Source organism: Telopea speciosissima, chromosome 6 (assembly GCF_018873765.1).
Source record: "Telopea speciosissima isolate NSW1024214 ecotype Mountain lineage chromosome 6, Tspe_v1, whole genome shotgun sequence".
In the NCBI taxonomy this organism is placed as follows: domain Eukaryota; kingdom Viridiplantae; phylum Streptophyta; class Magnoliopsida; order Proteales; family Proteaceae; genus Telopea; species Telopea speciosissima.
The window spans coordinates 13,609,020-13,681,108 of record NC_057921.1 but is presented as its reverse complement, the minus strand read 5'-3'; the positions used below and the strand labels follow the sequence as shown (position 1 = coordinate 13,681,108).

Genomic DNA, 72,089 nt, shown 5'->3' with positions numbered 1-72,089 from the left:
ATGTGCATGCATGGTTATATTTAATTCACGGGCTTGGTGGAGCTCACACTCTTTTGCGTATGCTTTTGTTAGATGATCCTGTAGGTGGATGTCTCTGTGGCGGGGAGGCTCATCTCGCGGAGACGATCTATGGTTATTATGATAGTATTGGTGTGGACCCGGACGGGGGTCATACCTTTGGTGCGAATCTTTTCGGTGATAGTTGACGAAGACCTGTGATGGATATCCAGCTGACTCTATTTTGGATTGTGGGATTTCTTTTTGGTTATACTAGGGATCCCTCTTTTGTATAGCTTTATTTTGGGGCTTGGGTTGCCTTGCCCTATTTATATTCTTTTGTAAAGCTGGGTCAGATAGAGTTGTGACTGCTGTTATTTAGAGAGAGAGAGAACTAAACAATGATGGTTGTATATATGCTTTCCCTGTGGCTTTTCTTAAGAGCTTAATGTAAATAACTTTCCGCAGCACTCTGTGTTTTACATCTTGCAATATTGTGGATGTGTGTGTTTGTGAATGGATTAACAACTTCTAGATCCTTGGGGTCTGGTGGATTGCTACGGAGCAATTCGAGTCACCTACCTAATCCTCCCAGGGGTGGTTTGGGGTGTGACACGTACAATTGTTTCTCCCTAAGCCTTTGTAAAACCAATCTGAGATGAATGGCATGCTCTTCCCTACTCTTGGAGTAGATTAAGATGTCGTCGATGAACATGTTGACAAACTTGTCAAGTACAACTTTGGAAGACTCTGTTCATTAGCTCCATGAATGCAACTGGGGCATTTGTCAACCCAAAAGATATAACTAAGAACTCATAATGCCCATACCTAGATCGAAAGGAAGTCTTGCTGATGTCACTCTCCCTATTCTTGAGTTGGTGATAACCAGATCTCAAATCAATCTTAGAAAAGACTTTTGCTCCTTGCAATTGATAAAAAAGATCATCTATCCTTGGTAGTGGATACCGGTTCTTGATGGTTAGCTTATTAAGCTCCTGGTAATCGATGCACATCCGCATACTACCGTCCTTTTTCTTAACAAAAAGGACTGGTGCTCCCCATGGAGACACACTGGGCCGGATAAAACCTTTCTTTAACAATTTCTATAACTGAGTCTGAAATTCCTTCAACTCTGTAGGAGCCATCCTATATGGTGCCTTGGACATTGGTGCCGCACCCAGAATCAAGTCAATCATGAATTCTGTTTCTCGATTTGGGGATAACTCTGTTAGGTCTTCTGGGAAAACATCAGGGTATTCTCTCACCAAATCAATTTCAGTCAGGGCTTGACCATGGCTTCTATGTCCATTACTAAAGCAAGGTAACCCTGACAGCTCGAATCCATCAACCTTCGTGCTTGAAGGCCGGAAATCACTTGCTTCTTTTGTCTCTTCTAGTCCCCTACAAATGTAAACTTCTTCCCCTTCTCAGGTTTGAAAACAATCTGTTTCTTGGCATACACCACATTTGCTTGGTAGTCTGCCAATCAATCCATTCCGAGGATGACATCGAAATCAATCATGTCAAATTTGTTGAGGCGTGCCATTGTCTTCCTACCACATACTTCCACTATACAAGGCTCATAAACTATATCTAGTTGTACTATACTACCTGTAGGTGTACTGACTACTAACCCTTGAGTTAGGTCCTTTAGGGAAATGTGCATCTTCTTAGCAAAGGTAGGGGATACAAATGAATGGGATGCTCTAGAGTCAAATAACACATGTGTAGAGGAATTAGCAATAGTTAAAGTACCAAGCACATAACTTAGATTAATTCCATACTATGCATGCATGACTCTAGTAATGCAAGCATATAAATTTTTTGGAGAAGGTGGATATTATACCTGTCACCACTCTTGGTGTGCTCTCTGCCTCAACGTTGGTAACTGCAAACACTTGCCAAGTACTCTGTTGCTTGGGTGAGGCTGAAAAGCACGGCCAACTGGGTGGGGTGGAGGTGGCCGTAAAGGTGCTGGCTAAGGCACATTAGCTTGCTTCTGGGGGTAGTATCTGGAAATGTGCCCATATTGCTGATAGGCGAAGCATTGAGTAGGGCCTACAGTCTGTGAAGAAGCAGAAGACTAGACCATGCGAGATGGCTGGGGTGCCTCAGACCTCTTGAACTAGAATGGTGCGGGGTTGGCATAGTATGGCTTATGAAATTTACTTGGCCCTTGGTTTCCCTGATATGACACGGGCCGCTTCTCGGCCCCAGACTATGTGTGGGAGGTGTCTCTCTGTCGGTGCTCGACCGTCTTGGCCATTTGGACCACATCAGTGTACCTCTAAAGGCCGTGAGTCACCACTATGGCCTCAATGCTGTTCCTCAAACCCCTCTCAAACCTGCTTGCCTTCCCTGGTCGTCTCTAAGATGAGGAGGTGTGAAGTAGTGCAATTCTTCATACTTTTGTTGGTACTCTATAACAGATCTCGTACCCTGAATGAGAGACATAAACTCAACCTCTTTCTGCTCCCTGAAATTCTTGGAAAAATAGTTCTCATAGAATGCCGCCTTGAATTGATCCCATGAGAGGTTGGGATAGATAGTCATGAGGGTTTCATGCTCGCACTTAGCTTCGGCTTCTGCTTCTAGTTGGAACCCAGCATAAGTTATCCTCTGTTCATCGGTGCAACCCAATAAGTCAAATATTTTCTCCATCTATTGCACCCACTTGGAGGGGAGGACTAAGTCACTTGTGGCCCCAGCAAAGTTCTTGGGCTTCAATTTTTTGGAATCTCTCCACATTCGGTACCATGGGGTTTACCACTAGCATGGCATGATGCCCTTGAGGAGGTGGAGTATACACCATAGGAGGTGGTATAGTAGCCCTAGGTGGTGGAGGGGTGGTTTGATTCCGTGGCACTTGATCGGTCAGCGATGCTTGGCATTGGGCTCCTATTTGGATCAAGAGGCGCTCTTGACGCAATTTTGATTGCGTCACCATGGTCTCCATGTACTGCCGTTGTTCCATTCAAAAATCCTTGAGGATGTCACCTAATAGGTTGGTGACCTCACGAACGGACACCCAGCCATGAGGGAGGAGGAATAGACGTGCCGGAACACTCGGCAACATGCAGGTTGGGTTGGGTGGAAGAGTTGGCGGAGGTGGTAAGTTAGCCGGATCCGTGCTCTCAGCCCATTCTTGCCCTAAATTGGTGACAGTTTCTAAGTTACTCCGAGTTAGAACCATCACTATGCCTTAAAGGGAACAATTGAGAATAGTTAGAATTGTCACAATATGGGCATCAATTACGCATGAAAACTCCACAAGAAGGAATAAAATCCCCAAAATAACCCTAGATCCGGCCAATGATAAATTTTCCCCAAGCACATGCATCGTTAGTAATGTACAATGTAGTAAGGTTAGTGCATTAAAGGAGGGGTTATATAAGCCATTTTATTGGTATAGGGTTGCCCAAGTAAGGCGGAGTGGGCTCCACAAACACATGCAAACAAAGCCCAACAAGAATACTTTGAAAACCAAAAACGGTAGGAACACTTCTAGGTAAAATGATAGATGCATTATTTTTACTATAACTACCGTTTCTTCCTACCGTTTTTAACTAAGAAGAAATAGTATATGGACTTGATGAAAAATGGTAGTGCTATTATTTTTACTATAAGTACCATTTCTTCCTACCATTTTTAACTGAGAAGAAACGGTACTTATATTTTTGGGTAAAACGGTAGATACAACTACCGTTTTCTGGGTTTTTCCTTCCTACCATTTTTCAAAAAACGGGCTTTTTAAAAAGAAGGCCAACAGTCTTCATTTTTCTTATTCTAAACACAACAGAACCGTGGAGGAGAGATCCTAGGGCATAGAGGAGGGTTTGCATTGTTTACCTCAGGCATCTAAGACTCGTTCATTGGTTTCATCTAGGAGTGTCAATTTCAGACCCGCACCGATAGAACCGACCTATCCCGATCGATCACATCCCGAAACCGACCGAGCCGAATAATAAACATTCCAGGCTCAAAACCGACCGAATAATATTTGATAGTTGCCGGTACATGATGGTAGCCCGTCTGTACCGACCGAAAGCTATGGCAATGATAAAATTTATATAAAATATCATTATTTTATACCTTAACATCCATAAAGTTAGGTTTACATCTTCTGATTCCCGAATCCCAACTCTTACTATTCATAACGTATGGCTGTTTACATCCCTTAATTCGCGAATCCCTAGATCCCAAGCCGTTTCCATCTCTTTTATCTCTCTCTCTATTATATTTACTTCCCAACACGTGTGCCTTATAATTGAAAAATCCCAACCCACTCTCTTCCCAATTGTGACTGACAACATTAACTCTTCCCTCTCCCATTATTTTATCTCTACAATACCCTATTGTTACGATCTCTTTTTCATTTTTGTTTTTTCTTCAATGCCTGATTAAACCCGGTAACCGACCGACTGTTGACCAATCGGCCACGGTGCAGAGTTTTGGAGCCTGACTTGTTAATCGGTCGTTCACGGGCTGAAGTCTCAAATTGATTGGATCGATCAAAGCCCGACCGAAACCGATCGAAACCGACCGATTGACACCCCTAGTTTCATCTCCCGATCCTCATCAACGTATGTCTTCTTTTCTTCCTCTAGAATTTCAGAATTTCCCTTCTTTGTTCTTGTGTGGGTTTGATTGAGCATCTAGGGTTTTTTTTCCTCTCTACATTCTTAGGGCATGGATTCATGGATGATCCCATCCCTAATGATTCTTAGGTGATTGCGCTCCTAAAGTATTCATGATATAACATAAGCACACACACAAAATCAAATTCTTCTATGCCCAATCGATATCTAGAATTAGGGTTCAAAATTTTTTTGGGGGGTTTTATGTTGTGCATCAAATGCATTTTCAATTAGTTGTTTGTTTCCATCACTGTTTTTCTATCTCCATACGATCTAGTTGACCATTGTGATGTCATAAAGGTCTCTATGCAAAAATTCTTTCGTCTTGGTTTAGAAATTTTCAATCTCAAAATTGTGCATGTGAAGTGTTTGATAATTTGCCTAAGTGAATTCCTCTATGCATAACCAAGCTATCTGTAACCATAATTGGGTAAATTTTCTAGTATCAATATCGGATGTTCCTATGCCCATGAATCTAGGTTTATGCATGTGTCCCTATCTTGCTACAATCATGTCCAATCATATTTGCACTTGAAAATCTCTTGGTGTCTGAGATCGTTGGTTTAGGTTGTCAATCACATGGATTAGTTGATACCATGCCGTTGACCCTTTAAAATTTTGATTCCTTCTATCAACCTATGATCAAGTTTTTGTCCCTTGTTTCTCCCTCTGTTTTGACGTGTAGTTAACAACATGCCACCAAGAGCTACCGGTAGAGGTTGAGGTAGGGGCAGAGGTCATGCTCAAGGGGGAGGAAGAGGTCGGGAACAAGAAGGGGGGAGAGGTAGGGGCAGGATTTCACCCCCACAACCATATAACCAAGTGTTATTTCGATCCTGGGAGCACGCGCATAGGATGGTTAGTTGTGCAACCAAGACCGTGTTGAGCGAAAGGGATATCCACACAAGCCATCTCTTCTCTTTCAAGGTTCAGGAGAAGTTTACCGCTCAAGGATGGACCCCTATGCTCCAGTACAATCATGGCACGTACTCGGAGCTTGTGAAATATTTCTATGCAAATCTCAGCTGGGAGGAGTGGAACGATGGTACACTACGCATCCGTAGCAAGGTTAAGGGCAAGGATATTTCTTTCACATCCTCACAGTTGTGTGACATCATTGGGGTCTCAAATGAGGGGGAGTTGACCTACTACCCTCTTGGGCGGTGGGGCTTGATGTATGTTACCCTAGTAGAGCACACCCTCATTGGTGGCACCTTGAGAAGCGACAATGAAAATGGGAGTTTCGACTACTTGAGTTACCGTCCCACCGCCAAGGTGTTTACTCGGTTAGTGCAATCCAACCTGTTGCCAGTTACCCGCCATCTCGACGAAGCCGGGTTGATGACCTCCTTTGTGGTATTTTGTTTGATTACCAGATGTCTCAATCTTCCTAATATAATCACCTGGACCATGGCATTCAAAGCTACTATGCTTAATAAGAGGTACCTTCCTGTTTGAGTTTAAAAATTACCGCAAGCGTACGGGTCAATCGTAGCTACGGGTCGAACACGAGGAGATATACGCCACTCTATTTAACTAACTTCAAAATAATGCAAAGTGAACCAAATTAAAGTGTTAAATTAAACTAATGAAAATTAATGCATCCTAACTCATAAGCATCTAACAAAATTAAGGGATTAAATTAGCGTCCTAACACATGAACATCTAACCTATCAAACTAACGTAAATTGAAAGGAATAACAAAAACGTAGCCACACTTCATAATCACATAAAAAGAAATAAGGGAATAAAAGTGCATCCACATACCAAAGCCATATAAAAAAAATGAAAGAAATAGAGGGAGAAGAAGAAGATAGAGAGAGATAGAGGAGAGGGAGAATGAGATTGAGAGTTTAGATAGTAAAACCTGGATGTGCTTGCATAAATGTAATTGAAAAGCTTAAATACTTGCATAAACTTTTCATGGCATTCTCTTCTAAATCTTCAAGTCTTGTCATCAACTTAAGAACTTAGATTAGAAGGCTTAAAACCTAAACTAGAATTAAGAAATTACAACCCAATTGAAGACTTAAATTGAAATTAAAGCATAAACTAAACCTATTACAACCATTAAATGAAAATAAAAAAGCAAACTAGAACTTAGAAATGCCAAAAATCACAACTTAGAAGGAGAAGAAGAAAAGAAATTTTACTAAGTGAATGAACTAAAAATTACACAAAAAACTGAATTAAAATTGAATTAGAAACTAAACTAAACTAAAAAAACTCACTTCTTACAACCCAAAGGGCAAGGGGTATTTATAAGGGGAAGAGAAGAGAAGAGAGAAGAGGTAAGTGTAGGAGAAATATTCTCTTCTCCTTCCTCTTTTACAATGCCTTGAATCCTAAGAAAAAAGAAAAAAAATAAAAAGAAGAAGAAGAGAAAATTGTTTACATAGAACTTCTATTTCTAGAAAAGTAAATTTCCAATTATAACAAGTGCTTCCTTTTCTTCGGAGATATCTTCTCCAAACAATAAAATCAAAGATGCTTTGACTCTTCAACTTTCCGTAGGTGAGAGAATATCTTTCAAAATAAATCTATCCCAAGTAGAATTCCAGAAGTGCCCTTGAGAAGTTGGAGGAGAAAGAGAGTAAAGGTGATGACTAGGATTCCTTCAAGAATAAATAAAATACCCATTCTATCCTTCAGGAAACGTGGAGCATGGGTGTTTATATAGGCCTCACCATTGTGTTCCTTGCGAAAAATCACCCAAAATAGACCCAAATTTCGTCCAATTTGGAGTTCGGGAGCCCAAGATATCTCAAGTTGAAGTTGGACTGTCCAGAGCCCTCCAAATGGAATCTTTCGGGTACAGGAAATATAACTTCTGAGTATTGCGTTAAGGCCCCTAGAATCCGAACTTTCGCTTCACTTTGTCTCCGGCCGACTGTCAATAATTGCAAATAAACCCCTATAGACCATTTTCGCGCTTCGTTACGGAAACGGCCGTAACTTCTTCGTTTCAACTCGGAATCATGTGCCGTTTAAACCGTTGAGAAGCTGACTCGATGGGCTACGCATCCAAGCCATTAACACCTCTAAACTGCTTAAAAACATTTTCTTAGCATCATCTCCTCCATTTTCACAAGAAATCACCTAAAACCTGAAAAGCACAAGAAAGCAGCGAGTAACTCTGTCCAATGTGGTAAAATGTATGCTTTATGCCCTAAGATTTCACACATAAATGTGCTCATCACTTCCCTATGGGAGGTTACTCACAACCGTTTTTGTGCACTTTGGGGTGGAGTTTGACGTGGAAGATGTGCAGAATGAGATACCCACGAGGTTTAGCAAGACTTCCCTCCTTAAAATGAAATCGCAGGGGGATGAAGGTAGAGGTGAGGATCCCGTGTACACTAACGAGGACCAAAGCTATAGTAGCAAAGAGGAGGACAACCAAGATGAGGGTAGTGATGATGAGAACAATGAGGATGGGTCTAGCGAGGGGGAAAGGGTAGCAGAGGCAGGGGATCCGTAGGGTGTTCATGAGCAGGCTGGTGCAGATGTCCTCCCTCAGGGTGATCCGCACTTTGGGGATGACAGTCATCACACCCGGGGTTCCATGCCTCAGGTTAGTCGTCGGAGTGGCTTACATCCTTGGTCACATCTTGTCGGCACTCATGATGCGAAGGGGACTTCTTCCAGGGCTTCTGAGCCCACACTTGGGTTTCTTGCTAGTCAGATGACCACCATTACTTCTCACCTGGATGCGTTCCTGGGCAGTTATCAGAGTTTGAGGGTATGTTCCACGACATGCACGGGATGTATCATAACATGCATGATAGGATGGTCTATATGGAGCATCGTACGAGGCACGCCAGCTCTCCTGATACCCCACCAGCATCACCAGCACCATAGTGATGATAGCTTGATCGTGTTTCCTTTTTGTTGTCTTGGACTTAAACTTTTTATCATTTTAACTTCATTTGACCCAGATGTAATCTTTCTAGTTCCTGTCTTTTAGTACCTAGTTGTGAATCTGGGTATCCTCCCAGATCAAACACTGTTTGTTCTTTATGGTTTCGAGTTTGCTTATTTCTTTGATTGCCTATAATTATTTGATGCGTTCTTATAAGCTTTTAATTAATCCTATTATAGGGATATCGAACCAGTTGGATCACGAGTTAGCTTAAGGAAGAGCATCACGCTTTGATACCAGGTTGTCACACCCTGATTTTCGAACCACCAAAATCTGTGATCGAAGCATACAAATATGCTCCCGCACTACCGCCAGGATCACAGATGTAGTAGTTAAGCCAACTCGTCAACACCATACAAGACATAACAGAGTTAGAGAAGATATACATATAATAATTCAGAGTATTAGAAAACTATGTGATAATATAAATACCATAATAGTCATTGATTATCCATGTTCATCAGTCGGTTAGAACAATATTCGAATCCAAATTATCTTCTCATCAGGACTTATGTATTAATTAATATATAAGTAATACATAATTCATGACGGGACCCCAAAATGATAAAATGGTAAGTATCCAAGTCAAGAGTAAAATATCCAAATCAAGAGCAAAATATTCAAAAAGGGGCCACCAGCCCAATATCCCATAATGCTACTCTCCCAGGTAGCAAGCCTCGCAGTAGCAACCTCATCCATGCTCCCCTTCCTCAAGGGTCCACCAGTCCTCGCCATTGCCATCCTCAGGGGCCATAATCTCTGAGCCACTTGGCTCCACCATACTTGCATCACCATCTAAAAAGAAATTTCCACGAGGATGTGCTCCAATGAGCCCAATGAGCAAATCGAATCATGGAAAGGGTTATAACATGCATGAATGATAATATTATGACGCATGAAAGCAATGATTACATGTGCACTTAGCTCTAACCTCTAAGTTAGGTATAGTACTACTGTAACACCCTAGGTAGAATCCCCGGTCCTCCATCTCTCACACGTAGATGGCCTATCCAGTGATGTCAAACTCGAGTTACACTGGGAGTCTGCTGGTCCCGGTCCTTAATCGGACTCGCCGGTCCTAGCAGCCCAATCGAAATTCACTGGTTTACCCAGCAAATCCCCAAAGTCAATCACACTGCCATGGTTTCAGTTCTACATCGGAATCACCCCTCACAGTCCTCAGCCAGAATCATTGGTTTCCCCTTGGGGGATCATCCAACACATAAACACCTATTGGCAAGGGTCGTAGCATAGGGTACAGTATCGATTTAACCAACAACATCCAATTCCTAAAAGGGGTATGTACACGTGTAGGCCGGAGGCCGAGTCCATAGTCCCTCCACCTGACTCACTATCCTCTCGCCCCCTCTAGCTTTACACGCACACATACAATCATAATATATTTATCGATCCCAAGCCCAGCGCACACTATGGCACTTGGATCCCATCATTCTCACACATTCTATAATCATTAACCGTTCCCGCATTTCATTATAAAACCACATCCATTCTCACATATATAACCAATTCATTCTCGTTTATGCATATCCATGTCTATCCACATCACACATCCATACCCTCTCGACACACATTACTATGATTATCCTCATCACATATCCTTATCCATATCAACACACACCGCATGTTCTCATTTCCAATTTTGCAGCGCAATAGACAGATTGAAAGTAAAATACACCCTAGCATGTACACTTAACATGCAAGCATTGCAGTCAACATGTTCTTTACAACACATGGTACATAAATCGATCAATCTCGACAATAATTCAAGCATGTATATATATGTAAACCACAACTATGAAGCATAATACATTTCATAATAGGTTCGGGTATCCGATTTCCTCACCTTGAGTTTCGGTTAGATCGAGCCGTGAGTGATCCGGTGTTCTAAAATGTGAGTCGATCCCTGTGTTTGGGTGCGCTAAATACACATTAAGACACACAAAAGACTACTATTGAGGTCCCCAAAAGGATAGGAACCAATAGGGGTCCAAAAAGGTAATTTTTATAAAACGGTAGGAACATTTTGATAAAATGGTAGGAACATATTTGGACTGTTCCTACCATTTATTCCTATAGTTTTTAACCGAGAGAAAAGATAGGAAGGCACCTGGGCTGCTCCTACTATTTTTGCCCGACTACATCTACCTTTTCACATAAATAAGCTCATATTAAACACTAGGCTTGGGGTTTTGGTTTCTTGGCTCAAATGGGTATATTCTAGGGTTATGCCATGCAATTATAGCTAGGAATAGTACCCTAATCTAGGGTTTTAGGTCTCCTACTCAAGAGGGTTTATAAACCCAAGCTTAAACATGAGATGGGTGATGGGTTTGAAATCAATAAGTCCTAGCTTCCCCATTCTTATGCTAGAGTTGGCATTGATGGTCTAGGTCATTTAATAGGGGGAAAATGGAGCATCTAAGGTCACTTACCCCATTAAGAAGGCATTAGCACCTTCCATTAATGGTTCCTCCAATACGTTGGTGAAACCGTTAATGGTAGGTCACCACCCTAAAATCCGAAGTGTAGAGATTAATCGGAATGAGAAGGGGTGATGGAGGTGTCACACCCCAAATCACCTCCTGGGAGGATTAGGTAGGTGACCCGAATTGCCACACGGCAATCCGCCAAATCCCACAAATCTAGAAGTAGTTAATACATTCACGGTCCCACATTTGTAACATTACTGCAAGTAAGATCAGAGTGCTGTAGATAATCTACAAGTATAACCAAGAAAGAGAAAGCATAGCGATACGGGAATGTTTGTGATATAAATACATATGTAAGTTCTGACACATTCCCCCACTACAACCCACAAATTGAAAAGAAAAGCTGACAAGTATATAAGCCAAAAGGAAATACATATATATACACAGGGTGAGATAACTCAACCCTAAAAAGAAAGAAAAGACTAAAGCTAAACCAGAAGCAGAGACGGGGCAGAGACGGGGATAAACTCCTGTCAAAAGCAAAACGAGTCCCCAAGACAAAAAGCATCAAGTGTGCCCCTCATTAGTCTTCATCAATGATTATTGAGAACGCACGCATCATCGGCACGACCTCCATCAGAGTCCATACCAATAGCATTATAATCACGAGGGCTCTCCTCCTTGTAACGAGCCTCCATGCCACAGTGGCATCGATCTACATAATCATCTAAAAGAAAAACATATATAATAGAGTGTGAGCCCCACTGAGCCCGTAAGTAAAACATATCATCATGCATGCATATGCAACCACAATCCACTTGTTCCTACATGATATGCAAGTCCAGATTAATTGATTAGCCACCTATCAATACGACTAAAGCAGGTTAGTGCTACTACAATCCCCAATACATGTATCCCTGGTGTGGGCTTGGTTACCCCTTCCCGTGATACATCCATTGAGTTGTCGGAGAGAACCAGCCGGCTCCAGCATCTCCCTACCCAGGTCAACCAGACCGGCCCTCTAGATTGAACTTGTGAGGTAACCGACTTAATAATATTTCACCTTTCAGTGTTTCCCAACATGCAATTCGAGGATAAACTTCATATGTGGCATATAGCCATGATTCACCTATTGGTGCTTCCCAAGCTTGTAGTCAGAGGCTTCTCGGCATGTTTGCCTAGGGGCATCCCAGCTGTGCTGAGGCATCCCGGCGTAATCGCCCAAGGTTTTACGAAAGTCCTCGCAGTCATCCAACACCTTAACCCCTGTTGGAATGGGTGCGTAGCACGGGTAATGAAACTTTAAGCCCACATCTATATGGCATCGTATGAGTTGGGCGGTGTCAACCATATCCCATTCTATGGGCTACCACCAGTCTCATTTCCAAGCCGACTATGGCATCTAGTCTAACATTCACAGTCATCATGATATAATCATAGAGTTGATCAATAGACATACAATGTGTAATAGTTTTGAGTAATTGAACTGAATTAAATAACACATCATTTTAAGTAAAGAATTTAATTGCCAGCATAATATTAATGTTACACATACATACACACTAATATTTCACTCACCTGGGTCTGGTTCTAAGAACTCAGTTGTAAATTCTGTTCCAGTTGCAGTTTGGCTGTAGACCTCGAGCGCGGGATCAAATCCTAGATATAAATAAGAAATTTGTCATTTAATATTCCAAACTGTTTTTGGATGTCCTAGGGTTGATCTAAGCTCACTGGGTTGACTCGGTGTACAGTTGGTCATCACTTGGAATTCTCTGGGCCATAAACTGGGCCTTAGGCCTATGTCCCAGTGTATGATCCAAAGATGGTGGCCTAGGGGTAGATTGGTCATTTTTCATAGTGGTACATGTTCCTAGGGTATTTTAGTCTCACAGTACAATCCCCAACTTGACAGTGCTGCAGGACCATCATAGATAGGGTTTCCAAGTCCTGCGGGGCCCACTAGGGTTCCCAAGGTGTTCATTTATGTGGACAGATGTGGGGAGGGGTGTTTTGGTAATTTACCTCCTCCAAATACTGATTTATGGCCCAAGGGTGAAGATCCACAGGTCAGTTCATCAATCCAGCAAAGTTTTATTCACTGAGCGATGTCTGCATCGCCCAGAGATTGCAAACCCGGAATCAGGCTGAGATTCCAAGGTTTTGAACCATGGGTAGTGCATGGATCTTCTCCCTATGCATGTTAGGTCATTTTGGACCCCCAAGGGTATACTTTGCATTGGTCCTTGTGGATTTTCACTTGGGCCTCCCACTTGGCTGCCAGGAGCTGCCCAGACAGCCCAGTAAATAGTAACCTAGGATATCAACAGTTGCAAAATAGGGTTTTGACTGCATGCAAGGCTGGACTTATGTGTAGAACAGTAATCCAAGGCTATAACCACCTAGGGTTAGGTTCCATGCATCCAGGGCACACAATCTGAGCCCCAGACTGCTTGTTCTTGGTGTAACAGGGCAGTGCAGTCAGGCACAACCAGGGTTTCGGTCTCAGGTGAAGAACTGCAGCAAAATCAACACCAAATCCTTAGATCCTTCATGCATCATGTTTGCATGATGGATCTGAGACAGTTCATGGCTGCCCCCAGCTATTCTGGGCTGTCAATGGCCAGAAATCCATCAAAACTCAGACAAATACAAGGATGAATAGTAGCAGCAAGGGAACAGGGGTATGAGTTCAGATTCTATACCTGAACAGGTCTAGGGCTGCTCGAATCCAGGCCTTGGAGGCAGAGCTGCTCTCTTCCTCCTTCTTCTTCTCCTTCTCTTTTCTCTCTTTTCTTTCTTCTCTTTCCCTCCACGGTTTCAACAGTGCTAAGGATTCTAAATGAGCCCAAAACACTCCTATTTATAGCCCAGCCCTTGACTAGGGCCTGTTTGGCTGCTAAGGCCTATTTTGAGAATGCATTTTTGGCTGCATTCATAGCAATTTTGGGCACCCAGGTGGGGTCCACAGTGATCCAAGGGTATGAGGTGGTCCCTCAGACTCCCCTCAACCTATGGAGGGTGCCCATATCCAATATGGGTGGCCCCCACAGATCAAAACATTAAAATAATCAGTTTTTCCACTCTAGGCGATGTTTGCATCGCCCAGAGATTTCAGCAGGGCTGTAACTCTGTGAACTTGCACAGGGGTTTGACCCAAGGTCAGGGCCTTGTACCCACATGTCACTCAGGGTCTTGTGCACTCATTTCCAAGGGTGGGACCCATATTTATGGAGAGGGGAGAGAATTCCTGGAGTCCAGGTAGTACATTATGCTGTGGGCTGTCCAATTGCAAGGGTCAGTGATCCATCTTCTGACAGGCATGTAGGAGGTCATCCTCAGGGTTTCTTCATCAATTTCAATCATTGGAGTGATACTCCACAGTGTGCTTAGGTGCCATGTCAGGGGTTCCTATCCTTCAATTAAAATCCCAGTCAGTCAAGAGCAGGGTTTGACATTTCTCCCCACCTTACAAAAATTTCATCCTCGAAATTTGCTTACCTTGTAATTCAAAGAGTTGGGGATATTTCTCCTTCATTTATTCCTTACATTCCTAAGAAGCTTCCTCTATGGGATTGTTTCCCCATCGAACCTTTACAAAGGCGACCATGCGGTTACGGAGGTTATGCTCCTTTCTATCCAATATCTTCGAAGGCTATTCTTCGTAGGTCATATCCATGCCCAACTATTCAGGTTCAGTTGAGAGTACATGTGTCGGGTTGTTGATGTATTTCCTTAGCATTGACACATGGAAAACTTCATGGGCACCTTGCAAAGATGGCGGTAATGCCAGCTGGTATGCTATGGGTCCTACTTTGTTGAGGATTTCATAAAGACCAATGGATCTTGGGCTCAGCTTGCCCTTCTTGTTGAAGGTAAGCAATCCCTTTGTTGGAGACACTCGGAGGAATACCTTTTCCCCGACTTCAAATTCGATGTCCTTTCTTCGATTATCCGCATAACTTTTTTATCTTGGCTAGGCCACCTTGATTTTCTCTTTTATGATATCCACCTTGTCACATGTTGCTTGTATCATCTCTGGCCTGAGATATCTTCGTTCACCGACCTCATCCCAGTATAGCGGGGTTCGACACTTCCGGCCATAGAGTGCTTCAAATGGTACCATGCCAATGGTGGAGTGATAGCTATTTTTGTATGCAAATTCCACCAAGGGTATGTGGGCATCCCAACTATCACTCATTTCAAAGACACAGGCTCTGAGCATGTCCTCTAGAGTCTAGATAGTTCTTTCTGATTGTCCGTCCGTCTGAGGATGGAAGGCCGTACTAAGATTTAGCTGAGATCCCAATGCTTTTTGTAAAATTCTCCAAAACTTTGAGGTAAATTGAGGATCTCTATCAGACACAATGCTGACAGGCACTCCGTGTAAGCGGACTATGTTTTCAATATATAGCTGGGCAAGCTTCTCCATTGAATAACTTATCTTGATCGGTACGAAGTGAGCTGCCTTGGTCAGTCCGTCTACAATTACCCATATCGCATTCATCCCCTTCTTGGTCTTGGATGTCAAAATCATTAGGCACACACAACTTGTCTCGAAACTTCAATGCACTGTCATGGGCCAATAAAAAATTTGGGTCCTTATGGACTCCTTGTTGTACTTCCCAAATAATCTTGGCCAGCTCGAGGTTTAATGGTTGCTTCGTAGCCGTTCCTTTGATCACGAGTTCCAGATTAAGGTTTTGAGCTTCTTCAAACAACTGTTCACTTACGACCAAGGAAGCGAGAGATGCAGTCTGAGATTTTTTGCGTAACGCATCCGCTACCATGTTGGCCTTGCCGGGGTGGTACTGGATTTCACAGTCATAATCCTTTTCCAGTTCTAACCACCGCCTCTGTCTCATATTCAGCTCCTTTTGGGTGAAGAAATACTTCAGGCTTTTGTGATCGCTGAAGATTTCACTCTTTTCACCGTATAGGTAATGCCGCCATATTTTCAATGCAAAGACTACCACTGCCAATTCTAAGTCATGAGTGGGGTAATTCTTTTGGTGTTCCTTTAATTGTCTCGAGGTGTAGGCGACCACTTTACCTTTCTGCATTAGGATGCCACCCAATCCTGTCCTGGATGCATCAGTATACACTACCATTCCTCTAGTGCCATCCAGAATGGTCAAAACTGGAGCTGTCACCAACCGATTTCTCAACTCCTAGAAGCTTTTCTCACATGCTTCATTCCACTCAAACTTGGCGCCCTTCTTTGTAAGTTTTGTCATGGGTGCTGAGATGCGTAAGAAATTTTCAATAAATTGGCGGTAATACCGGGCCAAACCTAAGAAATGTTGGATCTCAGTGGCACTCTTTGGAGTCTCCCACTCGAGAACCGCTTTCACCTTGCCTGGGTCTACTTTAATGCCATCCTTGGTGACAATGTGTCCCAAGAATCCAATTTGGTGTAGCCAAAATTCACACTTGCTGAACTTGGCGTAAAGCTGGTGTTCCCCCAACCGCTGCAACACAAAGGTAAGGTGCCGAGCATGCTCTTCCTCACTCTTGGAGTACACCAGGATGTCGTCAATAAATACGATGATGAACTTGTCCAACACGTCATGGAATACTCTGTTCATCATGTCCATGAACACTGCTAGGGCGTTGGTTAACCCGAATGATAAGACTAGGAACTCATAATGTCCGTATTGAGTTCTAAACGCCATTTTGTGTATGTCACCGCTCTTGATCTTCAATTGATGGTATCCCGACCTAAGATCAATCTTGGAGAAAACTCTTACTCCTTGTAGCTGATCAAACAGGTCATCGATGCACTGCAACGGGTATCAATTCTTGATGGTCAGCTTATTTAGCTCGCGGTAGTCGATACACAGCCGCATGCTGCCATCCTTCTTCTTCACAAATAGCACGGGTGCTCCCCAGGGAGATACACTAGGTCGAATAAAACCTTTCTTCAGTAGATCTTGTAGTTGGACCTACAACTCCTTCAGTTCGATTGGTGCCATTGGATATGGTGCCTTAGATACCGGTGCTGCACTAGGGGTTAGATCAATTGCGAACTCTGTCTCACGATCCGGCGATAACTGGGTCAGATCTTCTGGAAAAACATCAGGAAATTCTCTGACGACGTCAAGTTCCTCCAAGGGTTTTATCTTTGCCTCCATGTCTATCACAATGGCCAAAAAGCCTTGGCATCCTTCTTCTAGCAACTTTCGCGCCTGGAGGGCGGATAAGGTTATCCTTCTGGGTTTCCTCTTTGGTTCACTTTGATAGGTGAAAACTGACCCATCTTCCAACTTGAATACAATCTTCTTTTCTGCACACATGACATTTGCACCATAGGTGGATAGCCAATCCATACCTAATATCACGTCAAAGTTCTTCATATCAAACTTTATTAGCCATGTGACCAATTTCTTCCTATAAATTTCTATCTGATAGGGTTCGTAGACCTCTTTCAAGCTTACGACACTACCCATTGGTGTGCTGACTACTAGTTCGATGTCTCTTAGTCGATCTTTCATCCTACTCTCAAAGGTGGTAGAAACAAAAGAGTGGGATGCACCCGAGTCGAATAACACTCGTACAGGTATGGTTGAGACACTCAGGGTACCTAGGGTTTGTATATAATTTAGGTTACATAAAATAAACCAGTTATTCCCTATAACTTAGTAGTGTTCAACGAACTTACCTGTCAATACATCGGGGTTTGCCTCAGGTTCCTCATTTGTCATTGTGAACACCTTTCCTCGCGTCCGATCATCCCGTGGCTGAAAAGGCCTAGCGTAGGGCTGGTTGGGTGAGTTTTTACTATACCCACACAATTTGCATTCTTTAGCCATGTGCCCTTTCTTATTGCACACGTAGCTCTTATAGGGTGGAACAGCTGGTGTTGAGGCTTGGCTCACTTGACTTGTGGCTGGACGAGCTGGCATAGCTGCCGTTGTCACTTGACTCGTAGCTGGTTGAGTAGGTCGATTAAAAGTGGGGTAGAAAGGGTTTTGAGCCACGTTCGGCCTGCGGTACGGAGTCGAATTGGGGTACGAGCTGGTTCCACGGTAAGCTTTGTTTGGCCAACCGAAGGTTTGACAATTACTTGGCCTTTTACCTAACCCGGGCGACGTCACAACTTTCTCTTTCTCTTTCTCTTTAAATCTGTCTTCCATCGTCTTCGCCTTGTCAACCATCTGAGCATAGTCCTGGATGTCCATAACTGACAGTACTGATCCAATCTCAGGTTTGAGTCTCTTCTCAAACCTCTTTGCCTTGCTAACTTCCCCTCTCAGGTGCTCTGGAGCGAAATGGAACAGGTCTTCAAACCGATGTTGGTAATCCAACACTGATTTGGTCCCTTGGACCAGTGTGGTGAACTCAGCTTCTTTCCTGTCCCTAAAGCTCTTCGGGAAGTAGTTCTTGAAGAAGACTTCTTTAAATTGGTTCCACGTGGGATTTGGATGAGTGGCTTCCAGATTTGGCTTAGTAGCCTTCCACCATGCTTCAGCCACATTTTGTAGCTGATAACCCGTACATATCAGCTTCTGTGCATTCGTGCACTCGAGCACTTCAAATGCCTTCTCTAGGGCGCTAATCCACCGCTCCGGTTGCATTGCCTCGGAAGTCAATTTGGAAAACGCGGGTGGTTGGAGTTTCTTGAATCTCTCCATCACCTTGGAGGTAGAGTTTTCCGCTAAGTATTGAGGCACAGGTGGTGGAAAAAGTATGGGCCGGTTGGGTGGTGGAGGTGGTGCTGCGTGCTCATGCATTATGGTTGCAAATTGCGTAGACATCTGGCCTAGAAATTCTTGTTGTTGCTGCATGGTCCGCATCATTGTGGTCATGATAACATTTACTTCATTGGCTGCCATTTCCGATTGAGGTGCCACAGCAGTGGCTTGAGCAGCTGCTAGTGCTTCTGATGAAGCAGCTGACACTTCAGAATTTTGGGCCTCGGTTCCATTAGGCAGTTCAACCTCTGGTATAACGCGAGGATGTTTTCCACGATGACCACCTCAAGAGCTTCTTGTTTGGACCATGGTTGCTTTTCTAAAAAGAGCAACATGATCAACAATCCAACATTCCTTATCGGAGTCAACAATTAACTCCTAGTTAATACATGTACATACCTAGTTCATAGTTCCAATGAATTCATGTAGTCGCACCAGTAAGGCATGTTCTTAGATATGTCTTCTTTGTTTATTAGAAGGTGCTTCTTTTATTAGTGTTCCATTCTTAAACATTTTATGCAAGGGTAAGCTATGCATGACACTATATGATAGTCTTTAAAATTTTAAACAAAAGTCTTATAATTACTTACCTAGTCTAACAGGCAAGCCTTTGTAACTTCCAACTAGTGACGATGTTCTGCACGTAAAGGTAGGCTATATCGTCCCTAACCTCGTCTGCTAGGTATAGATAGGTAGCTCGATCCACAGGTCCACCAGCGTCCGCAAGAGCTAAGTAAACTACTAGTTGATTCTCGGCATGAGCTCATATGTCACATATCTTGATCAGTCTCCTTCTCAATTGCCTAATATATCGCATGATGATGGGGTCCACAGGCTTGACTGAGGTAGTAGGTCCTGTCATAAAGAGGTTCTAACCATCAGGTTATACTTAATTAAAAGAATTAAGTACATGTCTACAGGAATTTAAGTGACTATGATCAATAAAAATATAAATGGGTTGGCTCGAGGTACCTTAGCGTCTATAGAGCTCAGATTGACTAGGCAACCTATTAGATCCTATTCTTGGCCGACCTAGCCTGCGGGTATGGTAAGATCTATGCTCATTAAAAGTCGTAAATACGTATTACAACATACTTACATATCTATGTTCAAATTTTTATAGCATCACACCACTCGGTTCATACACGCATAGTATTGGGCATATAATAATAAATATTTATGCACACACTATTTCATATAGGCATATACACATTTATCTATTATTAGGTATTTACATACAAAAAGAAAATTCCCAAATTCCTATGTGTTTTATCTTTATATTAGAATCCCCAAGTAATGGCTATACTTTCCTAAATAGGTTATTTGGTGATATTTAAATTTATTTAATTAATTAATTAAAAATTTTTTTTATTCATGTTATGAATATTTTATAAAAAAAATTTTATTTTATTGTTTATTGAGGCATTTTTAGGCAAAATCCAAGTTTCCACAAGCTGTAACACAAAAACAGTAAAAATTAAATCTCTGGGCGATGTCTCCGGGCGTTAGATGCATCGCCTAGTGCTATCGCCCAAAGAATCAGGGCTCAGATATCATAGTCCGAGAGGGCCCCATTTCATTCCATTTCTTCTCTAAAACTTCCTAAACATCTAGGGTAGTCCTTTGGAGGTTAGTGTGACCTTTTCCACACCAAATCCTTGCATTTCCTCGGATTTTCCGCGAACCTACGTAACTTTGGGTAAGGTTCTTTAACCTTTGCCCCCAATTTAGGTCTTTTTCTTTATTTTTCTTGTTTTGGATAGGTTTTTATTAATTTCTCAGGCCCTAACTATTTCTTTTCTTCTCTTTTTGTAGCCTAATGTCTACTAGTCACTGAATGACAAGGAAATCCGTAGCACGCAAGAGGCTATGGTCCGAGAGTGAGAACTCCTCTTCTTCTACGGTGCCACCTACTTCTCCTAGGGATGATTCTTCTTCGGAGGAGCCAGAGTTTTATCGGTTCCTTTTCTCTAGGTATGAGCATTTTAGGGATTGGGACAAGTTTAGGTCCCTAAAGATTGTGAATGGCCGGGTGGTACAGGTGGATGACTTCCATCAGTACAATTTGTTTACTAGGTTCAACACTTTGGGTTGGGCCTCTATGCTTTCACCTACAAAACCTTGTTATCCTAACTTGGTTCGTTACTTTTACTACAACCTAGTGCCATCTGGGGCACAGGAGTTCGGACTAGAGAGTAGAGTGAAGGGGGTGGATATTAGGCTGACCACCACCACATTAGCAGGGATCCAGGGGCTGCCCAACACTGGGGTGAGATGTTATTACAAGCCTAGGGTTGACATTTCTGACATGTTCTCTTTGGAGACCAAGAGGAGGGTCTTCAAAGCATTGATTAGTTCTGAGAGCACACCTAGATTTGAGACTTCCTATAACCCTAGTGCTCTCATCATTAGTAGGTGTGTGTCTTACAACATCTACCCGAAAGGCGGGAACAGTGGCAGTATCTCCATGATGAGTGCCTATATTACCTATTGTCTACTGGGAGCGGGCAAGGGGAGTCCAGTTATAAACCTCCCATACCTACTGCTTCAGGCTATGCTGTATCACGCCCAAAACCCTTCTAATGGGAACCTTCCATATGGGAAGTTCCTTACTTTGGCCTTCCGACACTTTGAGGTTCCTTTGGATGGAGAGTACATGGAGAGAGACAGGTCTAGACCCATCAACAAGACCTCGATCTTGAAGATGAAGGTACCAGGAGAGTCAGGGAGTGACCCAGAGGAGGGGGAGCAGATGGAGATGCAGGGTGAGATGCAGGGTGACCTTGAGGGAGATGAGGGACACATGCAGGGCGAGGAGTAGGGAGACTTTGAGGGGGTAGGTGCACAGTTTATAGACTTGCCACGTATGAGGCGACAAGTGCTACAAGCTCACATGTGCCAGAGCCCTTTGAGTGGTCACAGATGATGTCTCAGTTCCAGGGCCTTAGCACCTAGCTCACCGAGTTGTCTACGAGGATGGATCGGGGCTTCTCTTCTCTTGAGGGTAGAGTGGGATCTGTAGAGCATTGCCTGGACTTTTGGGACAGATTCTAGCGCGTTGACTCTCGCCAGTCTCAGCCTCCACCGAGTGATTTGCCTCCACCAGAGTAGTATTCCAGCCAGCCACTGACTCGACTTTACGTGGTTCTGACTCACATTATCTTACATTTTTTTTTAGCTTATGTATCTCTTTTTTTTTTCGTGGTGTATGTAGTTATTTTTTTTTGTCAGCTTATGTAAATTTGAAAGTAGTACTTTCAATCAACCTTATGTAGTGGCTTGGCCACAGTTATCTTAATGTTAATGTAATTATGCATCTTTGTTATTTAATTGCATCTACCTCCCCTGTAGCTTTTACTTTATTACATGTTTTAATGTTGGTAAACTTATTTTTCCTATTCTGCATCCCGTGAATGTAAGAAGAGCCTCACGCTTGGATACCAAGCTCTGTTACACCCCAAACCACCCCCTGGGAGGATTAGGTAGGTGACTCGAATTGCATAATGACAATCCACCAAATCCCATGGATCTAGAAGCAGTTAATACATTCACGGTCCCACATTCGTAACATTACTGCAAGTAAGATTAGGGTGCTACAGATAATGTTCAAGTACAACCAAGAAAGAGAAAGCATAGCGATATGGGAATGTTTGTGATATATATACATATATAAGTTCTGACACATTCCCCCAGTACAACCCACAAACTGAAAAGAAAAGCTGACAAGTATATAAGCCAAAAGGAAATACATATATATACACAGGGTGAGATAACTCAACCCCAAAAAGAAAGAAAAGACTAAAGGTAAACCAAAAGCAGAGATGAGGATAAACTCCTACCAAAAACAAAAAGGAGTCCCCAAGACAAAAAGCATCAAGTGTGCCCCTCACTGGTCTTCATCAATGACCACCGAGAACCTACGCATCATCGGCATGACCTCCGTCGAAGTCCATACCAATAGCATCATAATCACGAGGGCTCTCCTCCTCGTAATGAGCCTCTATGCTACAGTGGCATCGATCTGCACAATCATCTAAAAGAAAAACATATATAACAGAGTGTGATCCCCACTGAGCCCGTGAGTAAAACATATCATCATGCATGCATGTGCAACCACAATCCACATGTTCCTACATGATATGCAAGTCTAGATTAATTGATTAACCACCTATTAATACAACTAAGGTAGGTTAGTGCTACTACAATCCCCAATACATGTATCCCTAGTGTGGGCTTGGTTACCCCTTCTCGTGATACACCCATTGAGTTGTCAGAGAGAACCAGCCGGCTCTAGCATCTCCCTACCCAGGTCAGCCCGACCAGCCCTCTAGATTGAACTTGTGAGGTAACCGACTTAATAATATTTCACCTTTCGGTGCTTCCCGACATGTAATTCAAGGATAAACTTTATATGTGGCATATAGCCATGATTCACCTATTGGTGCTTCCCAAGCTTGTAGCCCGAGGCTACCCGGCATATTTGCCCTGGGGTATCCCAGCTGTGCTGAGGCATCCTGACGTAAACGCCTGAGGTTTTACGGTTGTCCTCGCAGTCATCCAACACCTTAACCCCTGTTGGCAAGGGTGCGTAGCACGGGTGATGAAACTCTAACCCCACGTCTATATGGCATCGTATGAGTCGGGCGGTGTCAACCGTATCCCATACTATGGGCTACCACCGGTCTCTTTTCCAAGCCGACTACGACATCTAGTCTAACATTCACAGTCATCATGATATAATCACAGAGTTGATCAACAGACATACAATGTGTAATAGTTTTGAGTAATTGAACTGAATTAAATAACACAACATTTTAAGTAAAGAATTTAATTGCCGGCATAATATTAATGTTACACGCACATACACGATAATATTTCACTCACCTGGGTCTTGTTCTAAGAACTCAGTCGCAAATTCTATTCTAGCTGCAATTTGGCTGTAGGCCTCGAGCACGGGATCAAATCCTAGATATAAATAAGAAATTTATCATTTAATATTCCAAACTATTTTTGGATGTCCTAGGGTTGATCTAAGCTTACTGGGTTGACTCGGTGTACAGCTGGTCATCACTTGGAATTCTCTGGGCCTTGCACTGGGCCTTAGGCCTATGTCCTGGTGCATCATCCAGAGATGGTGGCCTAGGGGTAGATTGGTCATTTTCCATAGTAGTACATGTTCCTAGGGTATTTTAGTCTCACAGTACAATCCCCAACTTGACAGTGCTGCAGGACCATCATAGACAGGGTTTCCAAGTCCTACGGGGCCTACTAGGGTTCCCAAGGTGTTCATTTATGTGGACAGATGTGGGGAGGGGTGTTTTGATAATTTACCACCTCCAAATACTGATTTATGGACCAAGGGTGAAGATTCCCAGGTCAGTTCATCAATCCAGTAAAGTTTCATTCACTGGGCGATGTCTGCATCGCCCAGAGTTTGCAAAATCGGAATCAGGCTGAGATTCCAAGGTTTTGAACCATGGGCAGTGCATGGATCTTCTACCTATGCATGTTAGGTCATCTTGGACCCCCAGGGGTATACTTTGCATTGGTCCTTGTGGATTTTCACTTAGGCCCACCACTTGGCTGCCAGGAGCTGCCCAAATAGCCCAATGAATAGTAACTCAGGATATCAACAGTTGCAAAACAGGGTTTTGACTTCATGCAAGGCTGGACTTATGTGTAGAACAGTAATCCAAGGTTGTTACCACCTAGGGTTAGGTTCCATGCAGCCAGGGCACACAATCTGGGCCCTAGACTGCCTATTCTTGGTGTAACAGGGCAGTGCAGTCAAGCACAACCAAGGTTTTAGTCTCAGGTGAAGAACTGCAGCAAAATCAACACCAAATCCTCAGATCCTTCATGCATCATGTTTGCATGATGGATCTGAGATAGTTCATGGCAGCCCCCAACTGTTCTGGGCTGCCAGTGGCCAAAAATCCATCAAAACTCAGACAAATATAAGGATGAATAGTAGCAGCAAGGGAGTAGGGGTATGAGTTCAGATTCTATACGGGAACAGGTCTAGGGCTGCTCGAATCCAGGCCTTGGAGGCAGGGCTGCTCTCTTCCTCCTTCTTCTTCTCCTTCTCTTTTCTCTCTTTTCTTTCTTCTCCTTCCCTCCACGGTTTCAACAGTGCAAAGGATTCTAAATGAGCCCAAAGCACTCCTATTTATAGCCCAGCCCTTGACTAGGGCCTGTTTGGCTGCTAAGGCCTGTTTTGAGAATGCATTTTTGATTGCATTCACAGCCATTCTGGGCACTCAGGTGGGGTCCACAGTGATCCAAGGGTGTGAGGTGGTCCCTCAGACTCCCCTCAACCTATGGAGGGTGCCCATGTCCAATATGGGTGGTCCCCACAGATTAAAATATTAAAATAATCAATTTTTCCACTCTAGGCGATGTCTCTGGGTGATGTCTGCCTCGCCCAGAGATTTCAGCAGGGCTGTAACTTTGTGGGCTTGCACAGAGGTTTGACCCAGGGTCAAAGCCTTGTACCCACATGTCACTCAGGGTCTTGTACACTCATTTTCAGGGGTGGGACCCACATTTATGGAGAGGAGAGAGAATACCTGCAGTCCAGGTAGTACATTATGCTATGGGCTATGCAATTGCAAGGGTTAGTGATCCATCTTCTGACAGGCATGTAGGAGGTCATCCTCAGGGTTTCTTCATCAATTTCAATCACTGGAGTGATACTCCACACTGTGCTTGGGTGCCATGTCAGGGGTTCCTATCCTTCAATCAAAATCCCAGTCAATCAGGAGCAGGGTTTGACAGGTGGTTAGGTGAGGAACTTACCAAATGGGGTGGCGAGGTGAGTGGATCCTCCTCCCCTCCTCTCTTCCTTCTTCCTCTCCTTCTTTCTCTTCTTCTCTTCTTTTCCTTCCCCAAACCGATTTAGAGTTAGAATGAGAAGGGAATAGTGGTTGTAGCCCTATTTACCTCACATAGTCATCTTGGGTGTGTTTGGTTAAGTCTAAGGCCTTAGGGTCTTATTTAGATTAGGCATGTTTGGGTAGGCATAGACTTTGGGTCTTAGCTCAGGTCATTAGGCTTTAAAACTTAATGAGGCCCATAGGCCACCTCTATTCTTAAATTAAAAGGGTGTTACACACCCAAGCCCAATCGACTAACTATATGTAATATTAATTATTTTTATAAGTGGAACACATGAATAATGGCTTACCCCCAGTCTTCGTAAAGTGGTATAGGAAACCGGTGTGGGCCTTGTGGGTCCACCTGCGGAGGGAATGCCCAGAATACACCTTTATCGAAAAATTGCCTTGTCCTTGTCGATGAACCTAGTCTCGATGACCTCCCCCGTCTCAAGGTCAATGATCTTGTGAGATAGTTTAAGTATCATCACCCATAGTTCTCTAGAGTACGCCATCGTCGATTCTACACAAGTTCAACTAGACCGGTTAGACTGGGCCTTAAATCGGGTTTTGGGCACGGATTTAATAGCTTCTATCCTTGCCAAATGAACAAAAGCACTTGCTCTTCACTTATTTCCTCAATCTCTTTCCTTATAATTCCATAGTGCTTGAATGAAACTTCAATCTAGATCTCTGAACCAGCTTTGGTTTGGAATGCTATAAAATATTTAATGACAACACCAATGGGGTCAGTAGGTCTAGTAAGTGCTGCAAAGGTTGTGTTGATTGTTAGGACCATTACCAGTGGCCTCTTGTTTCATGCTGATGTTGCAAATTCTGATGAAGGACTTCAACCAGAATTATAAAGAACCAAGGAAAATAAAAACACCTCAAGAAATCAAATTTCAATAGCAGCATCAAGCTAGGAAAAGAATATCAAGATAGATCAACATCAACCAAGAGAAAGATCATGAGTTTCATCTATAATTTACTTAGTGAAACTTAGTTTTGCTCCTCTAAATTTGAAAAAGTGACTACTTGAGATATTAAACATCACTTCATGTACTATTGCAACTAAATTTCACCTGATCTTGTATGAGTTGAAATCAAGAAAAAACAAATCACTTAGACTTAGTATATGTTAACAAAAAGAAAATATATTCACTTTGCCATACAAAGAGAGGAGAGGGGTGGGGGAGATATTATATGACTACACCGATGTTGGCACACGTCTACTAAAAAGAAACCACCAACCCTAATAAACAAAAAAGAACTTCAACTGCACCAATGGCCAGGGAAAATGAGATAGTCAAGGGCATTCGGGTCTCCAGTTGAGTTTTGGGAGTACTTTGAACTTCAGTAACTGGACTGAGAAAGAAAGGAGTTTAATAGGCAACAACTCAAGCCATTAGGATCCTAATAATAAGAAGTGCTACACCAGATACCTACCTTGCACGCTCTAGAGAGAATATTAGGCCTCAATTTCCACCAGTTTCCATAATAACACTCACCCTATTGAGTTAATAAATTACATATCATTTCCATAGTATCTCTAAGCTATTTACCTGCTGATGGATTTCTCCTATTACGTCTAGGACTCTGTCATAACTTTCAAATTTCAAGCTGGAAAACATAGTCCTAATTCCAGCCAACATTACTAGGAATTTAAATATCAAAGTCATAGCATTAGTAATAAATAAATTGAAACTAGGCGAGAAAATAGAGGTTGCTCCTTGCCTCTTCTTCACTTTCGAATTCTTAGAAATAAGACTGTGTTTCTATATATTAATCAAACTCAATTTTGGGCTTTGATGAATAGGTAGAGCTCTGTTTCAATTGTTTGTGTTTGTTATGTGGTTGCAGACCGATGAGAATGTAACCAAAGAGATCATTAGCAACAGATCTCTTCGACACCCATACATAATCCAATTTAAGAAGGCATTATTTTTACAGTGTTTTTTTTTTTTTTTTCTCTTTTCAAAGACATTTGAGTAGTGATCCTTCAGTGTGGTTCTTTGCAAGTCATGTTGACTCCTATTCATCTAGTTATAGTAATGGAGTATGCTTTAGGTGGAGAACTGTTTGAGCAAATCTTCAATGCCGGAAAATTCACAGCAAACGAGGTTCACTCTTTTTTGTCTACTCTCTATTGCTTCATAGCAAACGAGGTTCACTTCTTTCAACAGGTCATTTCAGGTGTCAGCTGTTGTCATTCAATGGTACTATAAGCCATAAAAATGCCATTTTTACTCTTCACAACCTCACAAGTCTACCAGTCTTTGGGTCAATCTTTGAGTCCTAATTGAGAATTCTTCTGTAATATGTATCTACACTCTTGATCTTTGTCAAAAGTAAAGTTTTTATAGACCAAAAAAACCAATTGTGGATGGATAGTATGGATTACACACAACCTATTTTTGGGTTTCATCTCAATTGGATGACTCATAGAATGTTTTCCTCATATTGTAGCCGTTAAACCGCCTTATGTCACACATGGTAGAGTGCGATTTGGGCAGAGTTTACCAGATAAATAGTTGATTATGTGATCAACACCTTCATAGAATTTTAGTAGAAACTAAAGTACCATATGATAAATTTTAAGGCCATCCGTATAAGAACCCTTAAGCAGTCAATTGAAATTGATCACTTCTTTTGTTTGAAGTTCCCAGATCGACACTGAGAGGGGGGTGAATCAGGGTCTATAAATCTTTCCAATTTTTACTCCCAACTATTTGCCACTGAACTTCACCCTCAAGTTCTTCTTCATCATAATATTTTTCTCGTGTTGCAAGTGATACGTCATCTTCAATGGTCATGAATAGGACTTCATCATCTGAGTCATTTTCTTCATCTGTTTCCTCTTCAGAAGAGGATCAATCCTTCTTAGTCAACAAACTTTTCTTTTTAAAGTAGGTTTTCTTTCTCTTTGGAAAGAACTTTTTGTTTCCCTTTTTGTCACTACTTTCTTCCTCTTCATCTTCATCTTTTGATTCATTTAGTTTCTTGGAACACTTAGAATCAAAGTGTCCAATGCCTCCATAGTTGAAGCATTTAAAAGGAGACTTTCCCTTGTGTTTGCTTGTTCCCTTCTTGAATTTTCTAGCCAAGTAGGCGATGAGTTCATCATCAGAATCTTCAGATTCTTTTTCTTCTTTAATTTTTAACTTCTTCAGAGTCTGGAAAGCCGCTTCTTTATCTATAGGCTTGGGCTTGATTATCCTCATTTCATAACCTGTTAAAATTCGATGAACTTCATCCAAGTTTAATGAATTCAAGTTCTTTGACTTCTCAATTATTGAAACTTTTGGATTGTAAAAATTTGGTAGAGTTCTGAGTACCTTCTTCACCATTACTGAGTTAGTGAGTTGCTCCCCCAATCCTCTAATGGAATTGACAATCTCATTTACTCTGTTCAAGTAGTGTTCAATAACCTCATCCTCAATCAATCTCAAACCCTCAAACATATTCTTGTGATGCTGTAATTTTGCTTCTTTTATCTTCTCATCTCCCTCATGAACAGTCTATAGTTTGTCCCAAATTTCCCTGGCTGTTGTACATCCTGCAGTCCTAGCAAACTCAGTTGGAGATACAGAGCTATGAAGAGCATTTAGAGCCTTTGCATCATTCTCTAACTTTTTTTTATCTCAGGCTCAACAAAAATCTCAGATATGGAGGGAGTGTATCCTACCTTGATTGCCATCCAAACATTGTAACCCAATGATTTCAGGTAGGCCTCCATATTTACTCTCTAAAGTCTGTTACTTGTTCCATCAATATAAGGAATCCTATTGTGACCATCATGACTGTCATGTGATGCCATTTCACCGCCTCTTAAGTCTAAACTCAAAGCTATTAAACTTCTTCCCTGGGGTACCAAGCTTTGATACCGATTGAAGTTCCTAGATTGACATTGAGAGGGGGTGAATCAGGGTCTATAAATCTTTCCAATTTTTACTCCCAACTGTTTTCCACTGAGCTTGCTTGCACAAACAATCACATTATAGTCACATGCTCACCCGCACTGTAACCACCATGTGGCTAAGCATACTAGGTTGTGCACCCCATCCTACAGCACACAATACTTCTAAACAAATACAAGAATAGTACACAAGATATACATGGTTCGACAAATTGCCTACATCCACAAAGTAATACCCTAACCAAGGTTTTGTATTTACTCAATACAGACTGCAAATTCAACTGCAACTATAGTCCAGGTGTTGCAACACTTGCTTCCACCTAAGCACCCACTAAGGCTAGGCCACCTACCCCTCTTCCAGTCAAGCACCCACTTAACTAGTTACAATATATATGAATAAAAAAACAAAGTACATGCAAGTACCACTCCCTTAAAACATATGCCACAGATTTATCAACAATATTCTATCTATACAAATATACAAAAGACTTGCAAGTTTAGAACTACCCCCTAACAGTATCACTCTGAGTGGCTTTACAGAAATCTCTAGGTATCATTGGAATCTTGAGCTGATCTCAAGCTAGAGGAGACCTGAATCTTCAAGTACATTGGCACCCCTTCTTATTTTCACTTGATCATTGAAAAGCTTTAAACCACCATCAATACTCAACAATCAACAATCTTGAGCTCTTCTTCTTCATAGGAGCACCACCACACACATCCTCACTTCAATGGGCCTTCAAAATAATGCTCATAATACATGACGAACTAATTTCAATGCATTCTTCAAAGGGAGGAGAGCTTTCACTCATGAAATCTAAATTTTTCAAGACTTTGCTCGGTCTTCTTCCATCTCCATCCCAATCTCCATGGCCTTTGGAAATCATTAACCTTTTTTTGCAGGTGGCAGACATTTCTAAAGAAGTGTCCTACTGTTAATGTGATAATGACAAACTAACTAACATTCTTAAATTTTGGGCGAACAAGGCCCTAAACACTAAGTCCAATTTTATGTATAACCTTAATGTAAGTTTTCCCTCGAAGTAATATATATTTTTTCTTCTTTTCATAAAAAACAGCTCTACTTTTCTATTATAGGGAGATAGACCTCTTCAAAACAAGCACACTGTAATTTGGATGGACCAAAACGACCATCAGATGAGGGAGTTATGGTATTTTTAATTTTGTCTAATGAGAAGCTTCAGAATGGAATCTTTAGCACCGGTGTATGGTGAGCCGGCGACGCATAGAATCAGAGGACCATGAGGGCACACATGATCTCATTAAATAGGGATCATCAACTGTGCATCGAGTGCTGTGGTGCCATAAAGAGCGTCGGATCAAAGTCAAAAAGTAAAGACTGATCACGTCAATCGTCAAATGATGTGTCACACTGTGGTTGGTTCGTACGATGCGATTCGCGCATGACCCTTCATCTTGTCTCCTTTGGAGAGAAAGCATGTTGGCCCTCGGATCTGGATTTGTGCCAAATGTAAGAAACATCAATGAACCAGGGCTGCACTATTGACATCTCAAGAGAGCATTTGGAGCACACTCCACACACATATTGAATGAAGTACTTGGAAATAGAGAAAAATTCTTTAAGAACTTCCAATCAAATTCAAAGACATGGAATCTAAAGACTATCTTTGAAAAGGCTTTATAAATTCAGCCATTAAAGTAGAACTCTTGAGAAGCATGCCTTATCGTTCCAAAATCTAACATTATCTCTTCAAGAATTAAGTACGGTCAACTAGTGCTTTTTCAAACCCAATAATATTCCACTAAATGGAATCTTTTCAAAACATAAAAGTTCCCTTAAAAAATCCAATCGTTGAAGGCTAGAAGTCTAAAACCTCATTACCAAAACACAAAAAAATGTCTTAAAACCTTAATTTTTGTATTTTACAATCAAGCCCCTATGTTAATCTTTTCATGCCCCTATAGACCATATTATTAATAAATTGCAATTAAAACCCCTGTTGCACAAAAAGCTCAAAAAACGGTTACAGAAGCTTCATAAGGAAATGAAGCCAAAATTTGGCTAAGTATGGGAAGCTCTTTTAAGAATGGACTTCAAAAGTGTAGCAAATGCTCCAATTTTTTTCTTCTTTTGCCTACACCATTACCATGCCACATCATCTCAACCATTTCACTACCCAACCACTTGGCTGCCACCTTAGCCATGTTAGGCACCCTTTGTGGGGTCCATAGTGTGTGAGCCCACCACCCAATTTCTCTCTCCAAACTACCATACTACCCCTGAGTGATGTAAAAGGACTAAAATACCCCTAAACACTTCCAAAACCTCCCAAAAACACCTACGAACATGTTTGCACTTGGTTGCCAACAATCACAATCCATTACCACTACTGTCAATGGACCAACAATCTCCCCCCTTTGGAATTGTTGGCAACAACAACTACAAGTGTACTCTCTCTCCCCCTTTGACAACAAATACAAAGGGTAATTGAACTCCCCCTACATGAGAACTCTCCCTACATAGACTCAACCATAGGAATGCCCACCGCATCTTCCTATCCTATGGAGAGTTGGCGTTCTATGCACTCTCTTACTTGCTCCCCCTACACCTTTGCCTTCTACTGTGTAAGTCTTCTCTCCATTGGAGTCACAACTCCAAGCCTTTCTCTTAGTCTCTTAAAACTATCTTTGGGAAGCGGCTTTGTGAGGATATTAACCACTTGACCTTCTGTGGGAACAAATTCTAACCTCCCTTCACCTTCCATCACTTTTTCTTCCAGAAAATGATATTTGATGTCAATATGATTGGTCCTTGAATGCTGCACCGGATTCTTAGAGGTGTTGATTGCACTAATGTTGTCACATTTGGTAACCACAGGCTCATCACTTTGAATGCCAAAATCAAAAAAATTTCTTTTCATCCAAATCACCTGATTACAACTAGCTGCAACTGCTATTTATTCAACTTTTGCTGTAGATAATGACACTGACTCCTGTTTCTTGTTGTGCCAAGCAACCAAACTCTTCCCAAATAAAATGCACCTCCACTGGTGCTCTTCCTATCATAAATGCTACCAGCGCAAGTTGCATCTGAGAAGACCATGAGTGTGAACTTTTCGGTCTTGGAATACCATAACCCATATTCCATAGACCCTTTCAAATACCTGAAAATCCTCTTCACCATTAGAAGATGTGTTTCCTTTGGGCTAGCCTAGAATCTGGATACTAGACACACTGACTGTAGAATGTTAGGTCTTGATGCTATTAGGTACAAAAGACTCCCAAACATGGATCTGTACTGAGTCTGATCAACTGAGGGTGACTCATCACTAGAGCTCAACTTGCAACCAACCACCATAGGTGTTCCCACTGGTCTACTATCCTCCATCATAAATTTCTTTAACATTTCCCTGACATACTTCACTTGAGATATGAAAATGCCATTCTCCATTTGTTTCACTTGCAAAATCAAAAAAATAGGATAACTCTCCAAGCATGAACATCTCAAACTCTGTCCTCATCTTCTTTGTAAACTTCTAACATACCCTGTCACAGTGACCTCCAAAGATAATTTCATCCACATACACAACAACTAATAACTGACTACTACCCACTGTCATGACATATAGATTGTTGTCCATTGTTCCTTCTTCAGACCCAACTGCAGCAGGCAAGTGTCAAGTCTTGAGTACCAAGCCCTTGGAGCTTGTTTCAGACCCTATATTTTTTTTTGGAGCCTAAATACCATAACTGGGTTATCACCAATCTCAAATCCATCTGGTTGCTCAGTGTAGACCTCTTCTTCTGGATCACCATTCAGAAAAGCAGATTTCACATCCATCTGATACACTTTGAACCCCTTGAAGACTGCCAATCCCAAGAACATTCTGATAGACTCCAGTCTTGCCACTGGAGTAAAGGTTTCATCAAAACAATACCTTCCAACTGTGCATATCCCTTGCACACCAATCTGGCCTTGATTTTGACAACTTGCCCATCTTCATGCAATTTGTTCCTGAACACCCACTTGGTGCCAATGACATTATTGTCTGCTGGTCTAGGAACATATTCCCAAGTATTATTCTTCTCTATTTGATCCAACTCCGCATTCATTGCCTTCACCTAGTGTTCATCTCTACTAGCTTCATATACTATTTTGGGCTCTTCTTGAGATATCAATTCAAATGTGGCCTTGCTTTTCCTTATTTTTCTTGTTTGCATTCCTTCATCTAAAGTACCAATGATTTGGTGAGGAGGATGAACTTTTGTCCACTTATTATCTTTTAGTCTGCCATCTCTCTTTGTCTCTGTATCAGTGTCATGATCATCAGACTCTTCTACAGGTGGCTTCTTGGTCTCCAACACTTCATCCTCTTCAACAATTTAAAAAATCGGATCCTCTATTATAATAGGTCTAGGGTGAGGTAGATTCTCATCTACCTTTACATTTGAGCTTTCTACAATCTTCCCCAGTCGCTTGTCGAAGCACCTGTATGCCTTGCTCTTGGAACAGTAACCCAAAAAAATACCTTCATCAGCCACTTAGCCTTGTCGTCAAATTTTGCCAGATTGTCTTCCTTCCTCTTGATGAAACATTTAGATCCAAATACTTTAAAGTATTTCACTGTAGGTTTCCTTTCACGCCACATCTCATATAGAGTTTTGGTTTCATGTGGTCTCATTAAACACCTATTTAATATGTGCACTGAACTGTAGACTCCCTCTCTCCAAAACCTTTTTGCTACATTATTTTCAGAGAGGATTGTTCTTGCCATATCTTAAATATTTCTATTCTTCCTGTCCACCACTCCATTCTATTGTGGAGTCCTTGCTGCAGAGTGTTGGATCTTTATCCCATGATCACCACAAAAATCTAAGAATTTTCTCCATGTGTACTCTTTGCCTTGGTCTGACCTCAAGCATTTTATTGTATTTCCAGTTTCATTTTCAACTCTTTTCTTGAAAACTATAAAACTGTCCAATGCCTCTGTCTTGTCCTTTAGAAAAGATACCCAGGTCATTCTGGTACACTCATCAATAAGAAGCATGAAGCAGCTTTCTCCTCCAATGGCCTTTGTTCTCATAAGACCACACAAGTCTGTGTGAATCAAGTTTAGTGTGTTACTTGTGTGATATTCCTTGAGCTTGTAAGTAGCTCTAATTTGTTTCCCCTTTTGACATGGCCCACAAACATAATTTGCAAGTCTCTTAATCTTAGGAAGATCTCTCACTGCTTCCTCTTACTAAGCTTGGCAAGATTCTTGAAGTTGATGTGTCCCAACCTTCTATGCCATAGCCAATTCTCATCCTCTTGGCTCAACATGCATTTATCTTCACCGACATCTAATAAGACATATAGATTTCCTATAGTTCTAGTTCCTTGTGCCACCACTGTCTTGCCATTCTTTGTCTTCTTGATTACACATTCTTCTTTTATGAAAAGAACTGCATGCCCATCATCACATAACTGGCTCACACTGAGGAGATTATGTTTGAGCCCACTCACATACAAGACATTGTTGGATTTGAGCTTTCCCTTGTCTAGCTTAATTGAACCTCTACCTTTAATCTTGGCCCCATCATTGTTGTCAAATCTTACAGAACCACCTTCCACTGCATTCAAGCTCAAGAACCTATCCTTATCACCTGTCATGTGGGTGGAGCATCCACTATCAAGAATCCATGGTGCCTCATTGCTGTGAGCCTTGAAAGCTATCTGCACAATCAAACCATCATTTCTTTTCTTCTATCCTTTCTCAACCCACACTGCTTTGTCAGATACTGTTATAGTTTTGCTAGTTTTTCTTTGAGTTGTCTGTGTATGTCTCTGTACCTGCTTCTGTGGGGGGTGTTTCTCCTCACAATTCTTCTGGGATGCCTCTATGAATGAAGAATAGTATAACAATACCTTGCAATATGTCCCACTCTAAAACACTTGATGCACTCCACTCTAACCTCTGCCAAAGGAGCAAACCTGCTATTTCTACTGAATGTCACTGCTTTATTTTACTTTTTGCAATCTGCACTCTATGCCTAAATTTGTTGCATCCATAACAATACCCTTTGAAATTCTGACTCTGCCTTGAATCTCTGTTCTGATCTATGAATTTCTGATAACTAACTTTAGTGTAGCCATCTTTGTCCATTCTCTGCTTGGTAGACTTGTCAACATGTGAATTCTTTTGTTGCTCCTTGATAAATCTTACTAGGTTTGTTGCAGTTCCATTTCCCTTGGTCTTTATAGTATTTGAAGATTCACTTTGAGAAAAACCAAGTCCAGTTTTGATGTGGGGTGATCTCTGGACACTCAAGATCTCATCTAGCACATTGTTTCTTCTCAACTGCTTTGCCCTTGGATTTCAAGATAGTCACTAGGGTAGTTGATGTAGTAGCTTCAAGATAACTCTTCTCTTGTACTCCTTCGAGTTCTATTCTCACTTTTTCAATTTCTTCTTCAAGTCTTTCACATTCTGTGCACTTGAGAGATAGACCGAAGGTGGTATAATTTAATACATGATCCATTTCCTCTATGGTGACTGTCAACTCTTTGATTGTTGTCTCTAACCCAAGTTACTGTTTCATTTCTTTGTTTTTCTTCGTCTCCTCTTTGAGATCAATCAAAGCAGAGTACAACTCACCCACATAGTCAACTTTACCCTCAGGTTCTTCTTCATCATAAGATTTTTCTTGTGTTGCAAGTGATTTGTCATCTTCAATGGTCATGAATAGGACTTCATCTATTTCCTCTTCAGAAGAGGAGCAATCCTTCTTAGTTAGCAAACTTTTCTTCTTGAAGTAGGTTTTCTTTCTCTTTGGAAATAACTTTTTCTTTCCTTTTTTGTCATTGTCTTCTTCCTCTTCACCTTCATCTTCTGATTCATTTAGTTTCCCTTTCTTGGGACACTTAGAAGCAAAGTGTCCAATGCCTCCACAGTTGAAGCATTTAAAAGGAGACTTTCCCTTGTGTTTGCCTGTTCCCTTCTTAGATTTTCTAGCCAAGTAGGCTATGAGTTAATCATTAGAATCTTCAGATTCTTTTTCTTCTTTAATTTTTAACTTCGTAAGAGCCTTGAAAGCTGCTTCTTTATCTATAGGCTTGGGCTTGATCATCCTCATTTCATAAGCTGTTTAAATTCCATGAACTTCATCCAGGTTTAATGAATTCAAGTTCTTTGACTCTTCAATTGCTGAAACTTTTGGATTATAAAAATCTGGTAGAGTTCTAAGTACCTTCTTCACCACTACTGAGTCAGTGAGTTACTCCCCCAATCCTCTAATGGAATTGACAATCTCATTTACTTTGTTCAGGTAGTGTTCAACAACCTCATCTCTCAGTCATTCTCAAACCCTTAAACATATTGTTGTGATGCTACAATTTTACTTCTCTTATCTTCTCATCTCCCTCATAACATTATGTAGTTTGTCCCAAATTTCCTTGGATGTTGTACATCTTGCAATCCTGGCAAACTCAGTTGAAGATAGGGAGCTATAAAGAGCATTTAGAGCCTTTGCATCATTCTCTAACTTTTTCATCTCAGACTCAACAACAATCTTAGATGTGGAGGGAGTGTATCCCACTTTGATTGCCATCCAAACATTGTAACCCATTGATTTCAGGTAGGCCTCCGTTTTTACTCTCCAAAATCTATAACTTGTTCCATCAAAATAGGGAATCCTACTGTGACCACCATGACTGCCATCCAAACATTGTAACCTAATGATTTCAGGTAGGCATCCATCTTTACTCTCCAAAATCTATAACTTGTTCCATAAAAATAGGGAATCCTACTGCGATCATCATGACTATCATGTGATGCCATTTCACTACCTTTCAAATCTAAACTCGAAGCTATTAAACTTCCTCCCTGGGGTACCAAGCTTTGATACCGATTGAAGTTCCCAGATTGACACTGAGAGTGTCACGCCCCAAACCACCCCCCAGGAGGATTGAACCAGTGACCTGAAATGTATGATGACATTCCGCCAAATCCCCAGAATCCAAAAGCAATTAATATCACTCACAAACACACACACCCACAACAATGGATAAATAGAATATAGAGTGTTGTGGAAGCTAAAAGCTTATCATTAAACCTTTTAAGAAATATGTACATCATTGTTCTGTTCTTAACCATTACTTGTTAGGCAGTTTATACATCTCTATCTAATAACTTTACATGCGTACAGAAGTGAGCAAGAAACAAAAGCCCAAGTAAGCTAAACAAAAGAAGGGAAATTAGTAGATCCTATTTATCCAAAAGAATCTCTAAGGTTAGATTAAGTAAGCTGCCCCATCCCTCAAGGATCATCCTCGAGGGTCACCCTGATCACCCACACCAGAGGGATAATCTCCGTCAGGGTCCAGACCCACATAGTCAAAATCAACATCGCCCTCTTGCTGGTGATGATTCTCCCAGCCATCAAGATATCCACCTGCAATATCATCTAAAAGAGAATATACAAGAGTATGAGCTCCACCGAGCCCGTGAATGAAATATAAACATGCATACACATGCAAGCACAACCATGAGACTATATGGATAATGTTCATTGTTATTATTAATCCACCTAACAATTAGACTAAGGCAGGTAAAGTGCTACTACAATCCCCAATACATGTATCCTTGGTGCGGGCCTTTAACCCCTTCCTATGATACACCCATTGAGTTGTCGGAGAAAACCAGTCGGCTCCAGCATCCTCTCCATGGTCAGCCCGACCAGCTCTTTATGATTGGTTTGTGATACCATCTTTCTTGAAGATGGGTACCCAACCAAAAAATACTCTTCGTATTAGTTCTCTCACGGACATCCAACACCTTAACCCCTGTTGGGAATGGTTCGTAGCACGGTTGATGATACCCTTATCATATGCATTCTATATGACATAGTACGAGTCGGGTGGTACCCCACATCCCATTCTACGGGCCACCACCAGCCCTGTTTCCAAGCCATCTACGGCATCTAAACTAATAGTTTATAAATAAGCAGTTGCATCAATAGTTCTCAATACAGATCCAATGAAACAAGAGAATGTAAATTAAGACAGTAGAATAAAATTTATTATCGTTGTCTGACTCATCAATCATGTTACACCTACACATATGGTGTACTTCCACTCACCTTGTTCAAGTCTTGCTTGCCCTTCGGTTTGCCTAGTCTCGATTGGGCTCTGACATAGCACTTCGTACCCCAGGTTATAACCTATGTTAATGGGACCATTAAAACATGTTAAATACTGTTTAGAAAGGGTTAGAGTCCTAGGGTTAGCCTAGGGTAGGTTGGGTTCAGATTTGGATGCCAGACAGTTAAGTTAGCAATCTCTGGGACTTGCACTGGGCCTTAGGGTGAAATGCCCAGTGCATTATCCAGAGATGCAAAATACAACAATTTTATGGATTTTTCCATAGGTTTCACTTACTCTTAGTCTCAACAGTCTTGGTAAGTGATGGCAAGATCCCCCCCAGGGTTGGTCTATGACACAGTGTTGGTTCCTGACCCCCTTTGGGTCCATTGGTGCACTCAGGGTACGGATATCAGCAAGGGTGGATGGGGTAGGGTTTTAAGATGATTTTCAAAACCCCCAAGCTGTTCTAGGGCTGTGGGTGAGGATCCAAAAGGCTAGGATCAAGTCTAACCATAAACAACAACACTGGGCATTTGGGTGTAACGCCCAGTGCATTGCCCAGTCCCTATTTAACATGAGATTTCTGAGTCTAAAACAGAATTTGCTTGTTGGTTTCACCCCAAATTCGATTTGGGATGACTCCAGAGGGTAGTAACACTTATATTGAGGCTATTGTAATGGGCTTACATGATCCTAACCAAGATTAGCTTATGGGTTGCTGGATTGGGTTCATGCATCAAAGGATCAAGCTAGTATGGCTATAATAAGACTTATAGGCACCATTAATTCACATAAACAACATGAATTCAGGTTATATTTACCTATTACAGTAGAAAATCTACGCTATAAAACAATAACCACAACATACATGCAAGAATCCATGTCTCTATTCTATCATTTATGTGATACATACATGATCTAGCATGAGACTGCTCTATTCACTAGTCTCTATTCACATGGATGGAATAGGAAATCTATGCACCTACAGCTTGTAACAGTATAAAGGGAAGAAAAACATATGCAAGAAGGCTTGTATGCAATAATCCATGGCTCATCTATGCACTCTACATGATTCTAAACAAGGAAACATGGTAGGATATGGTTATATGGTTGAGTCTTTGGGATTCACATACCTGGAACAGAATCTGGGAAGCATGAGGGGGGGGGGGGTAGGATAGGTTCTATGGGGGTTACCTTCAAGCTTAGAGAATTCGGTCAAGACTCCTACGCTTCACTCTCCTTCTTCTCTTCTTCCTCTCCTTCCTTCTCCCTCTCTTTCCTTCTTTCTCTTTTCCTCTCCAACATTTTGAACAGTAGGAAATAAAATCTAAAAATGGGCCATCTATTTATAGGCCTTGGGTAACTAAAGCCTGTTTGGTTAAGGCTGCCCCAATGAAAATGCATTTTTCACTTGCTTCTCTTTATTTAACTCTATGTAGATGGGGTCCACATGGTTCTAAGGTTGGAGGATGGCTCCTATATGTCCTAGGGGATCGAGAGAAATATTGCCCTAATTCAATAGCTTAGTATTGAGTCATTCGAAGGGAAAAGGTACCCACGGGCCGAAGAAGAAGCATGGGAATTGGCCCAGGAACTCGTACGAGCGGTAGAGAGGCAAAATTCTCTAATCAGTGCTAAAGCATGGGTGTTTTGTATCCATTGAGCAAAGACAGGTTGTAATTGTATAGCGGTATCTGAAAACATATCTTGGGGACGCCCTAAAGCGCTCATGGTATCATTATGAATATATGAGGTGATCGTAACATAGTATATAAGACTCATGATTCAGGCAATCTAATCTTCCGTGTGTAAGGCGGAAGCCCCAAAAAAAGGACTAAGTGACTTCGTAACCGCTCCCTGGGCGTACTTTCTTTCGTACTTTCTCAGGTCTAACCTTCACCACTTCAAACGGGCTCTTCACCCCTCTTTTGTTTCCAATAGCAAAGCACATGGTTCCCACAAGGTTGGAATGAAAAATATAGGTTCCAACAACTTTGGGACTTGCACTGGGCGTTTAGGTGCATCGCCCAGAGAATGCAGCTTTTGTTGATTTTGCATTAGCTCAGCACAAGGGCTTGGGCTTTCACCTGGGCACTTTCCCCCATACATTTACCAAGTTAAATTAGGTATGAATGTGGGCATGGCTGCTAGGAATTTATTACAGAGTGATTACCTAGTGTGGGAGTTGTACATCTAATGGTGCATAGAGCAATTGCATGGTGATGGTACCCATCTTCTTACTAGTAAGTAGGATGCCATCAGTGGGGGCTCCTCACTGATCATAATTACCGGAGTGATACACCACAAGGTGCTTGAGTGAGTGACCTCAGGCTTTGATCCTACAAGCAAGGTTCCCAGTCAGTTTGGGCCAGGTTTAACAGAGAGGGGGGTAAATTAGGGTCAATAAATCTTTCCAATTTTTACTCCCAACTATTTTCCACTGAACTTGCTTGCACAAACAATCACATATTATTCACATGCACACCCACACTACAACCACCATGTGGCCAGGCATACTAGGTTGTGCACCCCATCCTATAACACATAACACTTCTAAACAGATACAAAAACAATACACAAGGTATACGTGGTTCAACAAGTCGCTTATATCCACGGAGTAATTCCCTAACCAGGCTTATGTATTTACCCAATACAGATTGCAAATTTAACTACAACTACAGTCCAAGTGATGCAACACCTGCTTCCAGCTAAGCACCCACTCAGGCTAGGGCACCTACCCCTCTTCTAGTCAAGCACCCACTTAACTAGTTACAATATATATGAATCAAAAACAAAGTACACACAAGTCTCACTCCCTTACAACAACATATGCCATAGATTTATCAAAATATTCAATCTATGCAAAAATAGAAAAGACTTGCAAGTTTAGAAGTTACCCCCTGACAATATCACTCTGAGTGGCTTCACAGAAATCTCCAGGTATCACTAGAATCTTGAACTGATCATAAGCCAGATGAGACTTGAATCTTCAAGTACACTGGCACCCCTTCTTATTTTTATTTGATCATTGACAAGCTTCAAACCACCATCAATACTCAACAATCAACAATATAGAGATCTTCTACTTCAATGGAGCACCACCACACACACATCCTCACTTCAATGGGCCTTTAAAACAATGCTCATAATACATGATGAACTAATTTCAATGCATTCTTCAAAGGGAGGAGAGCTTCCACTCAAGAAATTTGATTTTTTAATGAATAACACTAATTTTTTGTTATAGGGAGATAAAGCTCTTCAAAATGATCACACTACAATTTGGATGGACCAAAATGACCATCGGATGAGGGAGTTATGGTATTTTTAATTTTGTCTAATAAGAAGCTTCAGAATGGAATCTTCTACACCGGTGTATGGTGAGATGGCGACGCATAGAATCAGAGGACCATGAGGGCGCACATCATCTCATTAAATAGGGACCATCAAATGTGCATCGAGTACTGTGGCGCCATAAAGAGCGTTGGATCAAAATCAAAAAGTAAAGATTAATCACATAAGTTGTTAGATGACGTGTTGTGCTGTGGTTGATACGTACGGCGCAATTCGCGCATGATCCTTCATCTTGTCTCCTTTGGAGAGAAAGCATGTTGGCCCTTGGATCTGGATTTATGCCAGATGTAAGAAACATCAACGAACCAGGGCTTCGCTATTGGCATCTCGAGAGAGCATTTGGAGCATGCTCAATACACATAATAAATGAAGTACTTGGAAATAGAAAAAAAACTCTTTAAGAACTTCCAATCAGATCCCAAGACATAGAATCTAAAGGCTATCTTTGAAAAGCCTTCATAAATTCAGCTATTAAAGTAGAACTCTTGAGAAGTGTGCCTTACCTTTCCAAAATCTACATTATCTCTTCAAGAATCAAGTACGGTCAACTAGCGCTTTTTCAAACCCAATAATATTCCACTAAATGGAATCTTTTCAGAACATAAAAGTTCTCTAAAAAAATCCAATCGTTGAAAGCTTGAAGTCTTAAAGCCTTAATTTTTGTAATTTACAACCAAGCCCCTATCTTCATCTTTTCATACCCTTGTAGACCAAATTGTTAATAAATTGCAATTAAAACCCTTGTTGCCTAAAAAGCTCAAAACGATTACAGAAGCTTCATAAGGAAATGAGGCCAAAATTAGGCTAACTATGGGATGCTCTTTTAAGAATGGACTTCAAAAGTGTAGCAAGTGTTCACTTGCTGTATGCTTGGTCACAGGTTCAAGTTAGAAACAGCCTCTTTGGAAATAGGGATAAGGCTGCGTAAATTTAACCCTCCCCAAACCCTGCTAAACGCGGGAGCCTTGTGGACTGGGTACGACCTTTTTATCACCTCAACCATTTCACCGCCCGACCACTTGGCTGGCACCTCAGCCATGTTAAACACCCATTGTGGGGTCCACAGTGTGTGGGGCCCACCACCTAATTTCTCTCTCCAAATTACTATACTGCCCCTGAGTGATGTAAAAGGAATATAATGCCCCTGAACACTTCCAAAACCTCCCAAAAACACCTATGAACATGTTTACACTTCATTGCCAACAATGACAATCCATTACCACTACTGCCAATGGACCAACATTGTTCTTTGCAAATAGGATTTAGGTGAATTTTTCCTTAGTGGCTAGTAAGAGAGCAATGTACACTGTACTTCAATCCATGTTAATTTGACATGGTTGCCAAAAATGAAAGAAAGAATCATATATATGGAAGAATTGCAACAATTCACATTGCTTGTATACAAATAAAGTTCTTCACATCTGGGTTTGGGTTTGAAGTAGGGCTGCAAAAGGGTTGGGTTGGACCGGGTTTTATAGAACCCTAGCCCAACCCTAAGTTACCTTAGCTGGGCCCAGGCCCGACCCGACCTTGACTTAGGGCCAAAAAAATCCATCCCTGACCCGCCCTCAAGGTCGGGCCGGGCTGATCCTGATTGGCCCTGATCATGGGGAGGGGGAAAGAAATGCATGGGCTGGAATGGCTCGGGGAGAACATTATCAATTTTACATAAAATAACACTATGATAAAATTTATTATATCACTTATTGTCTTCATATATAATATATTATATAAAAAATGTGGGTGACCTTTAAAGTTTATAATGTATATATTATATCAATATGTATTTTATAGTATAACTTAAATCCGGGTCGGGCCGGCCTGGGCCAAGCTTAGCCTGAGGCCTCAACCCTAACCCGATCCGACCCTGACTTAGGGCCAGAAATTGTCAGCCCTGACCCACCCCTCAGGGCCAAATCTCTAAGCATAGGCCCCATTCAGGCTCAGGGTGGGCCAAAGCGGGTTCGGGCAAATAGGGCCAAACTTGCACCCCTAGTTTGAAGAGACCATCCTAAGTTTGGAGAAAAGGGTCCTTCAAGAGCTCCTACGTAGACAACCTTTCCTCTACTGAAAAAGATAACCCATCAGGCCTTATTCCACCCATTACCTTCTTGTAATCACACAGACCATCTTGAGTTTGGAGAAAAGGGTCCTTCAAGAGCTCCTAGCTAGACAACCTTTCCTCTACTCGAACAAAACACTTCTCAATGAACCTCTTCACTTTAGGAGCCTTCACCTTAGATAACCCACTAGGCCTTATTCCATCCATTACCTTCTTGTGTATCTGAGTTGGGTTCTTACATTCACGGTAAGGCAATTCAAAAGTCACCATCTCAAGCATACACATCCCAAAGGAATATATATCCACCAATTCATTGTAATATTCTTTATACAACTCTAGTGCCACAAACATTGGCATTCCGATCAAGGTCCGAGCCCTTGTCTCTTGTAGAACCGTTGCCAATCCAAGATCCCTGATGCGAACTTCACCGTGGTTGCCATTGATGAAGATGTTATCACATTTGATGTCCCTATGTATGACAAGAGGACTGTGCCTGTGAAGATAATCGAGACCCATTAAGATCTTGTTAGTCAAAATGCAGTCATGGGATCATCTCCTTGATTCCCCTGGGAAACCAAAAAAAATAAAAATTATCTTGGGTTCACAACTATTGGAAAGTCTAGGTTGCCCTAGGGCACCCTATTTAAATTTTAGGGTTGCCCATGGTCACCCATGGAAATCCTACTATGACCCAATTAGGGTTTGGTATGAATAACCAATATCCCAGTCCTTCTCTTTCATGTCTCATAAAATTTTGGGATCCAAAAGAAAGATTATTTTCATCTCTTTTCCATCCTATGGAAAGAGTGATCCATCCCATACCCAAATGCGCAGCGGAATGAGATCAAAATTTAGGTTTCTTTCACATCTCATGATTATCATATAATTAAAAATAAAAGAGGAATTAACAAGAAATTGCTAACCTTTTGAGCCTCAAGTGTTGCTCCTCCAATAGACAGTGGTTCTTCCTCCAAAGAGCACACTAGGTAAATAGATTTGAACCTGCAATGGTGCAACCAAGGTTCTCCAAATCATTCAAAAGTCTCTTCAGATCTTCAAGCACAATTCTGGGTTTCGAATACCCTAACTCTCAAAACTAGAGAGAAAGAAGGAGAGAGAAGAGATCAAGAGAGAGAGAGAGAGAGAGAACCAAATTCGTCCAAGGGGGAGGGGAGCCAAAATTTGCCCAAGGTGGGGAAAATGTGGGCTGCCCCCTCCCCTGGGTGTGTTTAAATAATAAGGTTTCTAAAACCCTGCTTGGATGATTACCAATGAGAGCCTGACACTTTCTCTCCTCATTGACTTGAACCTGTTTAAACATGATGGGCCTCTAATTGGTGAAGAAGCAGAATCTAATAGGGAATAGTTAATTAATTGTTTATTTAATATTTAATGGATAAATAAAATAGCACCATATCCAATAAATTAAATAAACAATTAATTATATAACAAATTCCATTTATACCCTCACATAATAATTAATTATTATGTACCAACCCACCACTAATCAACATCACCATTATGGAATCTAGGGCATTTTCACATGTGCTGTCAAACCCCATTCTATAGAACATGTCCATACGAGAGCGTCTCTGTACATGATCGAATCCCGCAAAACACGATAAAATATTTTCAAATAAAACTACATATAATCTATCATTTTATGTAAAATAAGTTTTGCAAAAACCATTTCTAAAACGACATTGGATCCAGATTCCGATTGATAGACAATCTCTATCTTGATGTTCCCCAAACGGGCAGTAGTGACCATGTTGAGTAACTCTCTTACTCACAAAACGTTTGCAAATTCTCAAAACACCGTCTTTGACTCTCTTGAATCTTAGTCATTGATGATCCAAAGAATGTGGTCACATTTCACAGTGACGAGGTCCTCTCAGGTACAGGGTCTCGGTGACACATGTCTATCCCATCCTATATCTGGCAGTTACATGAGGGAATCGACAAAGTAGATTCTTCGCCAATGCACATCATAATATGCGCTCGCATTCGTACCCCGACATCAACATGTTTAGGCATACCCAATGTGACGACCATATGATAAGGGAGCCTAGCCCAAACCCTAGTTGTGACTACCATTTTAAGTAAACCTTACGGAAACATAATGCTCAAAAATTTTATATCATATGTGATAATATTAAACCAAAATGTATAAAAGGTTCAATACAAAGTAAACCGGACCAAATCGGGCCGAATTAGGTTTGATGGACACATAAATCCAACATATCTGCCTTGCCAACCCTTCATGGCCTTCATGTCTACCTTCTTATGCTTCTTGTTGTATTGTCTCAAGGTCCCTGAGCTAAAAATTTTGGTGATGATGTTGATGCTTTTGTTTTGATCATCGACCCATGAACTGTAAAACTTGATTATGTTGTTGTGCTTTAGAGACTTCAGAAGGTAAACTTCGGAGTCGAGCCTTTCAATATCTTGTGGCTTCTGTGACAGGCAATTGAGCTCGATTTGGCTCCAAGCTACTTTGATTCCATCAATTTCGTTGAATCCCCAGTAGACAGTCTTGGAAGCTCCTCTGCCAAGGATATCGCCGTAGCAAATGTAGTGATCAGTTGGGTCAATCTCTCTGGCTTTAGGGTTAGGAGGTTCTAGATCATCGCTTTCTAGACCCATATGGCTGAATACTGCGAAAGATCTGAAAGCAAAAGGTGAGAGATGAAACTGGCTGCACTGGGATAAGGGTTTGAATCGAAGGCTTTAGAAACCCTATGAATTGGGACCCTTAAAAGAGAAATGGAAGGGTTTAACGCTTGGAACTGTTGAAGAACCTACAAAATTACTTCTATTCTGACTGGTAGAGGTAATGTTGAAATCAAAATCAAAGTTGAACAAGGAACTATAATATAGTCATATTCTTCTCTCCCTGTCATATTCGATGACTCATAGAGTAGCCTCTATGCCATCGGCAGACCGAGAGAGGTTCACAGCAGGGTCTCTCCGATGGGTACTCCGACGGCTTCTCTTGAGACTTGAGAGTGGAAGGAGTAGAGAGAGATATGGAAGAGAAGTTCATGAAAGAGGAGAGAGAGAGAGAGGACGTGAAAAATGAAAAGTCAAAATTTTCAATTCAAATTCGGCCGTTGGATCTAGGTGTGACATGTGTCAAGCATATGAGTGGGGAAATTGGGGAAATGGAGTAGATAAAAATCCAATGGACACAAGGAAGAGATTTTACAATACCTAGGAAAATTATCTGCTCCATTTCTTGTCTGGTCTAGTCCCCCAAGTCCCTCTAATAGGAGGTGGACCCCATGGGCAGGGGGTATGGTGGTCATTTCTGCCCCCTATTAAAGGGACTTGGGGAAATGGACTAGGCAACGAAATGGAGTAGATAAAGATCCACCTAACGATCGAGCGGGTACGGTAGGTTAAGGCAAAATTGGTACGGATCCTCAAGGGTAGACATGCAAGAAATGCTGGGATCATTATCTGCTCCATTTCCCTACCCGGTCTATTTCCCTAAGTGCCTCTAATAGGAGGCAAAAATGACCACCCAAACCCTTGCCTGAACACACCGCCCAGGTGGGGTCCACCCCCTATTAGAAGGACTTGGGAAATGGACCGAGTAGGAAATGGAGCAGATAATTTTCCAAAAAGCTGAGGTCTAGGCAACAACAATCTATAAGGAGGAGGTCGAGGCAATAAGAGTCTTGGATCCAACCATTTGACTTGAATTGGAGATGTCACTTCTTTTTCTTTCTTTTCTTCCTTCAAAACGATTTGAGATGTTACAGTTAAAAGACTATATAACTTCCTATTTTAAATTTGGTTTATGGGAGGAGAATCTAAACACTAGGAGTGTATAATTTAATGTTGTATGCTAGCATCTTATTGACCGAAGAGTCAGGAAGCATCTTAGCCATCCATTGTTGCTGACTTGCATCACCCTTAATCCACCATCGCTACCAGCATGTTGCGACCGTGAAACACTGACCCTACATCTACCCCTCCCCACTATCAGCTACTTCTCCCCCACCACTATCCTGAATACCATCAGACTTATTGCACCAGAATCAGGTGCTACCCGCTGTGATGAGCATAGATTGATTGTAGAGACAGTTTCACATGGTTTGTAAGAGGGATTATTGAAGATGGGAAAGGAGTCACTAGCCGAGTTCTTGATGGACTAGTTGTCTGCAAAATTGGAGAACAAGTCAAAACTTCGTGAAGGGAAGAGAGGATCGTGGCCCAGGTATATCCCTATCGGCTTTAAGATCCCTGTTGTGCCCTGTCAGCCTTCCAGCCACCCTACCTTGAGCCCCCCTTTGCCCCTATCTCTCGTCTCCAAGCACTTATCGACCTAGCAACCACCTTGCTGTGAACCCCTATCATGCCTTGTTGGCCTTGCATTCACCCTACCTTAAGCCCCATTGCCCAATCTCTCGTCTCTGCAGCCACAACACTGCTCTCTCCTCCCTCCTGACTACTTCCTTGTGAACTCTTTTCCTCTATTTGCCTTTGCTATTGCTTCCCCGACCTCTGCTCATCATAGCCATTACCCCCACCCTCTATCGCCCACTGTGTCACACCCCGATTCCTATACCACAAGAATATGTGACTGAATCATACATTTACGCTCCATACTCCCACTAGGATCATTGATGCAGTATTTAAGCTAACTCAACCACACCATACATGATAGATCAAGAAGAGAATGTCAAATATATATTACCAATAATCAGAGTAGCAGAAGCTATGTTATACCATAAGTACCATAACTGTAGCAGTTTATCAAAAATTATCCATTTCCTATCAGGGTTTATGTATTACATATTATCTAAATAATACATTTTTCATGACAAGAAATCAAAAATAATAATATAAATCTCAAAATAAGGTCACTCAGCCCAATGTCACTACTCTCCCTAGTAGCACATCTCATAATAGCAATCTGGTCCATGCTCCTTAACCTTAGGAGTCCACCAATCGTCACTACTGCCCTTAGGAATCACATACCCAAAACCACCTGGTTCCACCACACCTGCATCAACATCTAAAAGGGGGAATCCTCAAGGAATGAGCTCCACTGAGCCCAATGAGCAAATCAAACCATACATGTCAAACCCTGCCCCTGACTGGTTGGAATTTTGATTAAAGGACAGGAACCCCTGACATGGCATCTAAGCACACTGTGGAGTATCACCCCAGTGATTGAATTTAATGGAGAACCCCCAAGGATGTCCTCCCACATACCTGTCAGAAGATGGATTGCAGATCCCTACAGTTGCATAGCCCATAGCATTATGTACTGCTTGGACTCCAGGTACTCTCTCTCCACTCCGTAAATGTGGGTCCCACCCCTGAAAATAGGTGTAAAAGACTTTGGGTGACATGTGGGTGCAAGGCCCTGACCCTAGGTCAAACCCTTATGCAAGCCCACAGAGATACAACCTTGCTAAAATCTCTGGGCGATGCAGACATCACCTAGAGACATTGCCCAGAGTGGAAAAACTGAATATTTTAATGATTTAATCTATGGGGACCACCCATATTGGACATGGACACCCTCCATAGGTTGAGGGGAGTCTGGGGGACCACCTCATACCCTTGGATCACTGTGGACCCCACCTCAGTGCCCAGAATGGCAAAGAATCAGGTGAAAAATGCATTTCTAAAAGTGGCCTTGGCAGCCAAACAGGCCCTAGTTAGGGGCTGGCCTATAAATAGGGGTACCTCAGCTCATTTTAGAGCTTTGGCTACTGTTGAAACTGTAGAGTGGAGGAGAAGAAAGAAAAGAGAGAAAAGAGAAGGAGAAGAAGAGAAAGGAAGGGAAGAGGAAGGAAGGAGAAGGAAGGAGGAGCAGCCCTGCCTCCAAGGCCCAGTTCGAGCAGCCCTAGACCAATTCAGGTATAAAATCCTTGCCCCTACCTTCTGCTCTCACTGGTTTACTGCTATTCTCCATGGATCTCTGTGTTTTTGAAGCTTGTCTGGCCATTGGCAGCCTAGAACAGCTGGGGGCTGCCATGAACCATCTCAGATCCAACATGCAAACATGATGCATGAAGGATCTGAGCATTTTGATGATGTTTACATGGCTGTTCTTCACCTGAGACCGAAATCCAGCTGATGCCAGACTACACTGCCCTGTTACACCAAGAACAGGCAGTCTGGGCTCAGATCTATGTGCCCTGGCTGCATGCAACCTAGCCTTGAGTTGTAACCGCCCTAGAACACTATAATGCATGTGAATCCAGCCTTGCATGCAGCCAAAACCCTGATTTGCAACTGAAGATATGGTGGGTTACTATTCACTGCGCTGTCTGGGCAGCTCCTGGCAGCCAAGTGGTAGGCCCAAGTGAAAATCCACAAGGACCAGTGCAAGGTACACCCCTGGGGGTCCATGATGACCTAACATGCATGGGGAGAAGATCCATGCACTGCCCATGGTCAAAAACATTGAAATCTCAGCCTGTTCCCATTTTTACAATCTTTGGGCGATGCAGACATCGCCCAGTGAATGAAAGTTTGCAGAAATGCTGATCTGACTTGGGGATCTTCACCTATGGGCTACAAATCAGTGTAGAAAGGTGATAAATGACCAAAATACCCCTCCCCACATATTCACATGAATGAATACCTTGGGTACCCAAGTGGGCCTCATAGGGCTTGGAAACCCTGTTTGAGATGGTCCTGCAGCACTGCCAAGTTTGGGACTGTACTGTGAAGCTTAAATAACCTAAAAATATGTACCAATGTGGTAAATGACCATTCTGCCTTAAGGCCACAATCTTTGGATGATGCACCGGGACTAAGGCCCAGTGCAAGGCCCAGAGAATTCCAAGTGATGACCAACTGTACACCGAGTCAACCCAGTGAGCCTAGGTCAACCCTAGGGCATCCAAAAATGGTTGGGAATGTTAAATAACGTATTTCTGATTTATATCCAGGGTTTGATCTCACGCTTGAGGCCTACTACCAGACTGCAGTCGAAACTGAAACTGTAATTGAATTTCTAGAACCATACCCAGGTGAGTGAAATGTTATCGTGTATGTACGTGTAACAATATAATATATATCGGTAAGTTTAAATTCTTTATTTATAATACTGTGTTACTTATTCAATTAAAATTTCTCAATTATTACACGTCGTATGATTGTTGATCAACTCTGCTTGAAATTACGATGATGATTGTGATTGATAGACTAGATGCCGTAGTCGGCTTGGAAATGAGGCCGGTGGTAGCCCGTAGTATGGGATATGGTTGACACTGCCCAACTCATTCGATACCATATAGACATGGGGTTAGAGATTCATCACCCGTGCTACGCACCCTTGCCAACAAGAGTTAAGGTGTTGGATAACTCTGAGGAATACCATAAAACCTCAGGCGTTTACGCTGGAAAGCCTCAGCACAATTGGGATGCCCCAGGGAAAATATGCTGGGAAGCCTCGAGCTACAAGCTTGGGAAGCACCAATAGGTGAATCATGGCTATATGCTACATAAAGTTTATCCTTGAATTTCATGTCGGGAAGCACCGAAAGGTGAATTATATTGAGTTTGTTACCTCACTAGTTCAATCACAGAGGGCTGGTTAGGCTGACCATGGAGAGCATGCTGGAGCTAACTGGTCCTCTCCGACAACTTAATGGGTGTATCGCGGGAAGGGGTAACCAAGCCCGCACCAGGGATACATGTATTGGGGATTCTAGTAGCACTAACCTGCCTTAGCTATATTGTTAGGTGGCTAACTAAATAATCTGGACTTGCATATCATGTAGGATCATGTGGATTATGGTTGCATATGCATGCATGATAATATGTTTTGCTCACGAGCTCAGTGGGGCTCACACTCTGTTATATATGTTTTTCTTTCTAGATGATTATGTAGATCGATGCCACTGTGGCATGGAGGCTCGTTTCGAGGAAGAGAGCCCTTGTGATCATGATGCTCTTGGTATGGACCCCGATGGAGGTCGTGCCGATGATGCAAGCATTCTTAGTGGTTATTGATGAAGACCAATAAGGGGCGCTCTTGATGCTTTTTGCCTTGGGGACTCCTTTTTGTTTTTGATAGGAGTTTGTCCCCGTTCCTGCTTCTTGTTTAGTTTTTAGTCTTTTCTTTCTTTTTGGGGTTGAGTTATCTAACCCTATATATATATATGTACTTTTCTTTTCGCTTATGTATATGTCAGCTTTACTTTTCAGTTTGTGGGTTGTACTGGGGAATGTATCAGAACTTACATATGTATATATATCACCATCATTCCTGTATTGCTACGCTTTCTCTTTCTTGGTTATAATTGTAGATTATCTGCAGCACTCTGATCTTACTTATGGTAATGTGATGACTGTGGGACCGTGAATGTATTAACTGCTTCTAGATCCGTGGGATTTGGCGGATTACCGTTATGCAATTTGGGTCACCTATCTAATCCTCCCAGGGGGTGGTTTGGGGTGTGGCAAGACAAGAAAGCACATAAACTTATGAATGACAAATATCATGATGCATGGATGCATTAATTACTTTTCCTAGTAGTTTACACATACCACCCCTGAGGTTTGACGAAAGTATGATTTTACCCCCCAATTTTGGATAATTCTACGTACCCCTCAGGTTTGCAAATGTTAACAAATACACCCATTCTGTTAGTTCATTACTAACTATGTTAAAATTATGATTTGAATTGATAGAATTGCCCTTGCTATTGGGTTTCAAAGCCCTTTCAATCGTTATGGAGTTTAGGGTTTCAAATTGGGGAAAAATCCCAAATCAAAACCCTTTTGTGCACCTACAACTCGTCTTCCTCCCAATCGTGACCTAGAACCTCCATGACCACGGCGTTGAGCTTGTAATCGGTCCATACTATAAGAGAAAAGGAGAAAAAAGGGAAGGGCCACCATTGTTGGACATGATTGTTGGACCTGCAACTTCTCCAAGCTCGGTTTGTGGACCTGCAACTTCTCCAAGCTCTGTTCGTGGTACCTGTTAGTCATCTCCCTCCCCTATCGTGACCTATAAGAACCACCACCACCACCACGTTGAGCTGAAACAATCCAACGCAAGGTACGTAAGCTTTGTTCATTGTACTTGTTAGTCATGTTCTCCAAAAAATAGAACATCTCATCTGCTCTGCGATACCTGCTATTTGTTGTCCATAAAAGAGACTTTTACTCCATCGATTTTTGTAAGTAATTTTTTCTTGGACTTATTGAGCCTCATTGCATCTCAATTCTAAACCCTAAATTCACTATGTATTCAATTTGAAAGCAATATAATAGAAATACCATTGTTTCTATATCACCAAATTTTAATCTTTTCTCGAAAGCATATGAATGATAATTATATGAAGTACTTCATGGAGACAGTATGTAGGTCCATTGGATTGTTGATGTTGGATAGTTGCTCTTCCCCAAGTTTAAACTTAGCCATATTCATGGGGTTGTTGATGTTGAACAGTTGTTCTTGCCCAAATTTACATTCATCTAGGTTCATTGAGTAGTTGATGTTAAAGAGTTGCTCAGCCTGGTTCATTGGGTTATTCATGTTGTATAATTGCTCAACCTCGTTCATTAGGGGGTTGATGTTGAACAGTTTCTCCTGCCCAAGGTTACACTTAGCCAGGTTCATTGGGTCATTGATGTTGAACAGTTGCTCTTGCCTAAATTCACACTCAACCAGATTTATTGGGTTGTTGATGTTGAGCAGTTCCTCTTGCCCAAATTCACACTCAGCCAGATTCATGATTGGGTTGTTGCTGTTGAGAAGTTGTTGTTGTTGGAAGATATCCAACCACCTATTTTTTTCTTGATTTAGCAACTCGTTTTTAGTTGCCAAAAAACCCATTACTAACCTAATTTGCCTTCAAAGTTTATTTGGTGATATGTATATACATAAGAAAAGATCTATTTTTTACATGTTTCCCTTGTTTGAGTCTTTGTTCATCACTTAGTTTGGCTATCCTATCCCTTATAACATCATTTTCAATACTTAGCTCACTGCGTTTTCTATCTTCCACTAAGGAATTCTCCTTAGCCATCACTTGGAAGTTGAAATCCACCAAGCACACTACTGAATCCACAACAGAACAATTCAGGAAATCTGAATTTATGTATTACTTCAGATTGTTTAGACAGGCCTATGGCCTTAACATCTATTTATAGCATTTGCTAGCCAGTAGTAGGATAGCATAAGTAATGAAAGATAAGATTATCCACAATAATATGTAGACCAACATGAGGCCTATTCCAGACATTAACAAAAATAATATTTTTGGAAATTTATATCAATCATACATCTTTGAAATTTTTATTTGAATTAAAGTTAATCAGGCATACACCTTTGAACTTGAAATGGATTGCTGTTTTATTATTTCTCTGGGGAAATGACCTTCACATCTTTGAATCTAGAGATTAATCTCATATTAATAGAAGTTTATCAGAGATGTGTTTCACATCTCTGAATCCAGAGGTTAATCTCATCTTGGGATGAATTTATATTCCACTAATCAGAGAATTGTATTTTATATACCTCATTGGGCCATCATCATTTCTACTTCTTTAAATCTGTTGATGAATGGCTTCTTAGAATTGCATATTATATACTTATCTGATGCAATAATATGTTGTGTCTATGTGTTTTGTACAATGTTGTTGATTACATGGCAAGATTTGAATAATGGAGAAAACTGCATGCAAGATGGTCTATCATTATGTGAAGTCTGAATCTAAAATGGTAGATGCGGATAGATTTGGGTATTTGGACTTGATTGCTGACATATATAACTCATTGTTCAGTTATATACCCAAGGGAAGGTCTGTGAGATTTAGTTTGAAATACACACCTGGTACGGGTGAAAATATAAACTTGGATAGAGATGAAGATGTGTTAAAGTTGTTTCATGTCTTGAAGGACCAACCTGAACTAAACATATATGTTTACAATGTGCAAGTGGGTGATCCAGTGTTATGTACTTATGTAAAGGGACACACACTTGAAGTGATTGGTGGTGATACTGCCATTGATAGACTAGGAAGTGGAGAGGCACTACTTTCACCTGCAGAGGTATTTGGTGGTGATTTAACAAGAGAAATTGAGACTACTAGTAGGAGATCAAAAACAACTATAAGGACGGGTGGTGGTACTTTAGGTTTACCCAAGTTAACGAGTGGTGCCATTGGTAGTGCAGCCATTGGTACTACAGTCACTGGTACTACACGAATTAGTACTACACCCACTGCAAGAAAGAATGTTGGTATTAGTAGTACCTCACAAATTGATCCTATTGTGAGGAATGACTATAGTAATACTTGTGTTCTCGAGCCTAGAGATGGAAATCCTACTTGTGTAACTATTTACAACAAGAGTACTACTAATATGAGTGGGTGTGATATGTCATTTCAAGAGATTGGGATGTCTACTAAATATGTAAGTAGGGGTGGTGGGTTTCTTAGGGCATCTACCACAAGTGGTAGCAATATTGCATTTGAAACTGTTGCTTCATCTAGCAAGCTGCCTGACAAGGAAATGAATGAAAATTAGGTCATCAGTGATACATCTGATGATTAATGGGAAGCTGGAGAGTCAGATGAAATAAGTGAGAGTCAAAGCAGTAGTGAAGATGATGTTAGTGAAGAAGAGTTGGAGAAAGAGGATAATAGTAATGATCACATATCTGAATGTCAGTCAGAAGAAGGGGATAATGTGATTGATGGAGAAGGTGATGTAGACCAAAGTGTCACATTTAGAGTTGGTTAAGAATTCAAGAGCGTGCATCATTATAGAGAGGTCCTAGAGGATTATGAAGTTCAAGAGAGCTTCAAAGCTTTGAGGTAGAAAAATGAGAAATCAAGAGTAATTGCAGTATATGCGGGGGATGGGTGTTCATGGAGGATCCATGCTTCACTCATGCCTAGGGATTATATCACATTTGTGGTCAAAACACTTGTAGACAGTCATACTTGTAGGAGAGAAGTTAGCAACTTGAATGTAACTTCAAAATGGATAGTAATGGATAGTAGAGAAATGTGCTTCCAATCTTAGGACAAACCCTGGAATGAGCAACAAGGTAATGAAAAATACGTTGAAAGAGAAGTACAATGTGGATACAACTAATATGCGACTGTATAGGGCAAGATGAAGAGCCAGGGAAGAAATTGATGGGAGCCATGCAAAATCATTTAATAAGTTGGAATCATATGGGGACATGATAAAGGTAAAAAACCCTAGTAATTCATATGTTATCCAATACTAGAATGGAAATAAATATGGAGAGGACGATGCATATGGGGTGGTGAGAGTAAATCCACAGTTCAAGCATATGTTTGTATGCTTTGATGCATGCATACAAGGATTTTTTAAGCGATGTAGGCCATTCATAAGCCTTGATGGCTGTCATCTTAAAGGTTTATATGGTGGAATCTTAGTTTCTATAATTTCAGTTGATGGAAACAATGGGATATTTCCAGTTGCATATGGAGTTGTACAATCGGAAGGAAAGGACAGTTGGCTATTCTTCCTCCACCATTTACATGAGTCCATTGAGAGATACATAGAAAAGGTGTACATTGGAACAACAACCCCTCATGATATACTCACATTTATGACTAACAAACAGAAGGTATAATCTTTTTCATTTTAAGTTCAAATTTATAATTTTTTTTTAAGATCCCTCACTTATCGTTATTAATATTATGTAAATCAATATTTTTGGTATAGGGTCCTATTGATTCAATTTCAACCATTTTCCTAGAAGCAAACCATCGACACTGCAGCAGACATCTATATAACAATATCAAGAAAGTGTTTGGAGGTGGGCCTGCATTACAAGGTTATTTCTAGAGAGCCAACAAAGCATATAATGTTTTTCAATTTCAAAGGGCCATGGATGATATGCAAGCAAAAAGGAAGGAGGCATATGATTGGTTGATGAAGACTCTAGTTAGTATGTGGAGTTGACATGCATTTGATCACAGAGCCAAGAGTGATCAAATAACCAACAATATATCATACCCCAAACCACCCCTGGGAGGATTAGTTAGGTGACCCGAATTGCATGACAGCAATCCGCCAAATCCCATGGATCTAGAAGCAGTTAATCCATTCATAGACACACATCCACCATAATACAACATGTAAGACTCAGAGTGCTATGGATGGTCGTATATAAGGATAGGTCCTGGAATCAGTCAGTTAATAGTGAAAAGGAGAAACTGCTCAGCTTGCCCCGGTCCTTAAGGTTTTACAGGTTTGAGCAACTAGGGAATGGAACCTTTCACAGCCTATTTCGAACGAGCTAACTCCTCCCTTTTAGCGCTCTCTCTATGCGTGATCCGGGAATACCACCTATCTCTATCTATGGAAGGAACCGCTTGGCACCCTGCCACTTTTGTTCTACAATAATGTGTCTGATCATTCCCTCGCTCATACCCACAGAAAGAATAGTAGTAACTACCATATACACAAAAAAATATATACACAGGGTAAGGTAACTCAAGCCCCAAAAAAAGAAAGAAGAAAAACTAAAAGCAGAATCGGGGAGAAACTCCTATAAAAAACAAAAAGGAGTCCCCAAGACACAAAGCATCAACAACACCCTTCACGGGTCATCATCAGTAATCATCGAGAACACTCGCATCAATGGTATGACCTTCGTCGGGGTCCACACCAATATAGTCATAACCACCATGGCTCTCCTCTGGGTAATAAGCCTCCCCGCCATAGTGACATCCACCTATAGGATCATCTAAGAGAAAACATATATAACAGAGTATGAGCTCCACTTAGCCCGTGAATGAAACATAACACCATGCATGCACATGCAATTACAACCATATGGATCCTACATGAGATGTAATTCAATAATTTATTAGCCACCTAACATCACAACTAAGGTAGGTTAGTGCTACTACAATCCCCAATACATGTATCACTGGTGCGGGCTTTTAACCCCTTCCCGCGATACACCCATTGAGTTGTTAGAGAGGACCAGTCAGCTCTCGCAGCTTTCACCAAGGTCAGCCCGATCAGCCCTCTGTGATTAACCTGTGAGGCATCCATCCATTTTCTTTCTTTCTTTTCTTTGGCTTATAGCCCATAATTCACCTTTTTGGTGCAAACACATTTCTTCATTTTCTTTTCTTTTCTTTTCTCATTCATATGGTCACTCTCACAGGCATCCAACACCTTAACCCCTGTTGGTAAGGGTGCGCAGCACGGGTGATGAAACTCTAACCCAATATGTCTATATGGCATCGTATGAGTTGGGTGGGGTCAATCGTATCCCATTCTACGGGCTACCATAGGCATCATTTCCAAGCCAGCTACGGCATCTAGTCTAGCATCCACATACAACATTCAATGTCCATTTACAGAATCTAGTAGTCAACATATAATTATTTCCTGATTTCAAGATTTAATGAATTAAATAAACAATACAATTCCATCAAGTTTTAATTCATTTTAGCATATTAATTATGTTACATTTACATACACGATGACATTCCACTCACCTTGGTCTGATCCTACTGGTTCAGCTGTTGGTTCAGTTCTGGCTGTTGTCTGGTAGTGCACCTCAAGCACGAGATCAGTAATAAGTCAGAAATTTATTATTTAAATGATCAAACTATTTTGGATGTCCTAGTACTGATCTAGGCTCATTGGTTTGACTCGGTGCTTAGTCTAGTATCACTTGGAATTTTCTGGGTCTTGCACTGGGCCTTTGGGTCCATGTCCCAGTGCATCATCCAGAGATGTGGATCAAGGTCAAATCTGGTATTTACCACTGTAACTTGTTGTACATGGTCCCGATAGTATTACAAATCAGTCCGCAGGTCAGCAGTTCAGCTGGACCATCACTGGCAGGGTTGCCAGGCCCTGTGTGGCCCACTTGGGTACCCAAGGTATGGATACAAGTGAACAGATGTGAAAAGGGGTATTTTGGTCATTTACCACCTCCTCACATTGTATATGGTCCACTGGTGAAGGCCCACAGAGGTAGGACAGCTATACAACCCATTTTAATTCTCTGAACGATTCACTAGGTGATAGGGCAATCGCCCAATGCATCACCCAGAGCCTGTTTGAAACATGAACATGCTCCAAATCTTGGATTTTTCTACATGGGCAGTGCCTAGGTCGATCCTTCTTGCATGAAGGGTGGCTAGAGACCCCATGATGAGTGGATTCCAATGGTCCACATGGATCATGGCCTGGGTCCACCATTTAGCAGCTAGGAGCTGCCCAGTCAGCTCTGAGAATAGTAGCCCAGCTGTGTTCCAGCTTAAGGCCATGGTTTGGACTGCATGCAAGGGTGATTACACATGTAATATGGTGGTGTGAAGCTGTTCCAGCATAGGGCTAGGCAAGGAGCAGCCTGTGTGGACAAACCCAGGTCCAGACTGCCAGTTCTGGGTGCGACTAGGTAATGCAGTCTGGCACAGAGACTGATTTCAGTCTCAGATGTACAATAGCAGGTTTATCATATGTATAATGCTTAGATCGTACATGCAATAGGTTTGCATGTTAGATCTGAGGCAGCACAAGGCAGCCCCTAGGCGTTCTGGGCTGTCCTTGGCCAGATTCACCCCTGGAGAGTAGAGATCTATGGAAGGAAATAAAGAACAGCAGCAACAGCACATAAGGGTAGGTGTGGTTACCTATTATGGCTAGGCTGCTGGAATAGGACAGTGTTGTAAAGCAGTGCTCCCCTCTTCCTCTCCTCTTCTTCTCCTTCTCTTCTTCTTCCTTTCTCTCTCTTTTCCTTCTCTTCTTCCTCTCCTTTCTCTCCACGATTTGAATAGTGTAGGGTCTACAGGGCTGGGATTGCCTATTTATAGACCAGCCCAACTTAGGGTCTGTTAGCAGCCAGCTCCTTCCTCAAGAATGCATTCTTCAAACTGATTCTGGGCCGCTCTGGCCACTCTGGCCACTCTGGTGGGGTCCATAGGGGTCATAGGGTAGGTAATGGTTCCCAAAACTCCCATCTACCCCTAAAGGGTGTCCATGGTCTGTATGGGTGGTCCCCACTTGTCTGGAGTCCAAAATAACATTTGAGCCACTTTGGGCGATTCACTAGGTGATAGGTCCAATTGCCCAGTGCATCGCCCAAAGAATACAGCAAGGCTGTAAATCCTCTGTGCTTGCACAGGGGCTTGGCCCAGGGCTTGGGCCTTACACCAACATCTCACCCATGGTCCAATACACATCTTTTTAGGTGTGGGCCCCACATTTATGGGTAGGAGAGAGAATACCTAGAGTTTATGTTGTACATTAAGCAGTGTGCAGTGCAACTGCATTGAGCTGCAATCCACCTTCTGGCAGGTATGTAGGAGGTCATCCTCAATGGTTCAGCTACTGGAGTGATGCTCCACAGGGTGTTTGGATGATCGGTCAGAGGTTCCTGTCCTTCATTTCAAATTTCTAGCCAGTTAGGGGCAGGTTTGACATTTCTCCCCACCTTACAAAAATTTCATCCTCGAAATTGGCTTACCTTGTAGCTCGAATAGTTGGGTATACTTTTCCTGCATTTGCTCTTCACGTTCCCATGATGCTTCCCCTATGGGATAGTTTCCCCATCGAACCTTAACGAATGCGACCTTGCGGTTATAGAGGTTATGTTCTTTTCTGTCCAATATCTCCGTAGGCTGTTCTTCATAGGTCATATCTGCATCTAATTGTTCTGGTTCAGCAGAGAGAACATGTGTCGGGTTGTTGATGTACTTCCTTGGCATCAACACGTGGAAAACATCATGGATGCCTTGCAAGGATGGTGGTAATGTCCATCGATACGCTACGGGTCCCACTCTGTTGAGGATTTCATAAGGACCAATAAATCTTGGGCTCAGCTTGCCCTTCTTGTTGAAGCGTAGCAATCCCTTCGTTGGAGACACTCAGAGGAATACCTTTTCTCTGACTCTAAATTCAATATTCTTCCTCCGATTATTGGCATAACTCTTCTGTCTTGATTAGACGCTTTAATCTTCCCTCTATATCCACCTTCTCACAAGTTGCTTGTAACATTCGGGCCCAAGATACTTTCGTTCTCTAACTTTGTCCCAATACAACGGGGTCTGGCACTTTCGACCATAAAGAGCTTCATACAATGCCATGCCAATAGTGGAGTGGTAGCTGTTGTTGTATACAAATTCCACCAAGGGTATGTGGGCATCCCAACTGTCATTCATTTCCAATATATAGGCTCTAAGCATATCCTCTAGAGTCTGGATTATTCTTTCGGACTGTCCGTCTGTCTGCGGATGGAAAGTCGTACTGAGATTTAGTTGAGATCCCAGTGCCTTCTACAAACTTTTCCAAAACCTTGAGGTAAATCACGGATCCCTATCAGATACAATGCTGACAGGCATGCCATGTAAGCGGACTATATTCTCGATGTATAGCTGGGCGAGCTTTTCCATCGAATAGTTTTTTTTTATGAGAATGTAGTGAGCCGCTTTCGTCAGTCCGTCTACAATCACCTAGATTACATTCATCCCTTTCCTGGTGTTGGGTAGATTGGTTACAAAATCCATGGTAATTCTCTCCCATTTCCACTCGGGTATAGGGAGTGGTTGCAACAATCCATACGGTCAGTGTCTCTCCGCCTTTATTTGCTGGCAGGTGAGGCTTTCGGACATGTATATAGCTATGGTTTGCTTCATCCCAATCCACCAATAGTACTTCTTTAGATCCTTGTACATCTTTGTGCTTCCGGGGTGGATTGAAAAGGGTGAATTATGTGCCTCCTTAAGAATTCGGTTCTGCACATCATAGTTGTCAGGCACGCACAATCTATCTCTGAATTTTAATGCTCCATCATGGGCCAGTGAGAAGTCTGGGTCCTTGTGGACACCATGCTACACTTCCCAAATTATCTTGGCTAATTCGGGTTAGCGGGCTGCTTTTCAATTATCTCTTCCCAGATCAATGGCTATATATCCATGGTTGCTAACTGCATAGCCATTTCTTCAATCATAAGTTCTAGATCAAACTTTTGAGCTTCTTTTATCAGTTGCTCGCTCACAACTAAGGAAGCAAGGGATGTGATTTGTGATTTCCTGCTTAACGCATCCGCCAATCCTGCATAAAGCCTTGCCAGGGTGGTACTAGATCTCACAATCGTATTCCTTCACCAATTCTAACAACCATCTCTGCCTCATATTCAACTCCTTCTGGGTGAAGAAATACTTTAGACTGTTGTGATCGCTGAACATCTCACTCTTTTCACCATAGAGATAATGTCGCCATATATTCAATGCGAAGACTACTGCAGCCAACTCTAGGTCATGAGTGGGGTAGTTTTTTTCGTGTTCCTTCAGTTGCCTTGAGGCATAGGTGACCACTTTACCTCTCTGCATTAACATGCCACCCAAACCCATTCTAGATGCGTCGGTGTATACCACCATTCCTCCGGTGCCATCTAGAATAGCCAAAACTGGCATCGTCACCAATCGGTTCCTCAACTCTTGGAAGCTTTTCTCGCAAGCATCTTTCCATTTAAACTTTACGCCTTTCCTTGTCAACTTTGTCATGGATGCCGAAATGCGCAAGAAATTCTCAATAAATCGGCGGTAGTATCCGGCTAAACCTAAGAAATTTTGGATCTCAGTGGCATTCTTCGGAATCTCCCACTTGAGAACTACCTTCACCTTGTCTAGGTCTACTTTGATGCCATCTTTGGTGATGATGTGCCCCAAGAATCCAATTTGGTGAAGCCAAAATTCACACTTGTTAAACTTGACATACAGCTGCTGCTCCCGCAATCGCTGCAACACAACAGTAAGGTGTTGAACATGCTCCTCTTTACTCTTGGAGTACACCAGAATGTCGTTGATAAATACAATGATGAACTTGTCTAGCACATTATGGAATACTCTGTTCATCATATCCATGAATGCTGCCGGGGCATTGGTTAACCCGAACGATAATACTAAAAATTCATAATGTCCGTATCGAGTTCTAAACGCCTTTTTATGAATTTCGCCACTCTTGATCTTCAGTTGGGGGTATCTGAACCTATGATCGATTTTGGAGAAAATTCTTGCTCCCTGTAGTTGATCAGATAGGTCATCAATGCGCAGCAACGGGTATCGATTCTTGATCGTTAGTTTATTTAGTTCATGATAGTTGATACACAACCGCATACTACCATTCTTTTTCTTCACGAATAGCATAGGTGCTCCCCAGGGAGACATGCTAGGTCGTATGAAACCCTTCTTTAGAAAGTCTTGTAGTTGGACTTGCAGTTCTTTCAACTCAATAGGTGTCATTCAATATGGTGCCTCGGATACTAGTGCCGCACTAGGAGTTAGATTAATTGCAAACTCTATCTCACGATCAGGTGGTAGTTGGGCCAGATCTTCTGGAAAAACATCAGGAAATTCTCTAACGATGTCAAGTTCCTCCAAAGGCTTTATCTTTGCCTCGGTGTCCATCACGGTGTCCAAAAAGCCTTGACATCCATCATCTAGCAACTGCCGTGCCTGGAGGGTGGATAAGGTTATTCTTTTGGGCTTCCTCATTGGTTCACTTTGGTAGGTGAAAATCGAGCCATCATCTAACTTGAATATAATCTTCTTCTCCGCACTTCTTCCAAAAAATCTTCTTCTCCGCACACATGACGTTTGCTCTATAGGCGGATAGCCGATCCTTGCCTAGTATTACGTCAAAGTCCTTCATATCGAACTTAATTAGTCGTGCGGTCAAGTTCTTCCCACAAATTTCTACCAGACAGAGGTCGTAGACTTCTTTCAGGCTCATGACACTACCCATCGGTATGCTGACTACTAAATCGCGCCCAATGTCCCTTGGTTGATTAGTTATCCTACTCGCAAAGGTAGTAGAAACAAAAGAGTGGGATGCGCCCGAGTTGAATAGTACTCGCGTGGGAATGGTTGAGACATTCAGGGTACCTAGGGTTTGTATAAAATTTAGGTTTCTCGTACCCACAGGTTATTCCCTACAATTTAGTAGTGTTCAATAGACTTACCTGTCAATAAATTAGGGTTCACCTTCGCTTCTTCATTAGTCAGCGCGAATACCTTTCCTCGGGTCCGATTATCCCGTGGTTGAAAAGGTCGAGCGTGGGACTGGTTTGGCGAGTAAGTGTTGTATCCGCGGTGCATGTATTCCCTGGCCATATGTCCTACTTTGTTGCACACATAGCATCTGTTGGACAGCACGACCGGTGATGAGGCTTGGCTCACTTGGCTCGTGGCGGGTTGGGCTGGCGAAGCTGCTGTAGTCGCTTGACTCGCAGTTGGTTGGGCAGGCCGGTTATAAGTGGGGCAGAAAGGATTCTAGCCTATACCTGGCCTACGATACGGAGTTAGATTGGGGCTCGAACTAGCTCCTTGGAAAACCTTGTTCGGCCAACCAAAATTTTGGTAGTTTCTTCGCCTCTTACCCAATCCGGGCGACATTGTAGCTTTCTCTTTCTCTTTCTCCTTCAATCTATCTTCCATAGTGTTTGCCTTGTCAACCATTGCGTAATCTCGAACATCCATAATTGACAAGACAGACCCGATCTCTGGTTTGAGTCCCTTCTCAAATTTCTTCATCTTACTGACTTTCCCTTTCAGGTGTTCCGGAGAAAAGTGGAACAGATCTTCAAACTGCTGCTGGTAGTCTAGCATTGTCTTGGTTCCTTGCACAAGTGCAGAGAACTTAGCTTCCTTCCTGTCCTTAAAGCTCTCTAGGAAGTAGTTCTTGAAGAAAACATCTCTGAATTGTTCCCAGGTAGGGTTTGGATGAGCGGCTTCAAGATTAGGCTTGGTGGCCTTCCACCAAGCTTCAATCTCGTTCTGTAGCTGATACCCTGCACATATCATCTTCTGCACATCCGTACATTCAAGCACATCGAATGCCTTCTCCAGGGCACTAATCCACCATTCTAGCTGCATTGCCTCAGAATTTAACTTGGAAAACACGGGCGGTTGGAGTTTCTTGAATCTCTCCATCACCTTGGCTGTAGAGTTTTCCATTAGGTGTTGAGGCACAGTGGTAGAAAAAATATTGGCAGGTTGGGTGGTGGTGGTGGTACTGCATGCTCTTGCATCATGGCCGTAAATTGTGTAGACATTTGGCCTAGCAGCTCTTGTTGTTGCTGCATGGTCTGCATCATGGTGGTCATGAAGGCGTTCACCTCTCTAGCTGCTATACCTGGCTGAGGTGCAACTGCAGTGGCTTGGGCGGCCATCGGTACCCTCGACGAGGTAGCCGACACTTCAAAATTCTGAGCTTCGGTTTCGTCCGGCAGCTCAACTTCTGGTACATTTCAAGGGCGTCTTCCTTGACGACCACCTTGGTTGGTTCTAGTGTTGATCATGATTGCTTTTCTGGAAGAAGCCACATGTTCAATAATCTAACGCTCTTATCGAGGTCAACCATAATTCCTAACTACCACATGCACATTACTTATCCCACAATTGCAATGAAATCATGTTATCATCCCAGTAAGGTGTGTTATTTATTTAACGTCTTGTTCTTATTATTTGTTTTATGTTTAAGGAGTGTTTTATGCTATGATATGTTATGCATGATGTTATATTGAAATTTATTTTAAACAACAATTTCATATTTTTCTTATACATGTGTCTAGCAAGCAAGTCTCTCCAACTTCCACCTGGTGATAAGAGCCTGAACGTAAAGGTATCCTATGTCACTCCTAACCCCGTCAGCTAGGGAAAGGTAGATGGCTCGACCCACGGGTCCACTAGTATCTGCAAATGCTAAGTAAACAACCAATTGGTTCTCAGACGGGATTGTATCTTTCGTATCCGAGCAGTCTCTTCCTCAGTCGCCTAATGTAAAGCATGTTGCTGGGGTCTCCAAGCCCGAACAATGCAGTAAGATCCTGTCATGGAGAAGTTCTAAGTATCAGGTCACTATGGCTACTTAACTTAAATTTAAGTGCGGCACTATAGGAAAATTAAGTAGCATAAGCAGGAAATAAATAGGTCAACTCGAGGTTGCACGCGATGTTTCAGTACCTACGGGGTTCAAATCTTACTCGGCAGCCTATTAGGTCTAATCCTTGTTGAGTTAGGCTATGGGTATGGTAGGGCCTACGTCCCCTTAAATTCCATAACCACACAATTCAACATATCTGCATATCTATGTTCAAGTTTGCACAGCATCACTCATACAGTGGTTCGTACACACATGTATATAAACACATAATATTTAAATATTTAAATATGTAAATTATGTTTAAATTAAGCCATTTGAAAAGAGAAAATTTTATTTCTTAAACCTCCCACACCTTACTTTATTAATTTACACCTATGTGATATTCCAATTGTTGCTGATATTCCCATTATTGCTTTATTTGTTCATTAATATTTATTATTATTTATTTATTTATATTACTATATTATGTATATATATTTATTTTATTTATTTTTTTTTTTTTATTCACATAAATATTTGAATGATGTAATTGTGTCAATCATGCTCACATAGGGTGGAAATGCCAAGCCCATGTGTAAATATTTCAAATCCTACTGAAATTCCATTCTTCGGGCAATTCTCTGGGCGTTAGGCCCTATCGCCCAGTACATCGCCCAGAGAATCAGGGCCCAGTCTATTTCAGTCCGAGAAGTGTCATTTTCACTCCATTTTCAAATCTCAGTCTCCCAAACCTCTAGGGTAGAGCACCAAGGGTTTGTTTGACAATTTCTACATCAAATCCACATATTTTCACGGGTCCCCTACACACCCACACAAATCTAGGTAAGTTTCTTACACTTTCATCCTATTTTGGACTGCTATCCACTGTTTTCATGTCTTTTTGGTTCAAAATTATAGATTTTCATGCCCTAATTTTGTTTTTGTTTCTATTCTTGCTTGCAGCACCATGTCTACAAGTGGTAGGCACAGTATGGCAAAGAAAGTAGTGACATGCAAGCGGTTGCGGTCAGATCCCGCACCTTCTTCACCATCAACAGTACTTGCTGCCTCACTAGGAGAGGATTCTTCATCTGAAGAACCCGAGTTTGATCACTTTTGGTTTTCTAGGTTTGAGCACTCAAGGGATTGGGTAAAATTTAAGTCCAGAATATTGTGAATGGGAGGATGGTGCAGGTGGATGACTTCCACCAATACGGGCTGTAGGTTTAATGCCCTAGGCTAGGCATCGATGCTATCACCCACATAGCCATGCTACCCAAACCTAGTTCGGTACTTTTACTGCAATCTTGTACCATCTGGGGCGCAAGAGTTTGGTCTGGAGAGAAGGATGAAGGGAGTTGATATCCGACTTACCACTGCCATCCTAGCAGAGATCTTGGGACTGCCTGACACAGGTGATAGGTGTTACTACAAGCCTAGGATAGATATTTCTGACATGTTTTCTTTGGAGACTAGCTCTTCCAGGCATTGACTAGGACAGAAGGGATTCCGAGTCTGAGGCTGACTATAAGCCTACACCTAGGATCATTAGCAGATGCATCTCCTACAACATTTATCCGAAAGGCGGTGATCAGGGTAGTATTTCTATGCTCCGGGCTTATATTACCCATTGTCTGTTGGGGGCTGGTAAGGGGGGTCTAGTGATCAACCTCCCATATCTGCTGATGGAGGTGATGCTCTATCACTCTCAGAACCCGTCTGATGGGAACCCACCTTATGGGAAGTTCCTAACTCTAGTTTTTCAGTACTTTGGAGTTCCTCTGGCTGGAGAGGACACGGATGGGGACAGGTCAAAACCCATTAGTAAGACCTCAATCCAGAAGATGAAAAAGCAGGGGGAGCCTGAGAGTGATCTAGTGGGTGGTGAGGAGATGGAGATGGAGCAGGAGCAGGAGCTTGGCTTAGACGAGCAGGGTGGTCTAGAGGGTATCAGGGCACAGTTTACAGATCTACCCTCCTATGAACCGACCGGTGCTACTAGTTCTCAGGTGCCGGAGCCCTACGGATGGTTTGACATGATGGCACAGTTTCAAGGCCTCCGCACCCGGCTGACTAAGATGTCGATGCGGATGGATCAGGGCTTCACTTCCCTAGAGGGGAGAGTAGGTTCTGTGGAGCAGCACTTAGACTTCTGGGATTCCTATTATCGCGTCGACTCCCAACAAACTCAACCTCCGCCGAGTGACATGGCTTTCTAGCAGTAGCCTTCCAGCTCGAGTTTATATATAGGTTGACTTGATGTAGTTCACTTTTTTTTTTTTTTATCATGGTTTATGTAAATTTTCTTTTCTTCTCTTTTGTTTTTTTTGTTCCAGCAGATGTATTTGGAAGTAGTACTTCCATCGAAATTTTTTGTAGTGGCTTCGGCCATAATTAACTTTATTAATGTTAGCTTGTGTGTTTGTCTTTTATTTATATTTACCCCCTGTAGTTTTTAATTATTGCATGTTTTATTTTTTTGCAATTTATTATTCCTATTTCGCTGTCTGTGAATCTAGAAAGAGCTTCACTCTCTAATACCAACCTTTGTCACACCCCAAACCACCCCCTGGGAGGGTTAGGTAGGTGATCCGAATTGCATGATAGCAATCCGCCAAATCCCACGGATCTAGAAGCAGTTAATCCATTCACAGACAGACATCCACCACGATACAACTTGTAAAACTCAGAGTGCTCCGAACAACTATATTTACATTAAAATATAAGAGAACCGTAGCAGTACAGGAAATGATAATATGTACAATAATGTGTCTGATCATTCCCTGGCTCACACCCATAGAAAGAACAGTAGTAACTACCATATACACAAAAAAAAATATACACAGGGCGAGGTAACACAAGCCCCAAAAAAAGAAAGAAGAAAAACTAAAAGCAGGAACGGGGAGAAACTCCTGTCAAAAACAAAAGGAGTCCCCAAGACAAAAAGCATCAACAACACCCTTCACAGGTCATCATCAGTAATCACCGAGAACACTCGCATCAATGGTATGACCTCCGTCGAAGTCCACACCAATATAGTCATAACCACCATGGCTCTCCTCCGGGTAATAAGCCTCCCCGCCACAGTGACATCCACCTATAGGATCATCTATGAGAAAACATATATAACAGAGTGTGAGCTCCACTGAGCCCATGAATGAAAATCATCATGCATGCACATGCAATCACAACCACATGGATCCTACATGAGGTGCAATTCAATTATTTATTAGCCACCTAACATCACAACTAAGGCAGGTTAGTGCTACTACAATCCCCAATACATGTATCCCTGGTACAGGCTTTTAACCCCTTCTCGCGATACACTTATTGAGTTATCGGAGAGGACCAGTCAGCTCCCGCTTCTTTCACCAAGGTCAGCCCGACCAGCCCTCCGTGATTAACCTATGAGGCATCCAACCATTTTCTTTCTTTTCTCTTCTCTGGCTTATAGCCCGGCTTATAGCCCATAATTCACCTTTTCGGTGCAAACACATTTTTTTCTTTTCCTTTCTTTTCTCATTCCTATGGTCACTCTCATAGGCATCCAACACCTTAACCCCTGTTGGTAAGGGTGCGCAGCACGGGTGATGAAACTCTAAACCAATATGTCTATATGGCATCGAATGAGTCGGGCAGTGTCAACCGTATCCCATTCTACGGGCTACCACATGCCTCATTTTCAAGCCGGCTACGGCATTTAGTCTAGCATTCGCATACATCGTTCATTGTCCATTTATAGAATCTTATAGTCCAACATATAATTATTTTCAGATTTCCAGATTTAATGAATTAAATAAACAACACAACTCCATCAAGTTTTAATTCATTTTAGCATATTAATTATGTTACATTTACATAGACGATTACATTCCACTCACCTTGGTCTGATCCTACTGGTTCAGCTGTTGGTTCAATTCCAGCTGGTGTCTGGCAGTGCACCTCGAGCGCGGGATCAAATCCTAAAGTAATAAGTTAGAAATGTGTTATGTAATTAATCAAACTATTTTGGATGTCCTAGTGCTGATCTAGGCTCACTGGTCTGACTCGGTGCTTAGTCTGGTATCACTTGAAATTTTCTGGGTCTTGCACTGGGCCTTTGGGTCCATGTCCTGGTGCATCATCCAGAGATGTGGATGAGGGTCAAATCTGATATTTACCAGTGTAACCTGTTGCACATGGTCCCGATAGTCTTACAAATGAGTTCGTAGGTCAGCAGTTTAGCTAGACCATCACTGGCAGGGTTGTCAGGCCCTATGGGACCCACTTGGGTACCCAAGGTATGGATACAAGTGAACAGATGTGAAGAGGGGTATTTTGATCATTTACCACCTCCTCACACTATATATGGTCCACTGGTGAAGGCCCATAGAGGCAGGACAGCTATACAACCCATTTTAATTCTCTGGGCGATTCACTAGGTGATAGGGCAATCGCCCAGTGCATCACCCATAGCCTGTTTGAAACGTGAACAGGCTCCAAATCTTGGATTTTTCTGCATGGGCAGTGCCTAAGTTGATCCTTCTTGCATGTCGATCCTTCTTGCATGTAGGGTGGCTAGGGACCCCATGATGAGTGGATTCCAATGGTCCACATGGATCATGGCCTAGGTCCACCATTTGGCAACTAGGAGCTGCCTAGTCAGCCCAGCTGTGTTCCAGCTTAAGGCCATGGTGTGGGCTGCATGCAAGGGTGATTCCACGTGTAATACGGTGGTGTGAAGCTATTCCAAATAGGGCTAGGCAAGGAGCAGCCTGTGTGCATAAACCCAGGTCCAGACTGCCTGTTCTGGGTGCAATTAGGCAGTGCAATCTAGCACAGAGACTGATCTCAGTCTCAGATGTACAACTGCAGGTGTATCATATGTATAATGCTCAGATCTTATATGCAATAGGTTTGCATCTCAGATCTGAGGCAGCACAAGGCAGCCCCCAGGTCTTCTGGGCTGTCCTTGGCCACATTCACCCCTATAGAGCAGAGATACATGGGAGGAAATAAGGAATAGCAGCAGCAGCATATAGGGGTAGGTGTGGTTACCTGTGATGGCTAGGCTACTGGAACAGGGCAGTGTTGCAAGGCAGTGCTCCCCTCTTCCTCTCCTCTTCTTCTTCCTTTCTCTCTCTTTTCCTTCTCTTCTTCCTCTCCTTTCTCTCCTCCACGATTTGAATAGTGTAGGGTCTAATTTCAGGGCTGGGACTACCTATTTATAGACAGCCCAATTTAGGGTCTATTTGGCAGCCAGCCCCCTCCTCAAGAATGCATTCTTCAAATTGATTCTAGGCCATTCTGGCCACTCTAGTGGCGTTCACAGGGGTCATAGGGTAGGTAATGGTTCCCAAGACTCCCATCTACCCCTAGAGGGTGTCCATGGTCTGTATGGGTGGTCCCCACTTGTTTGGAGTACAAAATAAGCATTTTAGCCACTCTGGGTGATAGGTCCAATCGCCCAGTGCATCGCCCAAAGAATACAACAAGGGTATAAATCCTCTATGCTTGCACAGGGGCTTGGCCCAAGGCTTGGGCCTTGCACCAACATCTCACCCAGGGTCCAATACACATCTTTCTAAGTGTGGGCCCCACATTTATGGGTAGGAGAGAGAATACCTGGAGTTTATGCTGTACATTAAGCAATGTGCAGTGCAACTACATAGAGCTGCAATCCACCTTCTGGCAAGTATGTAGGAGGTCATCCTCAATGGTTCATCTATTGGAGTGATGCTCCACAGGGTGTTTGGATGATTGGCTAGAGGCTCCTGCCCTTCATTTCAAATTTCCAGCCAGTGAGGGGTAGGTTTAACATAATATGTCTGAGTCATTCAACCATTGGGTTGGACCATGCAGGGATAAGCCATTCCTTACCTTAATCGATTTAATCATATCTATGTTGATGGGTATGTTACAGAAATGGTATTCAAAGGGTTGTAACTTTGAAGAGACTGTCACTCCAAGCATAAAGAAAAAACTTGATGATTTGCAGAAAGGTGTCAGGTATTGTAGACCAACATTATCTGGAGGTGATAAGTATGAGGTACAGGATAACAGTGTTAGGTATGTGGTGGACATGGCAAATAACTTCTGTGAGTGTGGGATCTACTTAGCAGCTGAATTACCATGTAAACATGTGGGAGCATGCATTCAATTTAATAGGGTACCTCTTCTGCAATACTATGATTCATACTATTCAACAAATAGGTATATACTGGCTCATGAGGGA

The 72,089-nt window shown here is 42.1% G+C and overlaps 2 protein-coding genes and 1 pseudogene across 2 annotated transcripts; all 3 read right to left on the bottom strand.

The window, feature by feature from the left end:
- Nucleotides 1-28,274: 28,274 nt before the first annotated feature.
- On the bottom strand, nt 28,275-33,589 carry LOC122665458. The gene is made up of 4 exons (XM_043861607.1): nt 33,415-33,589; nt 33,222-33,343; nt 28,610-29,096; nt 28,275-28,435 (listed from the first exon to the last, which is right to left on the bottom strand). Exons 1-4 carry the CDS (start codon nt 33,587-33,589, stop codon nt 28,275-28,277), a joined length of 945 nt encoding a protein of 314 aa, XP_043717542.1.
- Nucleotides 33,590-34,703: 1,114 nt separating this feature from the next.
- On the bottom strand, nt 34,704-36,199 carry LOC122665457. Its single transcript, XM_043861606.1, has 4 exons — nt 36,051-36,199; nt 35,487-35,827; nt 35,310-35,356; nt 34,704-35,192 (listed from the first exon to the last, which is right to left on the bottom strand). Exons 1-4 carry the CDS (start codon nt 36,197-36,199, stop codon nt 34,704-34,706), a joined length of 1,026 nt encoding a protein of 341 aa, XP_043717541.1.
- Nucleotides 36,200-43,998: 7,799 nt separating this feature from the next.
- LOC122665456 lies at nt 43,999-46,662 on the bottom strand (annotated as a pseudogene).
- Nucleotides 46,663-72,089: the final 25,427 nt, after the last annotated feature.

What these genes read in the sequence shown, in the direction of transcription:
- LOC122665457 (XM_043861606.1), bottom strand. Translation starts at nt 36,199, where the DNA reads ATGACCATTGAAGATGACAAATCACTTGCAACACAAGAAAAATCTTAT. An exon ending in AAAAACAAAGAAATGAAACA is followed by an intron (nt 35,828 to 36,050) that starts GTAACTTGGGTT and finishes TTGAAATCCAAG; the next exon opens with GGCAAAGCAGTTGAGAAGAA. An exon ending in TAGAGTGCAGATTGCAAAAA is followed by an intron (nt 35,357 to 35,486) that starts GTAAAATAAAGC and finishes CTTCATTCATAG; the next exon opens with AGGCATCCCAGAAGAATTGT.
- LOC122665458 (XM_043861607.1), bottom strand. Translation starts at nt 33,589, where the DNA reads ATGAATGCGGAGTTGGATCAAATAGAGAAGAATAATACTTGGGAATAT. An exon ending in GGGATATGCACAGTTGGAAG is followed by an intron (nt 33,344 to 33,414) that starts GTATTGTTTTGA and finishes TGGGATTGGCAG; the next exon opens with TCTTCAAGGGGTTCAAAGTG. An exon ending in TAAATGCTTCAACTATGGAG is followed by an intron (nt 28,436 to 28,609) that starts GCATTGGACACT and finishes CCTCTTCTGAAG; the next exon opens with AGGAAACAGATGAAGAAAAT.